The 68,512-nt window shown below is 33.4% G+C and overlaps 10 protein-coding genes across 25 annotated transcripts; 7 read left to right on the forward strand and 3 right to left on the reverse strand.

Moving 5' to 3' along the window:
- The first annotated feature begins 418 nt into the window (after positions 1–418).
- On the forward strand, positions 419–4,905 carry LOC8285616 (metal transporter Nramp3). The gene is made up of 4 exons (XM_002524904.4): positions 419–1,462; positions 2,076–2,212; positions 2,307–2,959; positions 4,410–4,905. The coding sequence occupies exons 1-4, from the start codon at positions 936–938 to the stop codon at positions 4,620–4,622; spliced, it is 1,530 nt and encodes a 509-aa protein (XP_002524950.1). The 5' UTR covers positions 419–935; the 3' UTR covers positions 4,623–4,905.
- A 658-nt stretch (positions 4,906–5,563) lies between these two features.
- Positions 5,564–9,464, forward strand: LOC8285617 (FRIGIDA-like protein 3). Of its 2 annotated transcripts, none has more exons than XM_048377449.1 (4): positions 5,564–5,897; positions 7,301–8,367; positions 8,563–8,735; positions 8,821–9,464. In XM_048377449.1, exons 2-4 carry the CDS (start codon positions 7,326–7,328, stop codon positions 9,316–9,318), a joined length of 1,713 nt encoding a protein of 570 aa, XP_048233406.1. In that variant the 5' UTR covers positions 5,564–5,897; positions 7,301–7,325; the 3' UTR covers positions 9,319–9,464. The 2 variants fall into 2 exon arrangements, with proteins under 2 accessions (XP_048233406.1, XP_002524951.1); XM_002524905.4 differs by having other exon boundaries at positions 5,568–5,897; positions 7,298–8,367.
- Positions 9,465–9,592: 128 nt separating this feature from the next.
- LOC8285618 (aspartic proteinase 36) lies at positions 9,593–17,154 on the forward strand. The gene is made up of 12 exons (XM_015722818.3): positions 9,593–10,493; positions 10,584–10,704; positions 11,270–11,697; positions 11,807–11,963; positions 12,525–12,607; positions 12,702–12,798; positions 13,475–13,547; positions 13,690–13,935; positions 14,875–14,999; positions 15,215–15,316; positions 15,398–15,495; positions 16,428–17,154. The coding sequence occupies exons 1-12, from the start codon at positions 10,231–10,233 to the stop codon at positions 16,597–16,599; spliced, it is 1,965 nt and encodes a 654-aa protein (XP_015578304.1). The 5' UTR covers positions 9,593–10,230; the 3' UTR covers positions 16,600–17,154.
- Positions 17,155–20,894: 3,740 nt separating this feature from the next.
- LOC8285621 (U-box domain-containing protein 4) lies at positions 20,895–29,368 on the forward strand. 2 transcript variants are annotated; one of them, XM_015722817.3, is made up of 6 exons: positions 20,895–21,142; positions 23,078–23,221; positions 24,420–24,700; positions 26,570–26,686; positions 26,910–28,973; positions 29,072–29,368. In XM_015722817.3, the coding sequence occupies exons 3-6, from the start codon at positions 24,425–24,427 to the stop codon at positions 29,126–29,128; spliced, it is 2,514 nt and encodes an 837-aa protein (XP_015578303.2). In that variant the 5' UTR covers positions 20,895–21,142; positions 23,078–23,221; positions 24,420–24,424; the 3' UTR covers positions 29,129–29,368. The 2 variants fall into 2 exon arrangements, with proteins under 2 accessions (XP_015578303.2, XP_048232541.1); XM_048376584.1 differs by lacking the exons at positions 20,895–21,142; positions 23,078–23,221 and adding an exon at positions 25,114–25,506 and having other exon boundaries at positions 24,566–24,700.
- Positions 29,369–32,194: 2,826 nt separating this feature from the next.
- Positions 32,195–37,435, forward strand: LOC8285623. 3 transcript variants are annotated; one of them, XM_048376809.1, is made up of 6 exons: positions 32,195–32,399; positions 32,647–33,168; positions 33,775–34,085; positions 34,214–34,270; positions 35,184–35,614; positions 36,871–37,435. In XM_048376809.1, the coding sequence occupies exons 2-6, from the start codon at positions 32,780–32,782 to the stop codon at positions 37,132–37,134; spliced, it is 1,452 nt and encodes a 483-aa protein (XP_048232766.1). In that variant the 5' UTR covers positions 32,195–32,399; positions 32,647–32,779; the 3' UTR covers positions 37,135–37,435. The 3 variants fall into 3 exon arrangements, with proteins under 3 accessions (XP_048232766.1, XP_048232767.1, XP_048232765.1); XM_048376810.1 differs by having other exon boundaries at positions 32,725–33,168; XM_048376808.1 differs by having other exon boundaries at positions 32,203–32,399; positions 32,745–33,168.
- A 113-nt stretch (positions 37,436–37,548) lies between these two features.
- On the forward strand, positions 37,549–40,585 carry LOC8285624. Of its 5 annotated transcripts, XM_048376813.1 has the most exons (7): positions 37,549–38,087; positions 38,451–38,511; positions 38,660–38,936; positions 39,181–39,320; positions 39,418–39,582; positions 39,666–39,806; positions 39,879–40,585. In XM_048376813.1, the coding sequence occupies exons 3-7, from the start codon at positions 38,723–38,725 to the stop codon at positions 40,281–40,283; spliced, it is 1,065 nt and encodes a 354-aa protein (XP_048232770.1). In that variant the 5' UTR covers positions 37,549–38,087; positions 38,451–38,511; positions 38,660–38,722; the 3' UTR covers positions 40,284–40,585. The 5 variants fall into 5 exon arrangements, with proteins under 5 accessions (XP_048232770.1, XP_048232768.1, XP_015578300.1 ...); XM_048376811.1 differs by having other exon boundaries at positions 39,666–40,585; XM_015722814.3 differs by having other exon boundaries at positions 39,708–40,585.
- A 5,328-nt stretch (positions 40,586–45,913) lies between these two features.
- On the forward strand, positions 45,914–47,175 carry LOC8285625. The gene is made up of 4 exons (XM_015722816.2): positions 45,914–46,050; positions 46,185–46,299; positions 46,541–46,601; positions 46,704–47,175. Exons 1-4 carry the CDS (start codon positions 46,020–46,022, stop codon positions 47,025–47,027), a joined length of 531 nt encoding a protein of 176 aa, XP_015578302.1. The 5' UTR covers positions 45,914–46,019; the 3' UTR covers positions 47,028–47,175.
- Positions 47,176–49,184: 2,009 nt separating this feature from the next.
- LOC8285626 (peamaclein) lies at positions 49,185–50,321 on the reverse strand. Its single transcript, XM_025158397.2, has 2 exons — positions 49,825–50,321; positions 49,185–49,558 (listed from the first exon to the last, which is right to left on the reverse strand). The coding sequence occupies exons 1-2, from the start codon at positions 49,943–49,945 to the stop codon at positions 49,374–49,376; spliced, it is 306 nt and encodes a 101-aa protein (XP_025014165.1). The 5' UTR covers positions 49,946–50,321; the 3' UTR covers positions 49,185–49,373.
- An 800-nt stretch (positions 50,322–51,121) lies between these two features.
- Positions 51,122–57,613, reverse strand: LOC8285627. Of its 8 annotated transcripts, XM_048376999.1 has the most exons (12): positions 57,523–57,606; positions 57,281–57,376; positions 56,641–56,682; positions 56,159–56,225; positions 55,033–55,286; positions 53,832–54,456; positions 53,100–53,735; positions 52,280–52,720; positions 52,017–52,211; positions 51,866–51,922; positions 51,581–51,643; positions 51,122–51,497 (listed from the first exon to the last, which is right to left on the reverse strand). In XM_048376999.1, the coding sequence occupies exons 2-12, from the start codon at positions 57,304–57,306 to the stop codon at positions 51,414–51,416; spliced, it is 2,490 nt and encodes an 829-aa protein (XP_048232956.1). In that variant the 5' UTR covers positions 57,307–57,376; positions 57,523–57,606; the 3' UTR covers positions 51,122–51,413. The 8 variants fall into 8 exon arrangements, 7 of the variants coding, with proteins under 7 accessions (XP_048232956.1, XP_048232958.1, XP_048232957.1 ...); XM_048377001.1 differs by having other exon boundaries at positions 56,641–56,794; positions 57,281–57,613; XM_048377000.1 differs by having other exon boundaries at positions 56,641–56,801; positions 57,281–57,613.
- Positions 57,614–59,829: 2,216 nt separating this feature from the next.
- Positions 59,830–61,818, reverse strand: LOC8285628 (lysine-rich arabinogalactan protein 18). The gene is made up of 2 exons (XM_002524916.4): positions 61,097–61,818; positions 59,830–60,243 (listed from the first exon to the last, which is right to left on the reverse strand). Exons 1-2 carry the CDS (start codon positions 61,727–61,729, stop codon positions 60,160–60,162), a joined length of 717 nt encoding a protein of 238 aa, XP_002524962.1. The 5' UTR covers positions 61,730–61,818; the 3' UTR covers positions 59,830–60,159.
- Positions 61,819–68,512: the final 6,694 nt, after the last annotated feature.

Here is a 68,512-nt window from a genome sequence, read left to right on the forward strand (position 1 = left end):
TTAAGTTGAGAATCAACTATTCGAATAATGTGATAAACTCTGTTAACACTCGAAAAGCTCGCTGTTTTTTTTCTTGTCTTTATATATTATAAAAATCTTGAAGACTATTGAAAGCTTATGTTATGTACAATTTCATACGCCCCAAAGCCAAAAATTAAACTATAACATTGAAAACTTGTGTTGGTGAAAATGAGGATTAAAGATGTTGACAATTATGTTTCCGCTTAGAAAATTGGCATTTCAAATAAATAAATAAATAAACGAAAAAAATCCTCAAAAGCAAGGGGTATAAAATGGTCAATATCCTAAATCATGCGATTAATAAAACGAATTACAAAGACGACTTTACCCAACAATTTTCCTTCTCACAATATGGCCTGCCTGCACAACAAAAAGTGTGGTCCAAATCTCGTGATACGATTTCAATGGCATATATGGCAAACCAAAAAAGAAGCGTAAAACAAAAAAGAACGAATATGAAAAGAAGAAAAAACAGAAAAAGGAAATTTCAGGCAAAGCAAAAGCTAATTCCCTTCTACCACAAATGACGTAAATACCACCAAATTAATTCTCAAATGACCAAGCCAAATCTTCCACGTGTCGGTTTATTACTCGATAATTCAGCTTAACAGTTTTAGAATATAAAAGAGCAGGAGCAGGCTAGCTAACGGAAAAGGAAAAAAAGAAAAGAAACGAAAAAGAGAAGGGGGACGAAACGACGACAGGTAGCTCTGTGTCGTTGTCTAAACAACGCTCGTCATCTCTTTCTCTTATAGAAAAGAAAAAAGAGCAGAGTAAATAAATACTCAAGAATTGAAACAAGAAAAACCAGATAGAAAGCAAGAGCCAGAGCCGAAACCAAAAAGTCTTAAATTCCGTAGTCTTATAAGATTTCTTTTCTTTCTTTCTCCGAGTGAGCTAATTAAACAAAAATCATGCCACTACAAGATCACAACCGGCAACCGCTATTGCTAAACCAAGAACAACAAGAAGAGCAAGACACAGCCTATGATTCCGATGAGAAAGTCCATATTGTTGGGATTGATGGAGATAGCGAAAATGAGGATACGCCGCCGTTTTCATGGAGAAAGCTATGGCTTTTTACAGGACCTGGATTCTTGATGTCCATTGCTTTTCTTGATCCAGGGAATTTGGAAGGTGATCTTCAAGCTGGTGCAATTGCTGGGTATTCATTGCTTTGGCTTCTTATGTGGGCTACAGCAATGGGTCTCCTTGTTCAGCTTTTATCTGCTAGACTTGGTGTAGCAACTGGTAGACATTTGGCCGAGTTATGTAGAGAAGAGTATCCTACTTGGGCTAGAATGGTTTTGTGGATTATGGCCGAATTGGCTTTGATTGGTGCTGATATTCAAGAAGTTATTGGGAGTGCTATTGCTATTAAGATTTTGAGTAATGGTGTTTTGCCTTTATGGGCTGGTGTTATTATTACTGCTTGTGATTGGTAAAATTCTTGACTTTCACTTTACTGTTGTTTGTGCTGCATATTTTCTGTTCTTTTTTGTGTTTATTGTTAATTTCTCTTGTTGGGTCTTTGTCTTTTGAATTTCATGGCCTTTGGTATGCCGACTTCTAATCCGTTTTTGGGAATTTTGAAGTTTGAGAATTAATATATTGCGTTTAAGTAAGTAATTTGAGGTTTTAGATTTTAGGATTTCTTCTTTTTAAAAATTAGTTTTGACTTCTGAAGTTGAGAGCTTGAACCACTTCAGCTATGTGCATGATTTTTCATATTGCAGCTTAAGTGAGTGATCCACAAATTCAAAAGAAAATTTACATATCAACTCTTGCTGTAACTTGAAGTCGGCTGTCAAAATATACATCACAAAGTCTTAAACATTTATTGTTTTCCTGGAATCTGGAGGATAATGTGGGAAAGAAGAATCTCTTTTTCTTTCCTTAATATTAATAGTTGGTATTCGCAATCATATATCTGTCTTCTATTCCTCATTGTTTTAACTATAAGGGAATTTTTATGTTTTCTTTTGGTTTTATGATGCTTTATATAGAAAAGTTCAGTTCACTATGTTGATGCAGTTTTCATGGTCTTAATGCAGTTTCATCTTCCTGTTTCTTGAGAACTATGGTGTGAGGAAACTGGAAGCAGTTTTTGCTGTTCTCATTGCAACAATGGCTTTATCTTTTGCATGGATGTTTGGAGAAACAAAACCTGATGGCATGGAGCTTCTTCTGGGTGAGTGGTATTTCACCTAAATAGAAATTTCAACTTAAACACCTCTTTATATGAATTTCAACTAACATGCAGTGAAATGAATTCTATACTGCAGGAGTCCTAATCCCAAAACTTAGCTCCAAAACAATACAACAAGCTGTTGGAGTGGTGGGTTGCATTATCATGCCTCACAATGTGTTTTTGCATTCTGCTCTTGTGCAGTCAAGAGATGTTGATCACTCAAAGAAAGGCCGGGTTCAAGAAGCTCTCAGATACTACTCCATAGAATCTACTGTTGCGCTTGTAATTTCATTCGTAATTAATTTATTTGTGACAACTGTGTTTGCAAAAGCTTTCTATGGTACAGAACTTGCAAATAGTATTGGCCTTGTGAATGCTGGGCAATACCTTCAAAACAAATATGGTGGTGGACTCTTCCCAATTTTATACATATGGGCAATCGGGTTATTAGCAGCTGGCCAAAGTAGCACCATTACTGGCACTTATGCAGGGCAGTTTATCATGGGAGGTTTCCTGAACTTAAGATTGAAAAAATGGCTAAGGGCATTGATCACCCGAAGCTGTGCAATTGTTCCTACTATGATTGTTGCTCTTGTTTTTGATACTTCCGAGGATACGCTAGATGTTTTAAATGAATGGCTAAATGTTCTTCAATCAGTCCAGATCCCTTTTGCACTTATCCCTCTTCTTTGTTTGGTCTCCAAGGAGCAAATTATGGGCACTTTCAAAATTGGTCCTCTTCTCAAGGTATGTTGATTATTCTCATAGTTTGCATTTTGGTAATGAATATGTAGTTGACCTATTAAATTACTGTTAGCATAGAATAAATTCCATTTTCTTCTTTTCTGGAGAAGTTAACTTGTCCATAATTTTGGAGAAATCCTGACAATCCAGAAAACTCCATCAGTTAGTGGTTTTATTCTGAAATTGATTAATCATCAACACCTGCAAATATCTTCATGATTTATGGAAATTGTGGATGTGATTTGGGTACTAGAGGAAATAATTCTTTCATTTAAAATTTTTGAATACACTTATTAAGGTTTATAATATTGAAAGCCACACATAATCTCCCGGTTGACATTATTAGATCACAAGCATCCCAAGGAAACCGTCCTTGAGTTACCTTTCATGTATTTGATATCCTATTAGATAGCCTTTGAAGTTAGATAGACCAAGGCATTAATTATATTCCATTGGTGACAGATATTAAATATAGCATTTTGTTGAGTGTATACCACAATTTATCAATAGCTACGGTTAAATCAATTGAAAGCAATACCTATAATGTGAAAATATGAAATGTGGAATTTGGTGCTATTATATTATTATCTTCAGGCATGCTGAACAGTCAAATAGCTTTTGCTTGGTCTAGAATAATGGTTAAACTAAAATGCCATTTTGACATTTTTAGATATTCTTTTTCTCATCCCTCTGGTGCAAATAGATTTCCTCAGACAATGTGTTTCAATGTTCATTGTAAAAATCTGTCTGCTGCATAGGCCTGCTTGGTCATGGTTTCATGGTTCTGGTGGTGGTTTGCCATTCTCTAGCCACACTACTAATATACTTAGGTGATGTAGATAGCATGCACAATGATATGACTCCATTATTATTGAATTGTTTTGATAACCTTCTTCCTCCTAACTTCCTCAAGTACCTTCTTCTATGTTTTGGAGGCACAGTGTTGTGACTTTATTATTATTGAACTGCTTTGACAACTTTTCTTCCTCATAGCTTCACCAAGTACCCTCTTGTATTCATTATAATGGCCCAAGAAAGATAAGAAGTAAATGGGAAACGAATTCCACTTAAGCTGGGTGCTATATCAGCATTTTAGTTAGATATAAAATGTATACACTGGTCAACTTGCATTATCTAGGCTTTCTGATTATTGTATATGTAGGTTCTTTACCTTCACTAATTGTACAACTTTATAATTTATCAGATCTTCATCATTCTCTATTAGAAGACAATGTGTGTTCTACATTTTCTTATGATGTTATGCTATCACAGTTCCGAGTTTATAGTTTTTAAATTCGTTAGATAATCATCCACTTACCTCAGCTTTTTTTTTTTTTGAAATTTTTTTCTTAGGATGGCTTTTTCTTTCTGCAGACTATCTGTTTCTCCGATTTCCTACAAAACAAATAGTAATATACACTGTTTCGACTGTTCTTTTTTTTCTCTTTTGCAGATGGTATCATGGCTTGTGGCTGCCCTAGTGATAGTGATCAATGGATACTTATTGATCGAGTTTTTCTCCACTGAAGTGAATGGCGTACCTTTTGCCACTGCAGTGTGCATTTTCACTGCTGCATATGTTGCATTCATACTTTATCTTGTTTCCAGGGGGATTGCCTTCGCTTCATGGTGCCGCCCACAAAAACAAGTAGTGGTAGTTGAGTAACCAAATTACAGTCGCATGATATTTATATCCTACAGCATCTATAGGCAGCAATCTGTTCGAGCGGATGTCGATTTGTATCTATGCAGGAATCACCTTTCACTTTCAGGCAAAGAATTCTTTTTCCCCTCGTGCTTACTTTTGGAGCTAGCTGTTTAGATAGTATGCTTACTGTAATGCTGCTGTTTATATGAAACAGAGCAGCCCATTGGTTTTGTATCATAGAATTATCTGTTGATTCTGTATCATAGAACTTCTCTTATTTTATTTCTGTTTTTCACTTGGATATGGCTTTTGCAAACTGAGCATGCTTCTGCAACTAAGTGCCATTGTAGTTGTTAAGTGCACTATTTCAGAAAATCATTTCTTGCATTTTCAGTACCCGGTAGACTCAAAAAGACAAAAAAGAAAAAAAAAAAAAAAAACTAAGTCATCTTAAAAAGAATGATTTCTCATTTTAAATTGTGGTCTTTTACAAACTTGCAAAATAAAATTATATCAAAATTAATTAAATATATTATCATTAATATCTATAAACTGTCAACAATCACTTCCAACTATCATTGATGTTCGGCCAGCACTTGTTACCAGACGATTATTAAAAGTTATTGCAGTTTTTATTATATGAATATAATTTTTTTATTTTTAATTTAAATTAAAAATATTAATATTAATAATTTTTAGATATTTTTATAGCCTCTTTCACTGAAAAGAAGATAATATTGTTCAAAGCAATCAAACATAAAAAAGATGTATACTTTTGAACTTCCATAATGCAACTGAATGATGGAAAACAAGTTACTTATTTGGAAAATATCTAAATGCAAGTGTAAAATAAATGAAATCTAAAAGGAGTAATATTATGCAATGAAGAAAGACATGTTAATATTGGCTTGCTATAATCTTAATAATGAAGTTCTAAAGAAAAAAGAAAAAGACTAAAGAAAGAAGGAATGTTGAATGAGGCCAAGCCCAAAGAACCAAATGGTATGAGCTAGAAGGGCATAGAGACAAGTATTTATGAATAAGCCCAATTAAACTCCAGATTACAGGTTTTAGGGTTCATAGCTCATAGCTGAAAAAGGGGGTAAAAAAACCGAAAGTGCAGCTTTCCAAATTAAATAATAATATAACCATAAAAAGAAATTAAAATAAGGAAGAAAATCCAGTGATAGTTAGTTGAATTTCCGGTGCCTTCCTCTCGCTTCACTTCTCCTCTGCAACAACATATCACTTTGTTTCTTTTAGGGTTTTATTTTTTGTGTTCGCTTTGATTAGGTACGCTCTTTCTCAAATTTGTTTTTCTATTTTCTAATTCATTTTTATGTTTGAGGAACGTGGTAATTTGATGTTGTATTGTAGTACAAGCTCTATGATTGCTTATTTGGATGGTTGTGCAATCTTTTTTCTTTTTTCCCCAGTTACATGTGCATTCTGTTCGGCTTAAGTATATGGCATATATAATCAGATTAATAATTTTGTTTCTTCTTTTATATGGGATTAAGCCGTCGTTAAAGATTATGATATTGGAAAACATGTTTGTTTTGGAATTGAAGACACGTTTTAAGTAGCACATTGTAAAGAAGAGAGTGCATGTTATTTCATTGCTCGGAATTTGTGTTTAATTTCTTCGAGTGTCCCTAAGAAATTGAGCAAAAATCATTTTTTTTTTTTTTTTTTTTTTCCGGTGAGGAAAGATGGAATGGGATGACTATGGTTGTGGGAATGCATTTCATTATGTGCCTAGTTTATAGGAACACTCCTCAAAAATATTTAGGCTACTGTAGTGAGAGTCTTTAATATTATGCTCTTGGTGAAATTGTTGGATGAAGAGACTAAATTCTTCATTCTGTGTTGGAGCAACTTAGATGGTAACTAAAGTTGGTGCTTGAATCACATTGTGTCTGAAGTTTGGACATTGACAACAGAAGAGTAGACTGGCTGTGTTAATGTCATTGTGGGAAACCTTCTAAATGCATTGTCTTCGTGATTTCCTTGTTTAAGCCAAAATCTGTCCTTGGGATATCATTTAACTTGTTGAGAAACCTAGTGCATTGTTTTCGTCATTTCCTTTTAAGCCAAAATCTGTGCCTGGGATATCATTTAACTCAATTTCTTCATGTTGAACTCTGTTTCATTGAATTTTTTTTGCGGTAAAGACTAGCTCTATGTGGTTCACTATTTGATCTCTTACCCCAAAGTTTTTCTTCTTAAGACTTGTCTAAGCATGTTGGAATCACCATGAGTTGATGAACAAAATTTGTAAGAGTGAATTTTTTATAAGCAGGATGCCATTTTTATGTGACAAAATTTTAATTGCTCCAATTCTTTCTCTCCAAACCTTTTTTCGTAGTTGAAGAGATGGGGATTGTCCAATTTTGTTGAGAAGTAGCCTCTAGATGGCCTCATGGTTCACCAAATTTATATGAGCCATGAGGGACTTGAAGTAGAATTCCTAGGAGGTTGGGAGCCTAAAAGAAAAACGAGAAACTTGAGTGTATGACACTGATTATAAATAATAAGCATGGTTGGATCTTGACCTCTAATAAAATCTGGACTAATGAGTTGCGTTTCTGTTTGTAGTATATTTAGCCTTTATTTCTTTTTGCTCATCTTGTTTACCTTTTTTGCATAGCTTCATGACAAGTATTTATTCTTTTTGTTTCTTTATTTTCTAGAAGTCTAGTATATGCAACTTTCACAGCCATGACTAATTCTGAGCAAGGTGCGGAAAACAATAATGCATCCTCTTTAATAGAACAACTTGGAAGAGCTTTACATCAGCTGGAAGCCCACAGGGATGCTTCGGAGGACAGGGTTCGGTGGATGGAAATTGAACAGCACTTTTGCAACCTTGATACAACATTGAAGAGAAAATTTGAAGAGTTAGAAGCTAGAGAGAAGGAATACATGGACAAAGAAGCTGAAACTCATGCATTGCTCACTGAGAGAGAGGCTGCTGTCGCAGCTAAAGAGCAAGATTTCCAAGATCGAATGCAGGAACTAAAGGATGCTGCTGTTGCTGTCATTGCAGAAGCACGAGCTAATCACCAGCCAATTATGTTAGCTTCTATTGATGGTGGTGACAACAAAGACAGCAAGGTAAGCAGCTCTCTTGGTGACACAAATTCCCCAGAGGAGGATTCTCCTCATAAAATGGGCGAAAATGCTGAAAGCGTGGCTGTTGATGTTAAGCCACGTCCAGAGCTGACGCAATTTTGCGAGCAGATGGATGCAAGAGGGCTACTGAATTTTACTATCGAGAATCAAAAAAATCTATATACCCTCCGTGAGGAACTCTCTGTTGCACTAGAAAGTGTGAGTGAACCAGCCCGTTTGGTGCTGGATTCACTGGAGGCGTTTTATCCTCCTCTTGAAACTACCCAACCAATGGATAAAAAGGATGCTGCCCTTCAGGGCAAGCGTAAATCCTGTATTATGTTTATGGAAGCCATGGCCTCCTTATTGGCAAGAATTGACCCAGGTGCTGATCACCTTCTAAACCCTGAAATAAAGCAGCAAGCCAAGGCAATTGCTGATGAGTGGAAGCCTAAGTTGGCTAGTGCAGGCACCGATGCTACCAATGGAAATTCATTGGAAGCAGATGCATTCTTGCAGCTTCTCTCAACTTTTAGAATTGCTTCGGAGTTTGATGAAGAAGAACTCTGCAAGCATGTTCTTGTAGTTGCTCGCCGCAGGCAGGCACCTGAGCTGTGCCGTTCTCTTGGATTAACACACAAAATGCCAGGTTGGTGTTCTTCTAATTAACTGACCCGAGTCTGGAGACCAGACCATCGTGTCCATAGGATGTCACCTATGCTTAATTCCTTTAGGGTTGGTGGTATTTTATTACTGATGAAAATGGACTCTTGCACTCCAGTACAACTCTGGTGTACTAAACGGATTCCTTTAGAGTATTGAGCTTTCGCCACTGTTTCTGCAGGTATTATTGAGTTATTGATTAAGAATGGGAAACAAGTGGAAGCTGTACGCTTTATTCATGCCTTCCAGCTTGCTGAAAGCTTCCCTCCTGTTCCCCTACTGAAGACATACTTGAAGGATTTTAGGAGGAACTCTCAAGGAAAGGGTGGAAACATTGGTGGTGCTACTGGACAGGTACAATTTGCTTCTACTGCTGAATAAATGTGTCATGCCAGGACATTCCAATATTAATTAATTACTTGCTTCATTTTCTGTGCAGATTGACATAAATGCACAAGAACTTGCAACCCTGAAGGCTGTTATAAGGTGTGTTGAAGAGTACAAGCTTGAAGCTGACTACCCACTTGATCCACTTCAGAGAAGAGTTGCTCAGTTAGCAAAGTCAAAATCTGATAAGAAGAGGACTGGGGATTTCAATAGACATCACCAGTCGAAGAAGCCACGAGCTAATGGGGGATATCGCAGATTCCGTGGGGGTGCTGCCCCTGGCACTACTGGTGTGCGGCAAGCTCCGCCTGTTTATGCTGAAAGGACACCATACACAGGAATGCCAGAGAGATATCCTCATGTTGGTCCAAATCCTTATGATTATCAAATTCCTAGCCAGTCAGCATACGGCCAACCAGCTACTGATCAAAGAATGTACTACTATCCTGCGGATGACCGAGTACCTACTGGGTCATATGATGCAGCTCCTTCTAGTTATAGCAGTTATATGGGTACTGGAATGCGGCCCTCACATCAACCATACATGTAATCTCTTGACTGATAGTTTTGTTAGAAAAGCTAATAGAGAGATGCTGTTGATTGTAGTAATGGAGAATCACCTTCAGGCTTATGTGACCAATGCCTTTCATTAACAATGTAGCACTAGTTTGAAATTTAATTTTTTTAACCATGTAAGAATTGCATCAGATCTTGTCCACCCGGTACCTAAATTGCCTAGTGGCAGGCACGACCAAAACTAAACTGGATTCATCTGGCTAAATCTGAAAATGGCCAACTGTTTTATGGTTTTGAACCGTAACTGAACCCGACCTTTAAGATCCGGTTCTATTTTCCTCAAAACATCTGGGACCAAAGCTAGATTGAAACTGTGGGTCCGATTTGGTTATTTGAAAGACCGAAAGGGCAAAAGAAAAAAAAAGATATGGCGCTCCCTGACAAAGTGCCGTGTGTCAACAAAAGCAGCGTGGAGCTGACAATGGCTCCGGCTGGGACAAGTAATCGGAGTGAAACTGAAACTGGCTCATCAGCCTGCGAAATCAAAATCGGCTCACCGGCAAACCTGGAATCGGCACTTCGGCTGAAGTTTGCGACTGGTGAAGAAGACCTTCTGCAGCTTGGAACTAAAACTGTGTCGAGACGGAGGTCGGTGTCAAGTCCTGGTTCTCCTAACCATAAGACCGAACCGCGGCTTTTAAACCATAGTCGGACCGGAAACGGCCTTTAAACTAAAGACCTTTAAAGTTAAACTCGATGTAGTTTAATTAATTAATTAAAAGATAAAGGGGGAACAAGTAGACTAATAATATAAGCGTAAATCACACATCATCTATGGTAGTTCCACTATACCAGTTTGGTTACGGAATGCAATTACTTTATCGTTTCCTTTCTCTTCATCTCATTTCTCTTTCTTTCTCTCTCTCAACATTTCCTACATTCACTCATGGCATCGGCAGCATTAGCGATTCTCCTCACCATCTTCTTCTTCATTTTTCAATTCCATGTTACCACCGCACACGGCATCTCTATTAATTCCTCCGCCGCCACCCTGCTCGTATCCGGCGCCAAGCCCGCAATGTTATTGCCTCTTTTTCTCTCTCATCGAAATTCTTCTAAAACGACGTCAACTCAGCAGCATCGTCGTCTTCAAGGATCCGCACGTCCTAACGCTCGCATGAGACTTTACGACGATCTCCTTCTCAACGGGTAATGTAATCACATTTGCACAACTTTATTCGTTCTAGTTTGTGATTTGTTCTGTTGAGAATATTTAGGCATTGATATTTGATAAAATAGATATTACACGACGCGGATATGGATCGGGACGCCACCTCAGACATTTGCTCTAATTGTAGATACAGGAAGTACTGTCACTTATGTTCCTTGCTCCACTTGCGAGCAGTGTGGTCGGCATCAGGTAATTAATTACTTAATATTTAGATTCTTTTGCATCTTTAACGATTTATAAGCTGCATGAATTTGAGTTATGAATTTGTGTTGATTGCTATACAACGAAGAATAACGAAACAGTAAAAGATCTGGGTGTTTGCTTGTTTGAAATATCCGAGTCTAGTTGAGGAGAAGCTTCCAATTTGCGTATATATAGTAAATAATAGTGTTTGGGAATTCTAAGAATAATAAGAATTCAATTCAACTGAACTCCGTTTAGCCAATCCTCATGTGTAGAAAAGTTATAGTCGCTAGAATCCAAATCTTTCAGCTCGAGAAATAGAACGAGGGAGGGGTGGGGCAAAAAGTAATATGGTCTTGCAAATTTATTCCAAACAATGCGACTGAGAATACGAAAAGAAAGAAGATCAAAATGAATAACAGTGCTATCAGTGATCCTCTTTCAAGAATGATGATACAGACCAAGGAATGAATAGTTGTCAATTTTGGTGTTGTATTTGTCCAACTATTTGGACGGCAGAATTGACTGAATCTTATGATAAATCTCTTGTTAAACTTTTGTCTTGCATCAGGATCCAAAGTTTGAGCCAGAATTATCAAGCACCTATCAACCTGTAAGCTGTAATATTGATTGCACCTGTGACAATGAAAGGAAACAGTGTGTTTATGAGAGACAGTATGCTGAAATGAGCAGTAGTAGTGGTGTCCTTGGTGAGGACATTATATCCTTTGGCAATCAGAGTGAACTTGTGCCCCAGCGTGCCATTTTTGGTTGTGAAAATCAGGAAACTGGTGACCTTTACAGTCAACGTGCTGATGGGATAATGGGATTGGGACGTGGTGATCTCAGTATTGTTGATCAACTTGTTGAAAAAGGCGTAATTAGTGACTCATTCTCATTATGTTATGGTGGAATGGATATTGGTGGAGGTGCAATGATTCTTGGGGGTATATCTCCCCCTTCAGGCATGGTCTTTGCTGAATCAGACCCTGTGCGCAGGTATGTTGTTAAAGATTTTCTATCTCATAGATGTTAGATGTCTTAAACTTCCTAACAAATGTATTTTGGTAACTTTCACACATTTACTCTAGTTTCGGGATGGCAACAGTCAGTACTATAACATTGATTTGAAGGCGATACATGTTGCGGGGAAGCAGTTGCATCTAGACCCTAGTATATTTGACGGAAAACATGGTACTGTCCTGGATAGTGGTACAACATATGCTTACCTACCAGAAGCAGCATTTACAGCTTTTAAGGATGCTGTAAGCCCCAGTTTCTTTAATTTTACTCCTTACTATTTTTACTTTTTGCGGTCAGTATATGAAGGAACTTATTTTATATATCATAGCAGTTTATTTCTGGCCAACAACATTCCCCTTCCCAAAGTAAGATTACAATCTTAAATGGGTCCGAATTATTATGGTAATTTTAGGACTACTTGTCTGAGTGCTGTGGCTATACATCACATTGATGATGTATGCTGAGACAAAAAAAGAATTCTACTATAATAGTTCTTCTGTTGTCTGTTGCATTAATTCAGGAGGACTGAATGTACAGTATGATCTTACAAACAGTCATTTCCTTCTCTTTTGGAAATGATTCTTAAGAAATTGATTTACTTCTTTATTGTTTTATCTTTTCTTTTAATGCTTTCTTCATGAAAAGGGATCATTTATATCACAGTTCTAGTGTGAAACTCCTACTGGTGCTAAAAATGCAGAGATTTATACCTTAAACTCATCTTAATGCAGTATATCAACTTAGTATTCTTTGTTTTTTTAGCTCTATCTAATATGTCCTCTGTTGTCATCTTTTTTGTACAGATGATGAAGGAACTTACTTCCTTAAAGCAGATCCATGGTCCCGATCCAAATTACAATGATATTTGCTTTTCTGGTGCGGAAAGGTACGTGTACAATGGAAAATTAATATGTGAATTATGAACTAAGTTCACTTATTATTTTCGTGTGGCTAACAGTTGAAATTGATTTTTTCCTTAGTGATGTCTCTCAACTTTCAAATACATTTCCAGCAGTTGAAATGGTGTTCAGCAATGGGCAAAAGTTGTCACTATCACCTGAAAACTATTTATTCCAAGTAAGTCGACCTTTCTATCATTAACAAAAGGACTAAATAAGAACATAAGTAATAAGGCTAATGGTCCTTTTGTTCTGCCTTTGAATGATTTTGATATTATCAAGGCATGCATTATACTTTACAAGCTGTAGCAGATTGTATTCAGGGGCAGGAATGATGCCATGAGGTGCTTGTCTCTGTTAAGTTGCATGGTGACATAGTTGGGCAGTAGGATTTCTATTATCTACTAGCCTCCAGGCTGTATTTAACCTGACAATTTCATTTTCTCTCTCCTCCCCAACAACAGATCTCTATCTTTCTGTGTAAAATGCAGTATTATCTAGGATTAGAGAGTTTTGGGTGGGCCTAGTTAATAGTTGAATTCCTACTCGGCCTGCTTAGCAATGTCAATATGCCAACTAAGTGCTATCTCAACGTAGACGCATCCCTTCTTTGGCATGATGTTCCCACAACTTGTATAAGGTATAATTTTAAATTGATGGAATTGAAAGAACAGGATGATATTGACAATTAAGGCAATCATTTGGCCGACATAAGATTTCTGAATATATTTGAGCTTTATTGTTGAGGAAGTTCGCTTTTATTACATTGAGGATTTTACAATTACAGCCATGGTATATGATGAGACTTACTGATAAAACCTCTTCTGCTTCTTTTATATTTTATTTTCATGAAGCATTCAAAAGTGCGTGGTGCATACTGTCTGGGGGTATTTCAAAATGGGCATGATCCGACTACTCTTCTAGGAGGTAAATGGAAACATATCCAATAATTTTATGCTCTCTTTCCGATGAATACTTGTTTTCATTGTATATCATACAGCCAAATCTCTTTCTCATGTATTCTTCTAATAACTAATTTATTTGGATTGTGGATATTTTCCGATTATAGGAATTGTTGTTCGAAATACCCTTGTTACGTATGATCGTGAGAATTCAAAGATGGGTTTCTGGAAGACCAATTGTTCCGAGTTATGGGAAAGACTTCACATACCGGATGCTCCACCACTATTGCCTTCAGCTTCGGAGGGGACAAACTTGACTTCTCCACCACCATTGCCTTCAGCTTCAAGTGGAGAAAACTTGACTGCTCCACCTACATCGGCTTCTAGTGGTTCTGTGCATTATGTTCTTCCAGGCATGTTTAGTGTTCGAGGAATTCTCATACTGTACATCTTATTTGAATTCAGTACATAAGGGTCCCCTTTTCTGTCGATACCATGTTGGATATGCAAGGCCTAATTCCAGTGGTTTAAGTAACATAACTTTCATGATGTAGTTAGAAGATCAAATGTCCTAGCATACCACATATTTTGGTGGCTGGATTACTGAAGAAAAATGGAAGCTTTACCTGCAATAATTTGTGTGGTTATCGAGCTTGTCAATCACAGTGGCGTCCCCATTATCTTATATTTTCTGTATTATTGGACAATTAATTATCAACTACTTGACTTTGGCAAATTGAGTCGGTCATTCTGTTATTTTACTTTATTTTTCTCTTAACTTTGTGTTAGTCTTTATCTTATCTCAATAGTTAAATTCGAATTTATGGCTCTATCTTTTTGTCTTAAATGCATCCACCTACTTGAAATATTAATTCTTTTTAAATAAATTGTAACTGCTCATGTTGAATTTAATAATAGTTCAGAATGTGGAAAGATGGTTGGCCATGTTCATACTAACATAGAGAGAATCTGAATCCTTTAACAAGATCCAAATTAAGATAGTTCAACCTGTGGGACTTCATTGATACTATATCTCTGGTTAAGAGATTAGAATAACTAAGAAGTTATAATAAACAGGATAATGAGGGAATAATGGAAAGGAATACCAGTGGAAGTAGGCTGATTGTGAAAGATTAAAAGAACATTTGCACGAAATAGTTCTATCCCTTTGATATTCTACTGCTTGACTTTTAGTTATAATATCTCTGCTTGAGAGAGTATCTGGCTACTTGATACTGAAGTTATTAGTAATACGCTAGCATTAACGATAAATCATGTTGCAGCTTTAGTCTGTTATCACAGTTTGATTTAGATGCTTTCTTATATAGATTCTGACTGGCTTTGATGCACAGGTGAATATCAAATTGGACAAATAATATTTGAAATATCAGTAAATGCCAGCTACTCAGCTTTGAAGCTTCACATTTCAGAATTTGTCAAATTTATTGGTCAGGGGTTGACTGTTAATATTTCACAGGTTAGACAAGTATTGTATTGTAAGGTTTCTTTGCAGCATCTGAAAAAATGGTAAAAATTATTCAGTCGCTCTTTAAAACATAAGATATCATAGTCACCAGAATGAGAGGAGGTTATGTCTTTGAAATTAATTCTGTTGACAAAGGTTTATGTTATGGTGATGTTTTCTTTGAGTTCCTTCTTTTAGGAGTGCCAATAGTACATGCATATTTTCAGGTCCGTTCTCTGACAATTACTTCCAGAGGAAATGATTCACTCATTGGATGGGCCATAATCCCTTCAGGATCTGCCAAGTACATTTCTAATGCTACTGCCCTGGTAATTTCACTTTTGTCAGAGCACTACTGAGTCTGTAAAAAACAAAAGACCTGTTTTCTTATTTTTCGGTTCTGCTCACAGAGTATGATATCCCGGGTGGCTGAACATCAACTATTGCTCCCTGGTTCCTTTGGAAGTTATCAGTTGGTTCAATGGAAAGTTAAGCCTCTAATAAATCAGTAAGCTCCTATATAGTGCATCTTCTCAAGTTCAGCACACTCCACATATTTATTTTTAGTCATTTTTTTATCAGCTGCACTTGTTTCAAACCAAGTGGCTTGTCTTTAACCTAAGCTCATGCCTTTTGTATGTGAATATTTTATTGTTCCTTTCCTTTTGTTAAGTTTTTGCTTTCTGCTTTCTTGCATTAATTGCTTTTTAGCACGGAAGTTGTTAACCCAAACTTATGGGATGGTCCGCTGTCTCTTCTCACATGAATATAAAATAAGATGTCAAATGTGCTTTTCCTTGTCTAAGTCTGCGCATAGCCTATATAATTCACTCCGTCTCTCCCTGTTTGTCTCTGCCTGTGCGTCTGTAAAAATAGCACATAGAAGATTCAGGATGTAAAATGGTAGCTGATATATTTACAGAGTTGGATCTGTGTTGAAAAGAACTTTCCTGTATTATCCATTACTTCACAAGGATAGAGTCCCTCCTCAGGAAACATAACTAGTCGATGGTGTCAGGCTGAAGGTAGTTGTATGTAGTATGTTTTGGTTCATTGGGATTTAGGTAACAGACTGAATGAAACGTTATAATTTTTATTGTGGAATACAACTTGTTCGTTGATTTAGAGGTAGTGTTGCTTAGATTTTGACTTGCATCATTTACCAAATCATGAGTTCTGCTGTGTTTACAACTTCCATCACGAAGTTATTTGCTTTACACACTTTCATATTTTATTTTTATGTAATAAGATATAAAACTGGTCTCTCTCTCTCTCTCTCTCTCGTTTTACTTTTATTTCCTCTTTTGCAGTTCTCAGTTCTCATTCTTATTGGATTATGTCCCGTGTTTTAGTCCTTGCATCTTTTCTTTTTCTATTATGTGTCAATGATATTATGTGGCTCCATGCAAATAAAAATTGTCTTATGAAAAAACCATGCAGGACATGGTGGCAGCAACATTATTTATCAGTGGTTTTAGCCATTGCTATAATGTCCACTATTGGATTATCAGCTTCTGCACTATGGTTTGTTTGGAGATGGCGGAAACCAACAACAAATGCATATAAACCTGTCAATGTAGCAGTTCCCGAGCAAGAACTACAACCATTATGAACACTCAACATTTGTCTGGTTTGTGAGGCTTGCAATTTTTATTCTTACTCCGAATGGTATAGAGATATTTTCTTTTTCGTTTTTTTTTTAATGGGAGCGCACATGGAAGGTTCTTTTCTCTGTCAGTATATTCATTTGATAGGGATGTATAGAAAGAAGAAGAAGAAGGATTTGCTATATTAGTTGTACTTATAAAATACAGGTGTCTCAATAAGGAGAGACTACACGAACATTTTTCTTGATTTGCTTTCTACTTTGGCTGTTGCCGTGTACGCCTTGAGAGCGAGAGAGGATGTTAATTGGTTGGCAGTTGACAGTTGACAGATAGAGAGCTTTTATTAACGCATCATTCTGGGCAAAAGTCCTTGGAGGCCTTGGAGAATGGTTCAGAATTCCAAACGTATGTGCCGAGGCATAGGAGAAATTGAATGGGTCAAAGACATCAGTCGTAGTTTCGAACATATTGATTTTCATTATGAAAGTTCAATGTTTCTATGACCCGATATGTGGTTCAAGGTAAATTTTGTACTTGACGACCTGTGGCTCATTTTATCAGGTTTCAAAATCTTCATATTCCAGGACATGATGGTTCAACTTCAAACCAATCCCCCAGAAATGAATTTCATGGTAAACTCCCCGGTTTGCTACAACTACCTGAAATAGCTAAAGCTATCGTTAAAAGTAATATTTTAAAATTTACTTGTAGGGAAATTTATTTTTAAAGTATAAGTATTATGTGAATTTACGATTTTTAAAGTTATTGTATAACTAATATATTTATTAATAAATTATTTTTTCAAATTAAACAATAATTTCATTAAAATATATTTTAATTATACTTTTACTATTATATTAAGTCAGTTTGTAATTATATACTGATCTTTAAAGTATTTATATTTTATAAACAATTGATAAGTCAACCAATAATTATTTTTGAAGTAATTTTTGTATTTATTGAATTAATAAAATCTTAAAATATTAAGATTTTATTGAAATAAAGTATAATAAATAATTATGAATTGCTAGATGTAATTTTAAAGGTTATATTTGTCAATCAAAACTTGTAGAAACAACTTCTGTTTCAAAATCTGAATTATGGCTATGCAACAAAAGCTATTTCACCCACTTTTACATTTGCCAAACATCTGCAGTGCACCAGTGATTTTCAATTCAAAATCAGCTTTTACTCTTAGGTAAAAACTGAATTCAACAGGCACTATTCCGCATCTGACTTTCTAGTTATTATTTCATATTAAAAGAAAACAGGAGAAAAAGAAAATTAAATTCGAAATGGTTAAGAAACTGTGCGAGCACGATAAATCACACACAGAGAATCAGAATATCTATAAAGAAAGCAAAGAGAAATACGTCAGAATTTGATCAGGGTCCTAAATCAAAGACAAATTCTGAGAAGATTCCAGGAAGAAAAGGCAAAGCTGACATTAGTGGGATGGGGTGTGAATGGAGGAGTCATTCACAAATTCCATGGTGAAGAATATCCAAAATTCTGGTCAAATAGGATTTTGAGAGGCGTAAAGTCCAAAACTATCATTTATATGTATTCCGAAATTGCCTTGAAATTCCCTCCTTTCTCTGCCAAAACACACACCACAGAATTTCTCCACTCATAACTTTATTTTGTACCTTCTCTAATTCTACAATTTCTTTTATCCCCTTGTTTGGAAGCGGAAAGAATATACAAGGACTGGAAATTAGGCAGATCTGATTCTTTCTTCTTTCTGTCTTCTTTTTTAAAAATTTGGGAAAGGATAATTATTTTCTTACTTCTACTGTTAACAATATAATAATAATAATAATAATAGCAATAAATTTGTGATTTCCATCATTTTCCACTCAACTTATTTTTCTAAGTTTGGAAAAGAAAATAGTTTTTAAAATATTTTAAAAATTTCTCTATGTTAATATTATATATGAATTGAATAGCACTCCTTTTTACGGTTTAAATTAATAATTTATCTATAATATTTTTAAGAAAATAAAAAAATAAATATGTTTAGTTTTTTTTTAATATTCTTAGTACTCTATAAATTAAAACTGTCATTATAATTAATATTACTACTTTTTAATATTAAAATAAATTATTTAAGATATTATTTCTAAAAATATCTTTATTTTTTAATAATAAAACTAATTTATAATTAATATAATATTTAAATATTATATATATATATATATATATATATATATATATATATATATAGATTAAAATACTAAATATTAAAACTCAAGTTTTTCTTTCTTGTTGAAATTTGAATTTTAACATTCACTCTAAAATAGTAAATTTTAATAAATAAAATTATTTATAAAAAATAAAATTTTTAAATAATTTATTTTGACATGTATATTTATTTTTTATATAAAAAAATTTAATTTATGTATAATTTTGTGATTTTTTATTAATTTATTAATTGATGAGTTATACTCCTAATTAAATAATTTTTAGAATTTTCTTTTATTGAAAACAATGATTCTAATCTTAATAAATTATATATTAATTATATTTTAATATATATATATATATATATATCTTACCTCCATTATTTGCTCTCATATGTATTGTTCTTCCTTTATTGGAGGAAGGAAAAACTTGCCTACATTCTGGATTTGCTCCTTTACAGATCCCACGAAATTGGGAAGCAAATGGGTTGCCAGATAAATTAAAGGATTGTTCCTCTTCCTACTAAGTTCATGAGCTAAGCTTAGAAACATTATCAAATGTAAGTCTTGTGTTTGCCTATCAGATGTTTCTCTTTTATAAGGGGCCACGGGCTGGTTTTAAACCAGAATAGCTCAGGCCCGGAACCCGGCTAATGGGACCGCGACCCCGATAAAATTTAATGATTATATAATTTAAATCTAATAATTATGGAATCAATATTTAGTACTGATTTAATTATTCTTTGAATATATCGGAAATTTGAATAAAAGTAAACCGGTTCTAATTGCTATGGAGTATGAAGTAGCAGTTTCTGAACTGCGGCTATTCCTTTTTTTTTTGAAAAAGAAAAAGGAAAGAAAAGAAAAGAAGAGAAGGAGAGTAAAATAGGAAGCAATTAGAAGTCATAATAGGAAGAAGTCAATAATAAAAATAACAAAAATTCCATAAGCTGTTGGTAACAAAAAAGAAACCCTTTGGCGGCCACCTAATCAAACGTAACACCAAATGACCTTCCTCTCCTCAACTCAATCCATTAAACAAATAACACCTTTTGTTTTTTTCGGAAAAAACAAATATATTACTTCATGAAAATATATGGTAATATATTAATTAAAGTGTATATAATTATTATCAAATTAATGGTAGTTTCCGCATTTAATTGTTTTCGAAATTCATTTTATTATCTTTATTGCTCTGTGTTTTCTTTTTTCTTTTTTTCTTTTAGTTTTATAAGATTTAAATTTTTTTATATTCATTTGTTTGTTTTTTTCTTTTTATTATTGAATTTCTTAAAAGGAAAACTTTTTATAGTTATTTTGGATTTATTTATAGAGTTTACAATGATACTCTTTATAACAATTTGAAATTTTTTTATAAATGTATTTGCAGAATTCTATAAATTTAAATAAATATTAAAAGTTTATTTCATTGATTTTTTAAATAAATATCAAAAATTTTGATTTATGATTTGAAATAATAATTGAACGGCTTAAAATAATGTTGAATTATAAATTAAATTCTTTTGTAATATGAGAATGATGTCTACTGTTTAGAATTTCTTTTGATACTTTTTCATTGCATTTATTTTTATTTTTTATTTTTCAAATTATATTATTATTTTTGATAAAATAAAAAATTCAGTGATTTTATATTATAAAAAAATTATATTTTTCATGTTTTAAAAAAGATAAATATAAATTTAATTTAGTTATAGTCATTATTTATTTATTTATTTAGTTAATACTTATTCAAAGTTATTAAATTTTTTAAATAATGGAACATTATATATTATATATAATTTGAAGATGGAAGTTCTAATGTGAATTTAAACTTAAATATTGTTTCAGGTAACTTAAAAAACAGAGTAGATGGATGATAAATTGTGGATAACATTAGTGGAGGGGTGATATTTAATTAGAATTCTTTTCAATTGAAAATAAATAAATAAATAAATAAATAAATATTAGTATTAGGTAATGTCTGTCTACAATGTCCACTTTGGCACTTTCCAACCAAATGCAACCCATGAACCGATAAACGCAACCATTAAATAACTCTTTGAATTTTCTTTTATTTAAAGAACAAAAAAAAGAGCTTTTAACAAATAACCAAAATACATTTTAAAAGAAAATAATAATATAATAAAAGGTACAGACTATGAGAAACGGGCAAAATCTTTAAAAATAAAAAACAACTTTAACAGAAGAATAGGCTTGAATCTGTAGGTGGCGATCATTTGTAAACAGAAATGAATTGATATTCAAAAACCCCAAAACCCCGAAAGATTCAACAAAGAAATCGTCTTTTTCTCCATCTTCTGCTTTGTTAATTTGATTTATATCTATAATCTTCCGCTCTACCCAGGTACTGTTTATTTTTTATTTTTTTATATTCTTTTTTGTGATTTGATCTAGTTAGGGTTTATTTAGTAATCTGTAGCAACATGCACTTTGAGCTGAATTAAGCATCTTCTCCTTTCTTTGTTTTAAGTGTCATTTATTTCAAGGTTTAAGCTTTGTTGAATTTAGACTATCAAGAAACCACCAATTTTTGGTCTTTGTTTTTTGTAGAATTGAACATTTAAGGTCCTAAACAGCTTCTCTAATGATTTTGATCTATACTTCTATTCCTTTTTGGGTTTATTAACGGTTTTTTGTTATATGATCTTTATTTCCTTTTTCCCTTTGCATTTGTCTTGTCGGAATTTTGTAGTTTAATCAGGATCTTTGGTGCAAAGTTTGGTCTTACTGATAGCTAACTAGGTATTCTATTGATCTAATGACTTCTACCTCTCCATTGTTATGCTTCTTGGTTTAATTCAGCTAACGACTGCTAGTTTACAACGAGGTGAATTTGGGAAAATTAGCTTGTAGGATAACTGATAATATATCTTTTGGATATGACTTTTAAACTCTAATGAACATGCTATGTAATTATGGCAGTTTCCTTAGGGCTTTCAATGGTCGTTAATTTTCAGGCATTGATGTAGTGAAGAATATTGAGAACTTTAATTAGAAAGTGATATAGAAGAGATGGTTTTCTTTGTTATGCAACTTGTGTTTGCTACAATCTTGTGAAATTTTGAAGTACTATTATTGCTGGATCTAGGTTCCCCATTTGGTGTACTAATTGGCATCTGCTAGGTTCCTTTTCCTGATAACCTTAGGTTTATGAAAGTACTATTATTTTGAGTTCATAACTTTTTATTTTCTCTAGCTGTGTACAAAATAGGGTACGTGAAGAAAATGAGAACTAATAAATTTTCAATTTTTCCTGTTAGCTGATAAAAGAATACTAAGAAAGTTGAAAGATAAGTTCTTTCATGAAGGTCAGATAATTCCAGTCAATAGATTGACATAACATTGTGGAAAAGCCATGTAACCAAGGATTAATTCAACCTTGGAAACTGAGAAGGCAAAACTGACTGATAATTTATGAATCAGCTTTTGCTTCTGTTGATAATTTAAATCTTTAACACCAAAAGAAATTCTTTACAATTGGTTGTTGAATTTGTAGCTATTTGAACTGTGTACTTGGTCAAAGTACAAAACTTTGATGAGATAGAGGGATGGCTCTATTTCTTGGAGCGAACTCATAGCAAATGGAAGACATTTACATTGAAGACGAGCAGCACTCTCAGTTTAGAAATGATTCTGCAACCCCTTTTGATCTAACTTCTGTGCATGTGTGTGTGTGTGTGTGTGTGTGTGTGTGTGTGTGTGTGAGAGAGAGAGAGAGAGAGAGAGAGAGAGAGAGAGAGAGCCTTGTCAAAAAGAGAGTTTTGCAACAAAAATCAGAGTTTAAGAGGGGAAAAATGAACAAGCAATAAAATATCCTGTATCTCATCAACCCGAGATCCTAGAAAGGAATGAAGGGAAAATAAATGCCCTATAATAGTCTCATTGAAGTGGGATATTGTGAAGGGAAGTCTAGAGTTACTCCTGCCTTTTAGAGCTCAAACCAGCACCTTCTCAATTATGAGCTCTGAACTTTACCATACTCTTGACAATCATTGTTACCTGATTGCAAGAGAAGAATTTGATTTTATAACATTGATCTTTCTCTGTGGAATGTTAGTTACTATTGCTGGCCTTAGATAAATAAGCAGTGTCTTTTTTTTTTTCTTTGAAGGACATTAGAGATTGCTATTATGAGAAATCTTGAAGGGAAATTGTGTAGTGATGGATTCATTATTGTGGTTTTACAGTGGCGAAAGTGTTTGCTACTGCATTGTTGTTCTATCTAACTTTAAATGTTACAACTTCCTGATATAAAACTTTAAGTTTTGGTTCTATACAGGGGATTTCTGGCTGTGAGCATCATTTTCTGAAGAGTTCCATTGACCATGGTTGTCAAAGAGGCTTTTCTTTAACATTACGGTTCTGGGGATCATTAATGTGAGAGGTCACTTTGCTTTCAAATAATAAAGCTGTGGTGATAAAGGTACAGTTCTTACTCTTCCTTATCTTGGAAGTTCTTCCTTTCCTGTGTGCATCAGTTGTGAAATTGGAAATTATTTTCTGTATGTGATGTCATATTCCTACAAAGCCTGGATTGAAGTGGTGAGAGGAAGCATGATCATGTAACATTAATTGAGATAAAACTTTAGATGGAGTCAATTAGTGAAGAAGGAATTCTCTACTTGTAAATATTTGTTGGGCAGTGCTTTTTAAACATTTATATTAAAATTCTGTAGTTTCGTTAATACTGTGTTCATATATCGCATGGTTATATGGTCATATGAGAAATCTTCTACTATATCTCTTAGCTTTTATTTTTATTAGCATATGGTCTAACCGTTTTAATTGTATCTTTTCTTGACTGGTTTTGATTCCCTGTTTTAGTGTGAATTTACTTTCCTGTCCTGCTCTATTATGATATTTGTATGCTGTGGTAGTCAGAAATGAAAAGTTAAAGACAGACTGTTATTATTGGGCTTTCAGTGTCTTGTCTGTTATTATTTAAAAATTAATGCAAATATATTATGATTATACCGCATGTGACTATTTTATGATGGGATATAACTAGCTGGATATGTTGCTACATCTTATCATTGGCTTCCATCAACTGAACTATTTGAAAAAAAGATCTAGCGGTTGATTATCAATGTCTGTAATGGGATATAACTTAGCTGGAGATGTTACTTCTGCTAATCTGTTTCATAAAGAATCTAGTAATTTTTAAGAACTAACAGTTAAATTACAACATATCATTAAGTCAATTCCAAAAAGAGTTTTGGTGCTCGTATATATTGATAGACTTGTTTCAAGAAAAGAGTTGGTGGTTAATGAGCTAGTCAAATTCTAGTTGTGATCAAGTCAGTTGCTAAGAAGACAAACTATTGTAGACTAATTGATCACAGACAAGTTATCTTGGTTGCAGATTGATTTTAATTTTATCTACTTCATTAATATTATGTTTGGAAGGAGGGAAATGAGTTGCATGGCCCACAAATTTGCTTATAGTAAACCCTGCATTTTCTTCCCATTTTCTGCTCCTTCTCATTTTCCTCCGTCCCAAACAATTCCAAAGGGAAATTGAATGCCAGATTTGAACGAGTAAATCTTGCTGTCTGGTAGATGCTTGGTATATTGCCTCTTCTTTTCCTTTAATGGTATGTTTGTGGTACTCATTTATGCAGGTGTGATGGAGATTTCATTGTTGAAAGCTCTTCTCAGTAATATCTCCTCCTTTTTACATTTATCATCCATTGACAACATATGTTCAGACCTGGTTCAGAAGTGTTACCAGAAGGCAGAAGAGATATTGAAGCTATTGAAACCAATACTTGATGCCATCGTTGATTCTGAAATAGCTTCTGATGAAGTGCTTACCAAGGCTTTTGATGAATTGGGCCAATCTGTTGATGAATTGAGGGAGCTCTTTGAAAACTGGCAACCATTGTCAAGTAAAGTCTTTTTTGTAAGTTCAAAATTGGATATTTTTCCCCTTAAGATGGAATATATTGCTTTTTGATTTTAAGGGAGTACTTAAGATGGCCTTGCTTATCATTATACATGTTTAGTTATGCCCTTAATTTATATGAAAATCTTACTATATTTCGTTCTGTTAAGAGTTATCATCTTTTCGTGCTGGACTTAAGCAATGACTGTTCATTTGTGCTTTATAAAAAGAAAACAGACTGCTACAGATGCCATAGCCTACTTTCCCCTCCCTCCTCCTAGCTCCCTCTTAAAAAAAAAGTGAGAAGTTATTTTTTTATCAGATTTTACACTTTCAAATTTGCATCTATATAAAAAATAAAAAATGCTGGAATTATGAAGTAGGTTTACTTACAGGTTATTAACGGATGTGCCAGCTTTACTGTATGCCAGGGTTGATTTATCAATGGTGGTGAAGATTATGTATGCTAACAGGTCGACTAAAAGTTTAGAGGTGGTTGTGATGGTGATGGCTATTTTTACAGTGATGTAGGCATTGTAAACTAACCACGTGGAGTTGATATGTTGGTCAAGCTGGAGATGTGTATCAGACAAGTATACTGTGGGAGAGAGGAAGGACAAACACTGCCAGCATGATTATATGTTGTTGTACTCTGGAAGGAATAATAATATCGTTTTGGAAACTAGAGTAGGAAATAAGGAATTCTCTTTCTGATAGGTGTTTTGTTTTATTTGACAAAAAGGGTAATACTGCTAAACATTATTTGGAGCTGAAGAAGGCTGAGCTGCAAATTTACCTCACTTATTCCACCATTAGTTTCCCTGGTGGGTATTTGAACTGGGGAATTAGTTAATGAGAAGTTCTGTGGTAAAATTACTTATGAGAACATTTGTATCAATTAGATTTATTTAGTCTGTTTTATAAGGTAGTTCATTTATCTCCTTTAATTCTAAAATCATGAATAAGAAAGATTTTAGAATCAAAGCACAGTCACTGCAAATGCTGGTAGATGCTTTTCTGAATTAACAAGGAGGGGAAAAACTTAACAGCGGATTGGGCTAGTAATACGTAGTATAATCATGAAATGCCTTATCGAAAATCTGCCTCCCTTGTTACATTCTAAAAGTAGAAATTGTTTTGTTTGAAATCTTATCTGACCTTGTTGATAATTAGAAGCTTGGATGTCATCATCATTGTTATAGTAATGGCTGTTATCTTCAAATTCAATGTGAGCATTTATTTTATTATGATCATGGTATTTAGGAGCGGAGGTAATGCAAACTTATTTCAGTTGGCATATTATTAGCGTTAGTACTTGTTGTTCTCATCAAATGTGATTTTGGTGTTTGAGATATCTGAGTGGTCATGAGCTATCTGTAGATTTGCTGCTTTGAAGCTTAAATTACTATTTGCAAGGATAACTTCTATTATTCACTCTTTCATATCAACCCCTGGTTTAAGATCATATGATGTTACCCTGATCCTATGTCCTTACCCTTAAAGCGACTAAAGTTCTGCACTTTTCTTATTTCTTACACCATATGCAGGCATTACTACTTGGTGTAAAACTCTAGGAAAAAGTCACTGCCTATCCTCTTGTGATGCTGTATTATAGTTTTTGTTAAATTATGAAGTTCCTTCTGTTGACTTCCTTCAAAAGAAATTGTTACTTTAGGTTTGATGGTCTGTGTCTCACTTTGCTCGGCATGGATTAATTTTTGATAATGAAAATATAATTCTGTCTGCTTAGCTTGAATGCATATGAGCAAAGCATTTCACTGGAAAAGAAAAAAAAAGGGAGAATATAATTTTGCTGAATGTATGAAACTTTTCTCAAGGATGCATTTTCTGATCATCCTTTTTCCCTCCATATATAATGTTTTATAGGTTCTGCAAATCGAATCATTGATATCAAAGATTCGGACTTTGGGCCTGGATATTTTTCAGCTGTTGAAGTCTTCCCATGAACATCTCCCTGATGAATTAAGTACATCATCCCTTGAGGTAATTGTCCCTGATTGTTTAAACTTGCACCTATTTACTGTTGGAGAATAGAATTTGGTTTATTGGTTAATTAGTCGATGCATGCCTTCTAAATTTCTAAGTCATCAGAAATCACAAATTTGGGAGGTGGATTGATTTACAAGTTCATCAGGTTCCTAAGTTAGGAACATAAAACAAACTAAATCCTTCTATGGTCATTAACATTTCACATTGTTGATTGCAGTACTGTGCACAGAAAATGAAGCAAATGGGATATGAACAAACATCATCTGTTGTTAGAGAAGCGATAAGGGACCAAGTGGAGGATGTTGGACCCAGCTCAGATATCCTGGTCAAAATTGCAGAGATCCTAAGCTTGAGGTCTAATCAGGAGATTCTGATTGAAGCAGTGGCCCTTGAGAAGTTGAAGGAGAATGCTGAACAAGCTGAAAAACCCAGGGAAGCTGAGTTATTTGATCAGATGATTTCTCTTGTGACCCGCATGCATGATCGCCTTATCCTCATAAAGCAGTCCCAGACCTGTAGCCATGTCCCAATACCTGCAGACTTCTGCTGTCCTCTCTCACTTGAGTTGATGACAGATCCAGTAATTGTGGGCTCAGGGCAAACCTACGAGCGCGCCTTTATTAAAAACTGGATTGAACTTGGACTAACTGTGTGTCCCAAGACACGACAGACTCTTGCTCACACCAATCTGATACCTAATTATACAGTAAAGGCACTAATAGCAAACTGGTGCGAGTCAAACAATGTGAAGCTGCCTGATCCGGTGAAGTCTGTAAGCTTCAATCAGCCCTCAGCACTTCTCATACATGCTGAATCCGGTACTCCCAGGGGCTCACATGGTTTTTATTCTAGGGGCAACCAACCGATGTCACCTGAGTCCACTCGGTCTACAGATTCTCCTGATAGGAACTGGATCTCTTCCAGTGTCCATCGAGAGTCAACTTCTCCATGTCATCCCCGTTCTACCTCTGACAGTTCCTTATCAGGTATAGTAGGAAATGAACAGGGTTTGGACATGGCAAGAATATCACTAGCAAGTTCTGAGGAAAGGTCTGTTAACTTGGAAGGAAGGAATAGAGATTCAGGTGTTCGCCACTCTGTATCACCATCTAGAAATGAAGTTTCAAATGCTGTTAGAGTTGGTGAACCAATAGCTCAGAGCCACAGTAGAAATGCTTCAGCCTCCAGCATAAATGCTAGTTTTTCTCAAGGAGCACAAGTTGATACTAATGATTCTTCAGAGGTGTTAAATCATCTTACTTCTTATAGCAGTGATAACTCTGGTGAGGTAAAAGCAGAGACACAGGCGTCTACTGCCTTGAACAGCCCTCGCCCTCACAGAGAACCTGAATTCGCACCCCGTTTTATTGAGACACGGTCTCGGAGTCAAACCATCTGGCGCCGACCTTCGGATAGGCTTATTCCGAGGATAGTGTCTTCTCCAGCTATTGAAACGAGAGCTGATCTTTCTGGTGTTGAAACCCAAGTACGGAATCTAGTTGAGGACCTGAAGAGTGATTCCATTGACGTTCAAAGAGCAGCAACTGCAGAACTCAGGCTGCTGGCCAAACATAACATGGACAATAGGATCGTTATAGCAAACTGTGGGGCCATTAATATATTAGTCAATTTACTTCGATCAGCTGATGCAAAGATTCAGGAAAATGCTGTCACAGCACTTCTTAACTTGTCAATTAACGACAACAACAAAACAGCAATTGCTAATGCAGATGCTATTGGACCTCTTATTCATGTCCTAGAAACAGGAAGTCCTGAGGCTAAGGAGAATTCAGCTGCCACTCTTTTTAGCCTCTCAGTGATTGAGGATAACAAGGTCAGGATAGGACGGTCTGGAGCAGTTGGACCTCTGGTTGATTTACTGGGGAATGGAACTCCAAGGGGAAAGAAGGATGCAGCCACAGCTTTGTTCAATTTGTCAATATTTCATGAAAACAAGGCCCGGATTGTGCAAGCTGGGGCAGTTAAGCACCTAGTGGAATTGATGGACCCAGCAGCTGGAATGGTTGACAAGGCAGTTGCTGTTTTGGCTAATCTTGCAACAATTCCAGAGGGAAGGACTGCAATTGGTCAGGAGGGCGGGATCCCTGTCCTGGTTGAGGTTGTTGAGTTGGGTTCTGCTAGAGGGAAGGAAAATGCAGCTGCTGCCCTTTTGCAGCTTTGCACGAACAGCAATAGATTTTGCAACACAGTGCTACAGGAAGGTGCTGTGCCACCATTAGTGGCATTATCGCAGTCTGGCACCCCAAGGGCTAAAGAAAAGGTAAACTGTTATATTATGCTTTTTCACGGGCAGTGCAATTTTTCTTTTTCTCCCCTCGAGGAGGTAATATAATGAGTTTTTCTTTGGTTGCATTTCAGGCTCAGGCACTACTTAGCTTCTTCAGAAACCAACGGCATGGTAATGCTAGGGGCTGATTTGTGGATAGACCAGCCTGCCAGTGCCATCTGAGGTTCTGATTCAAGTTGTATACATAGTGCGTGTACATTTGTTATTGCAAATAATGCATCATATTTAAGGTTTTGCTGCATGGATTTTACTTTATTTGTAGAGGAAAATTGATTTGTAGAGGACATGATTGATTGAGTTACCTTGTGAAAAAAACTTATACATGTGAACCTTGGAAGAAAATATATCCTTTTAAGTTCAGTCTTGAAGAGAGAGAAGTTAGTGGGTGCTGTTTTGTTACTAAAAAATTATGTCTTTCTATCAGAAATTTTCTGGGGACAGTTCTTGTTATAATGGAGACAGTGAAAGTCTGCAATTTAGTTATCTTGAGCCATTCATGCAGAATTTCTTTGGAGTCAAAATATATTTGAAGGTACAATTATTTAAGCTCAAACTGTAAAACCAGAGCAATTTGCAGATGGGATGGGGAGTGCATTTTGTTCTCTCAGCCTCCCTCACATGAAGTTTCAGTCTTCAATGGGTCATCACCATGGCACTGCATCCAACAGAATGTTTTTTCTTTTTTCCTTATCTTTTAGGCGTCCGTAAAATCTTCATTATGATTTATTAACTATTGTCAGGACAAGAATTTATGGGCCTTCCTTCATGAGAAGAAGAAAAACTTTCGCTGTGCAATCATCATTGAATTAGATATTTTATGAAATAAAATATTTTTATTCCACTTTAAAAATGAGAAAAGTTAGGGGACCAAATGCAAAAACATGATAAATTCAGGGGTTCAGTTGTGTAATTAGCCGTTATTTTATTCATTAGAGGTTAAAGAGTGGCGAAGAATAAAAGATAGTACAGAATATTCTCTTTCTATTCATCTCTTATTGTAGGTGTGATAACTCTTATTATTGTTATTATTATTATTATTATTATTATTATTATTATCTCTAGCTATAAATTCCATAATTCATTAACATTTATAAAATGATGAATGAGAAAATTTCAACTAATAAACTTTGTTCAATCATTAAATTAGAAGACCTACGCATATTATATAACAATATGTTTAATGAGAATATATATTTAGAAATATTTAAATATTATAAGAAATTAAAAATTAAAATATTTATTTAATTAAAATGATAATTAAAATATTAAAATAGTAATAGAATTAAATTTTTCTTTTATCAAATGAGTTAACATATATTATGCAAGTGAATATTTTCTTTTTAGTTAAATGACTAAACACTTCGGTTGCCACTTATGTAATTTTAAATTTTTTTATTGACAATAATTTTTAGAAATGAATTATTATTAATTGTTAATTTTTTAATTGTACGACAGTTATTATTATATAGTATAAAATTAAATTTATAAATTTTTTAATGTTTAACATGTATTCGTTATATTTTGAAATTAACTATAATTAAATACTTTTAATTTTTAATTTTTTAATAATTTAAAATTTTATTAGTATACTAATATTAAAAATATTCTAAAAATATTATTAATTTATTCTATTATTGTATAAATTAATACTCTTAAGAAAATCGATATTGTTGTTTTTTAAAATTAAAAATTTATTATATAATAAAAAATTAATTAATTAGTAATAAGATGTTTTTTTATTAATTAAATTGAAAGCAACAAAGAATCTATTATATATAATGATTTAGAATAATATGCTCATCATCGGCATACCGATTCCGGGATGTGGATCATATTATTTTATTTTTAATTTAATTTATTCTGTAGCAGCAAATGCTCGTCATAATACGGTCTCTTGATTTCGAATCGAGAGATTCCTTAGATATCTATACAATAAAATAGAAAACTAATATAACAATAATTAAATATTAATTTAATTTATTATTTATTAAATAAATAAATAAAAAATATTTATAATATTTTAATATAATAATATTAAAATAAAATAATTATAATATTAATAAAATTTGATAAAAGGTTCTCACATATACCAAGATATTTAGTTACAATTATGTTTTCTACTTCAAGAATAAGTCTAAAAAATTAATCATTATAGGTATAAATATAAAAAATTAATTACTTTAAATCCTTAACTTTTAATTAATAATAATTTTATTTTATAATATATATATTTATATTTTATCATCTATATATATATATATATATATATATATATATATATATATATATTATATTAAAAATTTGTATTCAATAGGATTTCAACCTATCTCAAAGGATTAGAAAACCTCTGTCATATCCAATAGACAATTTTAGGAATTATCTATTTTGTTGATTAAAAATAAAATGTAAAAATATAAATATAAATGATGGATTAATATTTTTTATATTTATTATAGAATTATTTGATTTTAGAATTAAATATTTTAGTTTTTAGAATTTATTATTAGATTATTAGAATTTTCAATTGTTGTTATTACAATTACTTTGTTTAATATTATTCTAGTTTCTTATTAATTTATATTCTATTAATATAAAGTAGTATATTAATATTTGAAATTAAAATTATTATTTAGTTATTAGTTAATATAAAATTAAAATATAATTATTATGGTTTTTAGAATAATAATCATTTAAATAAAAAATTAAATTATTATTTAAATAAAAAATTAAATTATTATTAAATTAAAAAATGAAGTTGTTATTAATATATTATCTTTCAAAAATAAAATAAATATTTAATTAAGAATAAAATTTATTAATCGGTAAATTAATAAAAATTTATAAAATTATTTTTTATATATCAAATATATATAAATATTTTATATATTAAAAAATTTTCAGATCGCACAAATTAAAAAATATATATATTTACCACGAAAATCTGAAAATGTTACAAGGATTATGCAGAAATGAAAAACACAGTTGAAATTTGAACAGGTGATTAAACCTGGCAAAGGAAAAAAAAAGTAATAAAGCCTAATAAAGGAAAAAATCGTTAAAAAGATATTATGGTTGAAAAAAGAAAACAGAAAAAAGAAAAGAACTCGAGGAACACGCCAGTTTGATGAGAAGGCAGCCAAACAGACCCCAAAATAAGAAACAACACGTGACTCTCATTAACATTTTCCTGACACCCTCTCTCTCTCTCTTTTTTATTTATTTATAATTTTTAAAAAACCGCTCTTTACCGACTTTCTCTCTCTCCTCCAGTGTCCTCACTCGCACACGCATTATCAGATCACTCTCTTTTCCTTTCAAACTTTCAGCCACCGCTACTCGCTCGCTCGGTCACCAACTCCGCTATTGACGCCGTCGCCGGCCACTTTTCTCCGACATCAGGTATCCCATCCTTTCACGCGTGTCTCTTGTTCTCCCCTCTCCCTCTCTTTTTCTGTCCCTCTTAATGTTAAAAGTTTTCTGTTTTAGGGTTTTAGGATTTTTTTTCCCCAATTTAGGGTTAGAGCTTTTTTTTTTTTTTTTTAATTCCTTACTTCAATCCTTATAATACAAGCGAGTTTTTTCTTAAATATTTTTAAAGCTTCTTTTGCAAACTAAAGTTATTTGTTTTCTCTTTCTGGAATTTTAGTTATTTCAATTTTTCTCTTATTTAGTGATAAAGTGATCTCTGGATAAAAGAAAAAGTGATTATAACTAAATTTGTCAGTAAATATTTTTTTTATGCAGATGAATGTGAAATTATTTTGGAGAAAATTGTTAATATGGGACCTGACTTGGAGAAATCAAAAGTGACAAATGGATTTTTAGCTAACAAAGATCAAGAAGATAAGCAGCTTTTGCAGTGTATAAATAACTATGAAGACGATAACTTTAATGAGGAGGCTTTAAATAAGGTGCCAGCTCGAAATAAGGATATGGAAATTGATATAATTGGATGTACAAAATCCGGTGATAATGGAGAAGTTGAAGCTAGATATGAGGAGGAGGATGTTACTGAGAGTATGAGTTCTTTTGGTGACTCATTATCTGAGAATGAGAACGGTTCTCCGTTGTTGGGCGAACTTGAAGTCGATTCGCGATTATGCGAAGGGGTTTTTCCTGCATCATCGACGGTGTTTGATGGATGTGGTGGTGGAGCATTTCAAATGAGGTAACTTCTTATTTTATTGAACTAATGTCGATACATTATGCTTAAGCTGGTAATGAGAAATTAATAGATTTGAAATTAAACCTCTTTACATAGTGTGTTTCTCTCTGAATTGCTACTTTATCTTGCTGAAATTTCTTGTTTGTGGTCAAAATTCTCCAATCTGAAGTTTACGGGCTTCTTTTTTTCCTTTTGCCCATGACTATAGTGAACTACCTGTCCTTGTCTAGTAAAGATATCAAATGATAATTTGGGACATTTGATCACTGTCCTAATACTTTTGCAGTATTATATAGGAAAAAAAGTAAGTAGTTCAGATCCATCTCACCATCTTTTAGTAGTTATTAATTTTGGTAGAGATCCATTAATCAAACTTTATCTCCGTTTAAGATGTCTTGCTTGAAATCATTACTGAATGGGCATGATTAACTAAATATTAAACAATTGTACCTCCAATAACCATTGCATTATCAATCTGATCATCTAAGACGGATGAATTTGTTTCTATCCTTTTGTTTTAAGCAGAATATCTTGTATTACCTGTTTGTTTAGCTCTGATTATTTGAAGGTAAAGTCCCTTTTGGAAATTCAATTTCTTTTACATTTCAGGAGGAAAAAATTGACAGACCATTGGAGGAGATTTATTCGTCCGCTTATGTGGCGATGCAAGTGGATAGAATTACAAATTAAAGAATTTCAGTCCCAAGCACTAAAGTATGACAGAGAACTTGCAGAACATGCACAGAGAAAACAATTTGATTTTGATTCATTTGTAGTAGAAGGATTTGATACGAAGTCACTGCCATTTTCAAGTTGTATTCAAAGGAAGAAAGTTATGAAGAGAAAGAAAAGAAAAAGAGTCGAAGAGATGACCGATGTAACATCATATATGCTACAACATAACTTGTTCTCCTATTATGGTACCAAATTCTGTTGCCTTGTTTCTTGTAGCATTTACATGCTGACCATTAAAAAGTATTTATTTTCATAAAAAAACTATGTATATAGGTCCTTTTTTCTCACTTTTCTCTTGCTTTTGGTTTGCCAGAGAATAGGAAGTCTGCTGCCAATGTTGCTCCGATGAATGATGATTATGATAATTTAGGTGTGTAAATAAAATCTTGTTGGATCTCACTCTTCACTGATTCTATACTTATATGATCAAACTAATATCGCAGGATTGAACCTCTGCTTATGGATTCCCTTATTTCAGCTAGTCATTTATCAACTTCTTGCTTCGAAATTCAAATTGATTGAACTAGTGAATTTAGTGATTGAGGAGGGACAATTGCATGCTAGCAAATGTGCAGTTGTATTCCTACCTGGTTTTATCTAACAGCACCAGTTTTGATGTCATATCATATTGTGTGATAGAAAACATGCTTTCATTGGCTCCAGAGTGGCATATCACTGGATTGCTCACATGAACTACATAAAACACTTTTCAAGGATGCTGCTTCCTCGAGTATTCCAGTATTTCACGATGTCTACATGCACAAGTTCACACATTAAAAGTTACCTTGTTTTTGCTGGTTTTGGTCCTTGAATTTAATGTTTTGCCTTAGTTTAAATTATTCCTTCTTGTTTGCCTCCAACTTCTACATCTTACTTCTGATAATCTTTTTCCTGATTTTAACTCAAAAGAATTTGCAGTTTAATCATTTATAATTATTATGGAAACTGAAAGTAAAGGAGAAGACTGTACTGCAGTTTTGTATTGTTACTTACAGTATGTTTATGATGTGAAAAATAAATCTCAAATATTGAATAATATTAGAGAAATATGGTGATACTGGAAGTTTTTGAAGTTGATATAACAGAAGTGCTATCTGGAGCAAAAATCATACACATCAAGGAATGATGTTGGCTTTTTGATTTCTAATTAAATGTTCACTAGCTACTGCTATAGATGAATTCTAGAAGGTTTATCCGTGCCTTGTTTTATGTTCTTCAGCTACTGCACTGGCTGAATTTTAGAAGATTATCATGTTGCTAAAGTTCTTATTGCTATTTCGCAGGTAAGGCAATCAGTGCTAATGATGAGTTTGGGTTTCATGATGGATGGACATCTTTTGAAACCAAAGATGAAGATAATATCCAAGAAAACATTCTTTGGAAGATTGAGGTGTTACAATTGCAAGTCCGTAAGTTAAAGGCCCGGATTGAAAAGGTGGTGAGTGAGAATCCTGGGAAATTCTCTTCTGTTAATAGGTTGAGCATGCCTGCATCTGGTGATGCAATGACCGGCTCTGATCATAATCCTGTTTCTGCTCCTGAAGATGGTGATAGAATGTGTCCTAGATCTCTATACACCTTGTCACAGCATGCGTGTGACTTTAATATGGGAGATCTTATGCCTGACAGTGTGGTTTCAAGTCACGGAGAGGTCACCCCTCTTCCTGATATGATTGAAGGCACAGGTCAGCCTCTGGGAGTGTCAGATGTAAATGTAAGTGCACCTCTCTCTATCCTTCCTCATTCCTCCCTTTGCGCTCATTTTTCCCTTCCATGGCATATAGATATTTATTTTTAAAAGTGAATTCTTTCTAGTTAAAGAATCTCTTTCTAGTTTCTTGGCAACAATTAGGAGATTTTCTAGAAGAAATGCGGGATCCTTCTTCTAGCGAGAACATGCTATGGCGTGGTAATCCCACATATGGGGATAAATCAATGCGTTCTAAGATGAAATATTATTAAATATCAATTTGATCAATTCATAACTATCATACAGAATCCCATCAACCCAATCAATGTTCATGTTTTTTCCTTTTCTATTTTAAAGAATAAATATTTTTTACTTGGAAGACTTAGATGTCTTGTATTTCTTGAGAAAGTGATTCGATTATGCTGAAGTTTTTCTTTCTTTTTCTAGTTTTACTAGAGGAATGATTGTGGTTGTAAATGCCAGTTTTTACCAATAGAGTTGATGCTGACAGATACTAAATCCTTGTCTGTACAATCTATGTCTCTATTGCATCAGGAAAGTGCTGCTATTTACTTGCAAATTTGACTGTTTCAGCCAAAAGATTTTGAAGTCTATCTATTAGGGACCTTGCTATATTTGATGCATATATATTTGGGAAGATAAAAGGGTGATAGAAAGTGCTCATGCTAGGGTGAGGGAATTTTGAGAGAAAAGTTAACAGAGTAGAGTACTAGTTTGTTTGTTACTGGCAGCAAACTGTTTCTAGCTGGTCAATATCCAGGTGAGAGATTTAGGTGTGATATCCTTGGCGGCTATGAAATTTGAGACAGAAGTTTGTCTCCTGTTCAGAATTGTGAACACCTAATGAAAATACTTTCACCATACATCTACATGTTGGCCAATTCAGAATACTGTATTCGTTATATATATGTTGAATTTGTTAAAAATCATATTACGTGGGAAGGTCAGTGCTAACTTGAGAAGGTTGTCATATACGATGTTTTATTGCTTTATAAGATTCAGTTGCTATGGGCATTTTTTGTATTGGCAATTGTAATTCTGGTCATGAGAGGTCTAAGGAGACTTATACTCTCTTTTGACACTGTTCATGGGTCATTTTACTCGTCTGAATGTGGATATTGGGGTTCATTACTTTTGCCTTCAAATATCGGTATTTTGATGTTTGGCTGTTAAGGTGTTTTTCCTCTTTTTCTTTTTAAAGTTTTATTGCCGCCCACCTATTAAAATGGTTACTCGCAACTGATTTGTCTTCCATGCAGACTGAAGAGGAAAATCTCATGCATAATCAGGCAGCAAAGGAAGAGATGCAGGACTTCAAAAATATTGCAAGTCAGCAAGCAGAAGTAGCGATGGAAAAGCAGACAGTGCGGGTCTCTCAAATAGAAAACCCCACAGACACATTCGTGCCTCGGGTGAATTTTGGCGGGAAAACACTTCCAAAATCCCGGTCTAATATATCCAATAACAAGAGAAAGAGGGGGAGGAGAAAATCTCGTAGAGGTGGCTGGAATCATAAATCCTGAGCTTAGGTGGATAAGAAATTACTTGGATGTCAAGTATGTGTGCAAAGGCCAACATTCTTAGAACCAGATGTTTTCAGCCACCTCTGCTGCAAGATGATAATTGTACATGCTGCATATTCTGATGTACATCTTCCTTCCCGCTTCTTTCTGCTGCGACATAACTCTGTATATGCTGCGTATTTTTTGATCCATATTTATGGTATAGCACATTGGATGCTTGTTAACGATGGGCTATGTTAATATTTTTTAAGATGGGCTATGTTAATATTTTTGATATAGTAATTAAAATTTTTAGTGTAAATTCCCAGTTTTCCAATACATTCCCAACCCGGGTATTAATTTCTTGCTTATGAAATGGTGGGAGAAGAAAATTAAAGGGGAAACACTGAAAATGAGGAACAAAATAGCAATTCTAAACCAGAGAGGCATAGTGGTCTTGAAGACCCAAATTCTCCTAATTAATGCCTCTTTGAAGCTAGCAGCTTCAGTGAAGCCAAGAATCAGATTTTGATACTGCAAACTACTATGCATCACCGATACGTTTCTTGTAAAGATGACAATTCGTTGCTTCCCCTTGGCATCTTTTGTTACCTTATTTTACATCTTTTTGAAGTCTTAGCATTTTACTGTTCAGTTCTGCAAAATGGGGATGTTTGCGAGTCGTATGAGCAAGCGTATACCACTGGTCTACTTTTTTATTTCTACTACCCTTTTTCTTTTCTTAGCTAGCTTCACTTTCTAAGAACCATAGAAATGTTTGTTCATTATTTAAATTTTCGTTTTAGTTTTTTCTTCTTCATTAATGGTTGAATGAAGTTGAACTTGCCATTTGCTGGTAGGGTTGCCCTCAACAGATGCTACAAACTTTGTCGTGGGAACACTCTACAAGCAATTTATAGAGGAAGACATTGGTAGCTTTGAGGAATTCTGTGGCGCTTTTCTTATATCTTCAAGTAAGAGATTTCATTATTGATATTCCAAAAACAGAAGATTAAAATAAAAAAGAAATGTAGCTTAGATAACTTGAGAAGTTGGCAGCTCAAGCTTTACCAAAAAATCAACCTGAATCTATGAACATTGATATGGAAATGCTGTTTTTCCAAAAGAAAAAAATTTAAATTTCTGGCTTAGAATGAATTTCGTCGGAAGAAATGTCCTGCAACGTATTCTAGTTTTTGTTCAACTTTATTTATATTCATCCACTGATTAGTCTATCTTAGCTGAATATTCATGCACAATAGACTTAATTGATTTCAGTGTACTAAATCCTTGTCGAATTTATTTGAAGATTGACCTACAAAAAAACTTTGAAACAGCACATTTGTCTCAGAATTGCCTGTTGAGAAGTATCATATACCATCCAAGAGGGAAGTGGAGGTAAGTCACCATTGTCGTTGCTATTTTGCAATTTTCTTAATATAGTACAGTTTATGTTCAAAAGAAAAGAAAAAACTGGAAGGAAGAAGAAAGTACAGTCTCATATATATAAGACGAAATGGTAATAAAAAGAATAAAATCGTTGCAGGTATATTTTAATGATTGGAAAAGAGCTCCACAGTCCGTGAGAAAGGAATTGTTTTTTGGGTTTATGAAGAAGAGCATAATTGTTAGCAAATTTTCTGACACTGCCCTCGTCACTGGAATGGCAATAGCAGCCATTGCAGCTAAAAGAGCAGGAAACAATGTTCCCAAGTTAAAGATGATCAACGGCATTCCAAGTCCCATCTTTGTTCTCTCTTTTACACTACTTTCATTTGTCTCTGTTAAGCTCACAAGATCCTTGTTGACATTGTGGCATGGAGGTTTGTATCCTCGATTCTATGATTGAGTTAATAATTCCACCCGTAATTTTACCTAATCTGCTTTCTATTTTATCAATAAGCTTTGGTTCAGTGGTATTGGAACTGTCTCTAGGACTGTGAGGCTGTGAGCTAGAACCTTATCCAAGACTAATCAACCAAAAGAGAAATCTCAATTCTTTTTTTTTGAATAATAATTTACAAAATCTCGTGATTATCATTTATCGACCTGTTTTTGTAATGGCAGATGCAGTCTCAGCTGACATTTCTAAGGATGCTGAGGAAGAAGCCTTTTTAAAAGATCAAACACCTGATGGAGAAGGGGAAATTATAAAGTACGCTACTAGGAAAGATCGACCTCATCAGTTTTCCTGTCACTTGCAGCAAGTAAATTGAGTCTCCAAGTTAATCTCAATTTCTTTTCATTTTAAGCAACTAATCTATTTCCAACAGTTCAATTTACGTGGTAGAAGATATATACCAGGATGTAAGAGATCAAGCACAAGAAGATCAATCAGAGAAACAGATTGAATTAGACTTCAGTCACCAAGGCAGGTTAAGAAGGCCAAGTAGAAAGACCATCTCCAGGCCCAGCGCAGCTCGCTCATCTATCAATCCCGGACGTAGATTACCCTCTTCAAAACAAGTGGTGAGCTATTTCTTCCTCCAGGAAAATATTTACCCTTTTCCGTCTCCTTTCTGTTCTGTTGTTAACAATATCATTTCCGATAGGCCCTTGTTGATGAGATGCTGTCTCTTTTCTCCAAGTTTCAGTCTGAGCTTACTCCCCCAGTGATAGACATTCAAGTTGCACTGCAAAATGTGAATGATGCCCTTAAAACTGGATCTTGCATTCTTCAAGACCCTGAACAGGTCAAGAAACTCAAGAAAGCCTTACACCTTATTTCTACATATAGGTCTGAGGATAGTTTTTCTTCTGCTAAGGTCTCTGTCACTGCTAACTTGGAGCAGGAGATTGATAAGCTTGAAGCAAAGTTCAGAAATGCCGAAGATGTAGTGACCAGGACTTTACAACTCCAAGCTAATAAAGCACGGGCTGAGAAAGACTTTCAGGAAGCATATCTTCTGCTTAAAGAACTCAAAGCTAAAGATGATCAGATTAAGGATCAAATAGGAAATTTGAAGTCTGAAATCGAGAGCATTAAAGCAGCTGAGAAGGAAAACTTAAGAAAGATCATCGATTGCTTTGAATCTGGAAAGTGTCACAAGGATTTGGCAACAAAATGCGAAATGGAGCTGGCGCGCTTGGGACATGCTACGAACAAGGCAAAGAAAGATAAGGCTGACGTAGAAGCTGCTTTCAAGAACTACCGGCAACTGTTTACTTGAGTCCCCATTCTTTCGGATTCATAATTGTTGGAGATGCTGGGAATTTTAGTAATGCTTATGGTATCTTGATCATCTGATCAATGTCTGAAATTATAATTTATTCGGTGAAAAAGTAGTATGGCTTGAGTGTAAAAAAAATTAAGGCATGGCAAAAGATATGGGGCTATTTAGGAGATTATGGTAAAAAAACATGGTGCCAGTTAAGAGATTAATGTGTTTTCTCCCTATAAAAGGGAGTAACTGTAGTGAGAAAGAAAGCGGAAGAAAATGAAGAAAAAAAAAAACGATGTTATTTTCCGAGATAAATTTCTTGAATTTCTGCTGAATTTGATTCTCGCTTGTTGCTGGAAATATTTCTCTGTTTTTTATCTTCTTTTCTTCCTTCCAGATTTCAACAACAGTTTGTCATTTCTCCCAATATGTATTTCATTCCATTTTCACATATCTTGTAAAAGCACTTCTTGCTCTATATTATCCAAAATTTAAGGGAAGTGTTCGAGTCTTCTGCCAATTAGGCTATGGATAAAGTGATTACATGGATCATCAGTGCTACAAGATCGTATAGTGCATAAAATAAGATGAGAATCTCATTTCATCGCTCTTGCTGATTTGATTTCAAAAGAAACTGTAGAAATTGAGCTTTATTGATGTGTGATGATTTTTACAAGTAAAATTCTGATATTACAAGTATGAGTATAAATTGTTATATACATGCTGAGGGGTAACGGTCCTTAAGCTACTTAGTGGCCCCTTATACTCTATGTCAACGTTCTTTTTCTAGTCTAGTAAAGGTAGAAGTGCAAAGGTCTGTGATGAGATGTCTGTACAGCTTTCTACTGTACAGACCTGAGACCTTGACCTTTGGTCCTTGTCTTGTGGTCTCTGTGATCTTGCCTCAGGGCTTGGTTCTTCAACACTCTTCCTCAAGGTGGGTTCGAATAAGTTGATGGAACCCATCTTGCTAAGAAGATTTTTGTGGTTTGCTTTATCCAGAGCCTTTGTGAATATATCCACCAACTGTTCGTGACTTCTGACGAATGGGGTCTCAATCTCTCCAGATTGGACCTTTTCTCTTATGATATGACAGTCGACTTCAATGTGTTTAGTTCGTTCGTGAAAATAGAGTTTGAAGCATGTGCTTGGCTGCTTGGTTATCGCAATACATTTTCATCAGGACTTTGCATTCTATTCCCATGTCAACAAGCACTTGTTTAATCCAAATGAGCTCGCTAGCTGTTGACGCCATGGCTTGATATTCGGCTTCTGTGTTTGATCTTGCAATTACAATCTGTTTTTCGCTTTTCCATGTTAATAAATTTCCTCCTACAAAGGTGCAGAATCCTGGAGTTGACTTTCTGTCACAGCTTCCTGCCCAATCTGCATCAAAGAAACCAACTATAGCTAGTGTTGTTATTTTTCATCCAAATACCCTGACCTGGGGTGCTTTTGAGATATCTAAAAATTCTATCAATAGCATCCAAGTGGCTGGTACAAGGAGCATGCATAAACTGGCTTACCATGCTTACTGCATAAGTAATGTCAAGTCTAGTGATGGTTAGGTATATTAACTTTTCTACTAGACGTTTATACTAACCTATGTTATCTAGTGGATCTCCATCTTCCAAATTAAGTTTGATATTAGTTCCCATTGGGGTATTTATAGGTTTGACTTCCATTTTTCCTGTTTCTTTCAAAAGGTCAACAACATACTTTCTTTGAGACAAGAATAAGCCTTTATGAGATTTGGCTATTTCTATCCCGAGAAAGTATGATAGTTGACCTAACTTTAGTTTAATAATAGTGCATGTGTGGGTATGTTTTACAAACATAGAGGAATCAAAGGCACATTTATTAAAATTGATATTTAATAAAAAATGGCTTAGCTTGGCATACCATGCTCTTGGAGATTGCTTTAATCTGTAGATAGGCTTTTTGAGTTTACATACCAAGGAGTAGTCTGATGAGGACTTGTGGCCTGGAGGAAGGGTCATATAGACTTCCTCGTCTAGAGATCCTTGGAGGAAGGCGTTTTTCACCTCCATTTGAAACAGACTCCATCATGAATTAGTGGCAACAGATAATAGAATGCGAACAGTACTCATTTTTACTACAGGTACAAAGGTTTCCTGGTAGTCTATACCATAGGTTTGGGTGAACCCTTTTGCTACAACCTGGCCTTATATCTTTCAATTATACCATCACATTTGTACTTTATTTTATACACTCACTTACACCCTACAGGTTTTTTTATTGGGTGGCAGAGTAATAATATCCCAGGTATCATTTTTTTCTAGGGCCTGAAGCTCTTCCTTCATGGCCTTACACCAATTGGGATTAGAGTTAGCTTCATAAAAAGATGTGGGTTCGATGTGTATTGTGAGATTGCCTAGGTATGCCTTATATTGATTTGATACTGAATTGTAATTAATGAAGCGTTGAATTGGATACGACACCTTGTGGGACACATAGTCCCTTAACCTGGCAGGAGGTCTGGTTGGTCGAGATGATCTTCGCAAGGCAATTTCTTCTTGTGGCTCATTTTGTTCTTATGGCTCATGCTTTCCCCTTGAAGAAGTTGCCCCGGGAGTTGCCTTTGAAATTGGCTCCCTCTATGGTGGAGTGTCCTGTATTTGACTGTCAAAAAAAGAAGAGTTATGTGGAAATAATAAGGTAAGGGGCCCATGGTTTTTAGTTGGGTCATTTGTGAAGTAAGGTGCATTTTCAACAAATGACACATCTCGAGAGATGTAGGTCTTGTGAGTGGAGGGGTCATAGCATTTATACCCCTTCTTTTAGAGGAGTATCCTAGGAATACAGTTTTGACTGAACTCTTGTCGAGTTTATGGTGGCGATTGATGTAGACAAAGGTGATGCAGCCAAAAATTCGAATGTGCCCTAATTCTATTTTTCTTCCTTTGAGGATTCTAGAGGACTTAGATTTTTTAGTTTGGTGCTGGGTGGTCTGTTGATGAGATACGTAGCAGTTAGGAGGGCATTCGACCAAAAAATATTTAGGACATTATTTTGAAAGAGAAGGGTTCTTGTGACTTCAAGGAGATGTCTGTTTTTTCTTTCAGAAACCCGATTTTGTTCGGGGGTATAAATGCAGGTGGTTTGATGCAAAATTCCTTCTTTGGAAAAGAAGTCGGAAAAACTTTTATTTATGTATTCAGTGTCATTGTCTGAGTAAAAAAATTTAATTTTAGCATTGTACTGATTTTGAATAAAATTAAAAAAGTTCTGGAAACAAGTAAAGACCTCGTTTTTTCCTTTTAACAAATAAACCCAAGTAGTGCGGGATTAGTCATCAATGAATATGACAAAGTATCTGAAATGATTGTATGAAGTGACAGAGCAGGTCTCCAAACATCAGAGTGAATTAAGTCAAATATATTTTCAGATACAGTAGAAGATAAAGGGAAAGGTAACCTAGTATGCTTAGAAAATTTGTAAATGTCACAACAACTAGAATTTAATTTTAAACAAAAAAGCTAGTTTAAGATTTTATCGGACGGATGCCCAAACCGCTGATGCATCAACATTCCTTGATCGACTGGACTAGTCGAGACAAGACATTGGTTAGTGGAGTTTGTGAGATAGTACAGACCATTTTCAAAACATCCATCACCAATCGTCTTTCCTATGATTCAATCCTGAAACAACACTGTAGTAGGTGAGAATATAATATTACAATTCAAGGTTATTTTCCCAACAGATAATAAATTAGATTTAAAATCAGGTAAGAAAAGAATATCTTGTATATTATTGTGAAATAAATTTGAGGAGCCAAAGCTAGAGATTTTAGCTCGATCTCTGTTGGCAACGATCACATGTTGGAAATTTATAGGTACAAAATTTTATAATTTTATTGGATCCCACATCATGTGATCGGTTGTGCCGGAGTCAATGATCCAATCTTGAGAATTTTTTTAAAGAATTTATGTAATTTTTAAATACTAAACCTGACCCATGGGGTTGCTGGAGCTGAATAATGGACTGGAGCTGAGAAATTAATTGTGAGAATTGGAAACTTTCTGCCGGGTCGGGTCTGCTGTGCAAATCGGGTCGGATCCGGGTTAGCCTAATTGTTGGAGTCGAGTCGGGTCGGATCAAATAAAAAGATTCGACCCGCTACTTAAGTCCCGATCCGACCCAGACATCTTGTCATAACCCTTAGGGTTAGACGCATTAAAGATGCCTAAGCCGCTAAACCTTCTCCTTTCCTCTTTCTCTCTTCTCCCCCCACTTCTTCCTTGCTCGATTCTGCTGAGACTTAGTCGTAAATGAGGATGGAGGTGCCAACAGCGGTCTTGAGAGTGTCCCTGCTTCTTGTAGTGGTCGCACCTCTCAACGCTGGCAAGCGCTCCTTTCGCTCGAGCCGTTTCTCGAGGGTTTGAGAGATGAATGAGGTAAGCTTTATTTTTTGTGTTGTCGAGGCTAGTGGCTGTGCTCATAGTCGTGCGTCTAGTCTCTTCCTACTGGATGATGGCTATGACAACGTCGATTTTGGGGAGGTTGCTTGACAATAGAATTTGCGACCTCAGAGCTTCGTAGCTCGAATCCAACCCCCCTAGATAAGTATACACCAAGTCCTGTTCTACTCTCCTTCTTACTTCTTCTGGGTCTGTTATCGGTGGGAGGTAATTCTGTAGTTCCTCCCATCTGGTTAGTACCTCAGTTGCATAACTCGTGCTTGTCCGAGTCCCTTGTTTGGTTTGTGCCAGTTCTTTTCTTTTAATAAAGATTGGCTTTGGCTTGCTTCTAGTTCCTGTGATGAACCCTAATTTTTCTTTTTTTTTTTGCCGCTTAAGCTGATGTAAACTGACATTGACCATTCGAAATAGTTTTGATTGCTTTTGACACAGTATTGGTTAATTTTGTGATATCACTGTGAAACATGATGAAAAAGGTTTTGAGGTTGGGTTGGTAAGTGATGACAGGATTAATCCTGCTCTGATACCATGTAGAAATTGAGCTTTATTGATCTGTGATGATTTTTACAAGCAAAATTCCGAGATTATAAGTATGAGTATAAACTGTTATATACATGCTGAGGGGTAACGATTCTTAAGCTACTTAGTGGCCCCCTATACTCTATGTCAACGTTCTTCTTCTAGTCTGGGAAAGGTAGAAGCGACCTTTCTTCCTTAGAAAAGAAAGGTTGCTCCATTTTTCCAGCTGCAAAGGTCTGTGATGAGATGTCTGTACAGCTTGAAAGCTGTACAGAACTGAGACCTTGACCTTTGGTCCTTGTCTTGTGGTCTCTGTGATCTTGCCTTAGGGTTTGGTTCTTCAACAGAAACCCAAACAGCAAAATTATTGTTGTTCTACACTGAAAACTAGCACTTCAAACACTAGAATTTAATAAAACTTCTCATTGCCGTTCCCCATTTTATAATGGAAATAAAAAAAGCCTGAACGGCAGTACATTGTCAAACATAAGCTTGTAACCCAAAATTCTGGAAACAGAATTGCATAATCTAAAGGACTTGCTCAGACCCACCACCTCTTCTGGCTCCTGTATGAAGCTAACAATTTCTTTCAAGATAGGAATCACAATTTGATATAGGAAACTGTTGGATTACATTGATCTATTAAAGGATACTTTTCTTACTTGTACCAAACAAGTCAACAGGCAAATCCCTCCTTTCTTTGCCTCCATCTCTGTCCTTCACTTTACTTATATGTACATAACCATTCTGTGACTAAACTACTTGGGTTCAAGTACTTTACAGAATGGGACTGGCCATGAGTTTCATGGGAAAAGGTTTGTGATCATCTTTTCCCATACTCTTTTTTCTTTTCCTTTTTTTACCCCTTTCCATCCATCATCATGCTTGTTTTCTTTATTTCGTTCTAAAATTTATTAGTTAATTCCTAATTTTAAATTCTTTTTCAAAGGGCTGCCTTCAACCCAGATGGTAGGGTTTGTTATGGGGACACTCTACAAACAATTTGTGGAAAGAGATATTAAGACCTTTGAGGAATTCCACATTGCCATCCTTGATATATTCAGGTAAGACAAACGGACATGTTCTCATTTCAAGCTGTGAAACATTTACCTTTCTTTTTTTCTTTCTTGGTACAGTTAGAAAATTTTAATACAGAACAGGGTTAACCCTTTGAGCTTCTGCGTTACATGACAAGCACCAGTGCAACTTACCCTTCCGAGTATCTCTTTCTTATAAAAGAGTAGCTATTTTTTCTTAATATTCTTAACAAGAATGATAGTTCTGTGAAACCAACTCTTTATACAGCTCGTTCAACTCATCGTTGCCCGGCAAGCATTATGATGTACCCTCAAGGAAGAATGTACAGGTAAGTCAGCAGCTTTAAAGAAGAAATATTAATCAAATATTTGATGATTAGTTATTTTTCATTATCATAATCAATACATGTGATTCAAAATATTCATTACAGGAATGTTTTAGTGGTTGGAAAGATGCTAAATCAGAGCCTGAAAGAAAAGAACTTTTCATTGCCTTCATGAAGAAGTACGTCCATCTTAGCAAGTTAGACGATTCTGTAATGGTAACAGGAGTAGTAACACCTCCGGCAGCCATGGTAGCGAAGAAAGCGATAGAGAATGTGCCCCAGTTGAAGTTACTCAAATATGTACCTGATGTGGTGTTTGTGCCTGCTGCAACAGTAGCAGCACTTATTTCTGTCAAGCTTACAAGAAAAATGTTTGTAGGTGGTTTGGCTACAGCTGTAAATGAATCAAGCCAAACCCTAACGTCTTAATACTTTTTTAGGCTTGATTCATTTCTCTTTATTTTGAGCTTAAAATCAAATCTAAATTTGTATTCAAGCTTGGTTTGGTCTGTAACATTTCGAACTGAGCTCGAGGAGCATACTCATTTGTTAATAAAAATTAAATATCTTAATATCATTTCAGTCATCAATTGTATTTTGTCTAATTATTCAGTAACTTTATCATTTTAATATCGTGAAAAACAATTTAAAAAATAAATGAATTGTTATGGTAATGGGAACACGAAATATTATTATTTTAGATTTCTCATATATTTTTATTATATAAATCAGGAATAAATTAATTATAAGAAATTAAATTCTATTTTAATAAGTATAAAAATTTACTAGTGTAGATTGAAATTAATTAAAGAAAATAATCATAAAAAGTACACAAATCTAAAAATTCTCATGAATAAATCGAACCGAACATTTACCGTTAATAATTAGCTTGAGTTTTTATGAATTTAAAAATAAAATAAAATATAAAAAATTTTAAATTCTGGAATAATTTAAACAATTGAAGTGATACTGAAACTATTGGGGTCATTCTACAGCCATAGATTCAGAATCTCTCTAAATGTCAATGAATTGCACAGAGAACATTTACTGATAATTGATGCAATAGACATAAACGAAATGAAATTTAATCTTCTTTTACTAATTCATTGTTTCTCGATTTTATTTTTTTATTTTTTCTTTTTTTCTGTGGATCACCATTTATATATGCTGGGTCTAGAATACGGACACTGTAATATATATATAAATCATTGATTTTTTATTTATTTAAAAACAAAATGTATAATTTAATCAAAAACAAAAATAAAGAATAATATAATAAAATTTAAATTAAAATATTTTTATTTTTATTTTCAATTACGTTATTTTAATTTATCAGCTTGCTCCATTCAATATTTTAAACTGTAAATTCATTTTAATCTTTAAATGAAAATCATTAGAAGCACATTAACAAAAAAAAAAAAAAAGGTACACAATATTATCGATGAATGACGCAAGTGATGATGAAAAGAAGAGAGTTAGTATATTGTGCGACATTAAAAAAATAGTTAATTTTTGAGATTTATATTTTTTTAACACATGTTTAATTTTTTATATATAAATTTTTTATTAATTTATTAATTAATAAATTATATTTCTAATTAAATATTTATTTTAATTTTAAAAATAATATATTATTAATAAATTATTTTTAAATTAAATAATAATTATTCTAAAAGATAGTATATTAACTATATTTTAATATTATATTAACTAAAAATTAATTTTTAATTAGATAATAAATCTAATTATAAAAATAATATTTTTAAATATTATATTCACTAATAAATTAATTTTTAATTATGTAATAATTTTTAATTCTAAAATATAGTAATATTAATTGTATTGATTTATATAATATTAGAATTAATAAATAAATATTTTAAGAATAATTTATTAATAATATTAATAAAAATATTTTATTAATACAATAATATAAATAAATTTTAAAAAATAATTAATTTACTATTATTTTAAAATTATTATAAATTAATATTAAAATTAAATTTTATTTTATAATTAAAATAATAAGGGTCGGATAATACTTTTTAATTAAACCCACACCCACTCTACTCGCACGTTATAATGCGTTCCAACTATTGTCACATAATTCGTCCCCATATAATGACATTGTATATGTAATTGCTTCCGTTGGCATTTCACGTGAAACCCAACACTCTTCAAAATTACAATTAATTTATAAGATTGACAAAGACCAGCTCAAAGTAGAAGTGGGTCGTGTATGGTAACATGTTACGACACATTATATATACTTCCACTTTATAATTATTTGATTTAATCGGTATTTATTTACTTCTAAAAATTTTAATTTAAGAATTGAACTACTAATTTAATGCCCTATTTATATTCTTAAGCAATAATAATTTTCTCCTTATAAATTAAAAAAATAAAAAAATGAATCAGTTTAATAAATTAGGGGACAATTACTCAATTGCTTTGCTATTAATTCAATGCTATAGGTACCATAAGATTATCTTAAATGCTTAAGAGTTCTTCCATTCCAGTCTCTTTGTTAATGTTTATGATATACAATGTAAAATTTAGATATGATTTAACACAAGGAAGAAGTCAAACAAGTTAAAAATCTTATTTTATAAACTACAAGGAATTGATTAAAAATTAAAAATTAAAAATCTAAAAAGGAATCCTCTCAGGAATCCACACATTACTAAGGAAGAAAATTATTTTATTGGACCGAGTGAGCAAGAATATGAAAGTAGGTTCGAGATGCATTTTATGATAGCTAGAGATAATTAATCAAGGGCACTTGGGATTGCCCTTAGAATTTTTCTTGTCTCTGTAGCAAGGACATTCTGACTTGTTTCCATAAGTCCCTGAAGGCACGCACTTGCATTCTGCACAGCATATCCCACAATACTTCATGCACCTGTCCTTGTATCCTGCATTTGCACACCTCGCCCCACACTTCAACTCGCAATAGCCTTTCAAAAACACCACGAAGAAAACCACTTGTCAGTCCATATATAACTAGAATAAATATTTATATATCCAATAATAACATATATACTGATCAGGCCAATTTTATCGATCCCTGGTAGTGGAGTGTCTGCCCTGCAATACAGGAGTTGAATCAGGTTGCTGAATCCTGACAACTCTTTCCCCTTAAAATTTTCTGAGGTATCAGAAATAGTGTGTGTGTGTGTATAAGAACGAATCCTAGCTACAGTAACTAAATAGATGATCTTACTAGCTGTTGGACTTGGAGCTGTGAGCGGTCCAGTAGGTGGAGGTGCAGCCATGGTGGACTGAAGGAAAGAGGAGCTAACAATCAGAACAATTAGAAGGAAAGTAGAAAGCAGGAGCTTCATTATTTTAAGCTTATGTTGATAATATGCAGTACAGTAGTAGTAAACAAAAAAGAGAACGCTGCAAAGCTGGTCGAGGGGGCTAGCTAGAGTGGCAGTAGTAGTAGTAGTGATGTGAAGTGCTTAGTAGGTGTTGGCCTATTGAGATAGTTTAAAGGAGTATTTAAAGTGGTCTTGAAGTCATATGGAAATTTGAACTAAGGGCTATTTTTTTTTATTTTTTTATTTTTTTATTTCAGAATCAAAAAAGGAAAAGTGTACAGCTTCATTACAGACTGTAAGTAGGTACTTATTTGGGTGGGCATCATCATATCATAGATTTTTGTCTTAGTTTAGCTTATTATTTAAGCATGTTTATGGTAAAGAGAAGTCTACAGGCACCTTCCGAGTAGCAGGTAAGGATATAATGTCAATTACTATACTAACTCCCCATATTATAAAAAAAGATAACAGGGTATTGCATGTATTGTTTAAGCAATAGTCGCATGCATTTGTTATGTTAGAATTGGAGATTTCATATCAAATTGGTGAGATATGTAATGAAGTAAGTCAGAATTTTAAATTTTAAAGGTCTGTTTTCTTTTAAAAAATTTCAGAGTACCAAAAAGGTTAAAAGAAAGAAAAAGTTTCAAGCCTCAGTTTGTGCATATATGAACCCAGAAGCATAAAAAATAAAATCCTGGAAAGCTGACTCAGCATTCATTTTTTTAAAATTAAGATAGATATTAGTCCATTGATCTTGTCATTTGGTCAAGTAGCGTTCATACGTCCTTTACTGCCAATTAAAACATTATATTATCAACTTGCCATGTTGGCTGTTGAATGAGTGTGAAAGCTGCAGTGGGTTCTCCAATGCAGCTATTTTTGCATTTCTTTACTGTATTCTTTTCTTTTCCTTCCTGGATTGCCAAGATCTAGGCAACTTAAACAATTTTTTTAACTTTTTAACTTCTAAAGTGAGCAAAATATGAAGGCTTGCGAGGAGAAAATTGCAGACAGGGACAGAGAATCTTTAACTAATGCACAATTACAGGCTGTGACGTTCCCCAACTTGCATAGTTTAATTCTTTTCCTTCATTTGCCAGAGCTAGAGGAAGAGACTAGAAAGTTTGAATCGATATGTTTCCTGCCTGTTAAAGAAAATTGAAGAGAATTTAAATAAGATTCGCAAATTTCGAATAGATTGGCAAGCTATTCAAATTCACTAGCAAGTGGTGAAAACAGTGTGAAGCCTTACAGTAAAATGATGCTTCAGATTTTTGGCTGAAATGAATTTTTATATACAAACATGAAACTTCATTACAGTATTATACAAGATTAAACCTATGTGCATTCGAGCTGTTGACATTAAATACCATGGTGAAACAAGAATTTACAGAAGGAAGCCAAACTCTGACAACAGTTAGAGGGGCTTGCTGTAAATTCCTCGGCATACCAATATCACGCATGTACCATGAAAGAAGTTCTAATCTCAACCTCCTAGACTACTGGATGAGCGGACGTGTTGATCATCAGAACATTCTTTGGGAGAGTAACTGGATGCTAGTAAATTGACCTGCACAAAGCTCTCGCAGATTACAGCTGCTACAGATGACTTATTAGTACATAATGACGCAAAAAGAGTGGTCTGAGAGTTACCTTAATGATCTCACATTTATAGGTTGGACGCTTGGAGGCAGCAAGGACACTCATGTGAAAAGGCTGTTTCCAAGAACAGAATTAACTTGTGCTAAAACAAAGCAGCACTAAAAGCAGAATAACAATTTGGCCTGGCAAATTAGTTTTTCTGTTCTTGTAATTATGATGACAACCAGTACAAAACTGAAAAAGAGAAAAATTATTCATGAAACACTGACAGTGTTTTGGTAAAGAAAGTAGAAAGTTACTATGCATATGCAAGTTCATCAGTTGCACAAAACTCACCCTATAAGGATCACCCCTTAGGGACTGAACAAACAGAGAATTTTTGGAGTCACTATCCTGCAAAGAAAAAGAAAAAAGCACCAGATATCTTCAACACTTCTAACACAGACAAAAATATGCATAAAACTACGAATCTCGTTAAGGGGCATACCTCCAAGTAAACATCCTTAAGTCTTCTTCCAGTTTTAGCACAGCAGATGTGGACAACATGTTCGTCACAGCTTCCACTTATAATGTAGTCTCTTCCATTGATGTAGTAGGAACGAGTATAGTTATGAGCACTTCCTGTTGAGGCAATCTCAAAATTCATGTGAAGCCTCCCATCTACTGCCAAAAGTTGCTTGACCTGACACCAGTTAATACTTAGTTTTATTCTGAAAACTTTTGAGTATTTCCTTGTAAATTAGTATATACCTCATTGTCAACAGCTGAAACAAGCAGATATTGGTCATCAGGAGAAAAGCAAACCATCACATTTCCTCTTGAACTTGAAGCTGTGTAGCAGGGCTGTTCTGGTTTCTGTCTCAAATCCCAGAGCTTAACATCACGGTCAAAAGATGAAGTAGCAAATATGAAGGGAGAATGGTGAGCAAATTTGGCAACATTAATGGGCTCTCGATGCATGTTAGGAAACAATTGTATGCGTCTTCTATTGTTAATGTCATATAGAGCAACATCTTTTGAGTACCCACTGGCAACAAACTTATCATCTGTGGAATTGACATGAACAGAAGTCAATGGCTCAAAATCATCAAAAGTGACCACTCCAGTAGTGCAATTTACAGCTGCAACTTTCGGTGGCATATGACTGATGTCAAACAACTTCAGGCAACCATTATCAGAGCCAGCCAGCAGCTGTTCAAGACATGAAAAGCTGTCAGCAATAGTTAAATTCATAAGATCAAAATGAAGCAAAATAAAGCAGAATCACTCCAGGATTTCTTAGGTGTAAGCATGCAACTGGAATTTCACAATCCTCAGAACACAGATAAACTCAAGGTGTGATTACTATGAAAAGAGAGAAAATAAGACACTGTAACTGAACATAAAACCTTTGCATTTTAATTTGGCTCCACTAGAAACCATAATTCTTGCTTTATTGCAATTGACAGTTGGCCGTATTTAAGTTACTACACAAAAAGACTGAGTGGCTTCAGAAACAGATTTAAAAAGAGTCTAAAGTGAATGATGCAGGAGGCATTACAGCACAAGTTGCTTTGTGCCCATGGCATACCTTGGATGGATACATCTTGAGCCAACAGAGACCCAAAATACTATTCATTGCTCCTGTGGAAGGAACATAACCAACAATCTTCCCGTTTTCATGATTGATGACCACTACATCACCATCCAGAGTTCCAAACACCATAAGACTGGAATCACATGGATGATATTCAAACTGCCTAGGACGGAGCCTCTTATTTCCTTCTTTGTTTATGTGACTCAAGTTAGACAAAGGATCCAAGAGAGGCCATGTAGCAGACCCAAGTTTGGCAGAACTAAGTGACCGTGAAAAGAAAATTTGACTCTTTCCGTCAGGATATTGCTGCCTTGGCTTTGAGAAATTTGGGCAGCAGGCACTGCCTGCTCCTATCTCACGTTTCCGCAGAATGTTAGAAACGCTTTCTTTGTAACATCTGTTATAAGGTAAGTACTCATAGTGTGTTGAAATGATGATTCTTGCCATTTCCTTGTCCATCTTCTCAACAGGCAGATTATCTAAAACTTCCAAATGAGGCAATGAAGCAATTATGTATTCCCTATAATGTTTCTCAAAGCAGATGGGTGAAGGGTGGTGTGAGCTATAGTTCTTGCAATTCTTTAAATCCTGTGTGCAGCCACTTGGAAGAAAATTATTGCTGTCTTCAATCTATCAGTCGCCAAAAGAAAACCTGTTAGACAAACTAAACAAATGTAGACATCAACATTTTAAACTTTTCACCTTCTAAGCATTTAGTACACTTGCCTCATTTTGTAATTTCACTTGTACATCCAAAGTAGAAAGGACATTAGATGATAGTTCCAGCAAATCCATTTTCTGAAGGAATCTTGATATTTTGGCTTCACTAGCAACTGAAAGCTTATCAGTAGCGACTGAAAGCTTATCACTTCCTTCACAAGCCTCATTTATCACAAATATATTAGCGCCTAAAAGCAACCCATCAGCATGGGAAGCTAGAGTAGGAGCATCTCCAGTATTGGCAGGCAATAGTTCAGTGGATGAACCCATATTGAATTGAGCTGAACCAAGTCTCTCACAAGCAGCACTTTCTTTCTTACCAAATGACGCAGGACATGGCCTAGTATCCGTGCAGCACAAGCAGTTCTGGAAACGTAGTTCCAGCAAAGAAGGAAGTTTCGATAAGGCAGCAGTGGTGGTCCAAAGATCAACCACCCTCGTTGCACACATTGAGAGACGCATCAGATTCGGCATGCAAGAAAAACAGTCCCTATGCAAACTAGTGATTGAAGTACAGAATTCCAAATTTAAGGTGTGTAGTCGCATGAACCTTCCAGCCATATTTAGTTTTTGGATTTTAGTGGACCTCAAATATAAAACCTCGCAAGCTAAGCCATGGTGGCATAGATCCCTGGAAAGATACCACAAAGAAGGATGTTAAAACATTTTAGATAGGGAATGCCTAATTGCAATAGGGCTTCATGATTTTCAAGCATGTTCAGTTCATCACAAATATGTATCATTTACATTGCAAAACAATGGCTAACTGCCCTTCATCAAAGAGCAATTTAACTAACATGAAACCCAGACCTCTAGCCAACTGAGAAAGCAGGGTCCTAGGATCTCATATAAATCTTCACATGCACTACTAAAGTTTCAGTATATGAAACAAGGGCAATTACGGATGCAGGAAGCATCTATTAACTTTTTCAACACTATACAGTGGCAGTTACATTTGCAAGTTACTTCAAGTGATCTCTTCAACTTCTTAAGACTTCTAAGAAGTTATGAAAACCTCAAGCCTCACATATTTTACTTTCTTTTCTCAATTTTAAGGAATTCAGGATGGCAGACTCGAAACAACAGAACATTTGCAGTTAATTTAGAAAAACTACAAGATAATGCATTAGGATTATGAAAAACAAACGACATACGTGGGTAGAAGCAGATTCACAATGGTAACCTATAGAAAAATGCTAATACGTACTGCAAAAAGTCCTCTTCCAATGACATGCCTTGCAGATTAACAGCTCGGAGTTTTAGATTAATTGCTCGCAACAAGGACATAACATGTTCTTCATCTAAATCGCAAGGTGTTTCATGAAACATGTCAACTGCATCAATTTCAGAAGAGTTTACTGCCAAGAGTACATCAATCAGGGGTGAAATATCATTGTCCTTGAGCTGATTTAGTAAAACTGCAATGCTACAGTTCTCCTGGCGGGACTTTTGTATTTTGGCCTAAACAATAAAGAAGAAACTTATGATACAGCAGAGCAGAGCCTTCAATGTTAAAATGTGCAAATTATACAAGATTGAAAGATCAACCTAAGATTTTCACATAACTGTATGAAGAACTTAACTTCCACTACTGCTCCTAAGTTGGACCATTTTTAATCTTAAGAAACATGAAAGTCTTCCTTACAAGTTCGATTCTCCCCAACCCCTAAAGGAACATTCAAAAGGAAACAGCTGCTAAAGAAGATTCACGATTCCTCTATTCCATTTGGAGAGTGCTTTCCACAGGTTATACCAAGACCCAAAAACTCGTAAGGTTCACTAAGAGGAGGATTTCTTTTTATCATAGCTATCCACAATGTGCTTCATTACTATGCCTTCTGGAGACTAGCAAGTCATAATTTTATTAGGACAGCCTTAGTCAGTTAGCAAACATCAAAATTCCATAACCAAAGCGACATCAAGTGGTAAAGGCATCAAAGGAAAAGAAAATTCTAAATGAAGGAAACTTCTTCCAACTTGAGCCTCTATATAACTGTTAGTTTCTTTAGGAAGAGCAAAAGCAAAATGAAAATGGACAAGAAGATGAATTGGCTGGTAAACATAACTTGTGTATTAACAAAACCGGCAAATAAATACATCTTAAGCTAATACATACAAGCAATCTAATAAAGATATTACATGCATTGGCTAAGCATCTATGAAACTTAGCTTATGCTAGTAACTAAAATACTTAAAATAAAAGCCAATTAACTAGAACAAGCTAAAGACATGCAGCCATGGAACAAAATAAATAAGACAGAAAATAAAATCTTTGACAGTCTTAACAATAAGTCATAACAGCAAGAAAATGTGGCAAGTTCAATTAATAAGACCTTAGGAAAACATGATAGTACTGCAGAATTGGGTAGCACCTCATGCCTTTTGCAAGAATCAAGATACCTAGCACAAAAAGAACACGAGATGGGAGTCAATAAGGAAGCAACAAGTATAAAAATTTCTACCATTTTGGGAAACTCATAACTAACAGTTATAATCTTAATGTCAGCGTTGCTTATATGGAAACTTGATGCGTGAAGAAAAGATCTTTGCTCTCTCACCATACTAGCTAGCTTTAAGTGGTGAATTCTGCTAATTCATTTATAATATGATCATTTGACATGATAATTGAACTATATATCCCAGTTTTCCACATTCTAAAATGAATAACATAGAGCAGAAATCCAGCCTCTGAAGGTACTTTCAATTATCAGCCAAAGAAACATGGCCATACCATACGTGAAATGCCATACAATCGGACAACCAAACAAATAATGCAACTATCTGAAGCTTCATAATATTTTGTCCACGAATTCACCTTTTCGTCAGATATCGGGAAAACTTCGAGGATGAGGACAAACTGCAGGATGGCATGAAGAAGATTCATGTTCTTTGTTCTTTTCCTAGAAACTGCTCTGTAGACTCAATTGGCCATTACAGAGAGAGAGAGAGACAGAGAGAGAGAAGAAAACCTACAAGCTAGTCTTTAAATTATTAATGAACAACATGTAGCAGTTTCACTTGCTCAATCAAAGCAATAAATGATTATTAATAATTGGCCAGAGAAAAAAGAAGAGAATAAAGGGAAAATAAGCTTTGAATTAACCAATTAAACTTAATACAAATAAGTCATTAAAAGCTTTAAATAAGAGAAAAGGTGCTTTTTCTTGTGGATATTCACAAAGGAACTATCTTTTGCTAATTTATGTAAAGTACTCTTTAACTGGTGTTTTCTGTGCTAGTATATGATTAGTTGAATTCCCCAGATAAGCAAAAGAAAACAAAACAGAACAAAAATCTCCAAATTTCTGTGAACAACTACACCAACCCACTACTCCTTTTGTGTAGCTTCATAATTCTATAGAACAAAAAGAGAAATTCAGAGACAAGAAGCAAGCAGAACCCATAAGAGAAACGTTAAGGAAAAGCAGGAAAACAGATTGGTTAAAGAAAGATACCGAGCTTCCAAACTGCAGATGTCCATTGAAAAATGGCGATCCTGCTAACTGAGCTTCTCTTTTGTCACATTAATGGCTGAAATGAAGTCAACGGATCTGTAAGTTGGGACAGTTACAAAAAGAAATACATCAATACATGGAGGAGGAAAGGCAGTTTATAAGCAGAGTGTCTTCTCAAAGACAAAAAATAGAAACACATGTTAAACGGATAAACATAATAATGCATCTGATAAATATCTGACTGGTCGTGTTCCATTAAATGTCGAAATGTAAAACTTGTTTTTCCTTTTCTTTTCTTTTCCTTTCAGAATTCACCACGGCAAATTGAATAGGACTGAAACAAAGAAAATGTATGGACCTTAGTTATATAATGCTTGTTCTACTGGTGGCCTCTCGATGCTGAAGTTTACATGAAAAATATTGTCTATTTCATATTTTTAATATTTTTCTGTCTTAAAATGATTTGTTTTGAAAAAATTAATTAATATATATAATTTCAAATTTTACCATCAACATATTAATGGTAATGAGAGTTTATATCATTCATAGTAGGTATCATATGATTGGTTGTTTTTTAATGAATAAAAAGAATTTAGAAAGTATAAATTAAAGTTAATTAACAATGATTGTGTTTTATAAAGAGGAAGTAGTAGATGGCTTTCATTTCATGGGTGTGTAAATGAGCAGTGGAGTTAAGGAAAAAGAAAATGTTTGTTGGCGATAATGATGAAGTCACTTGCAAGTTTGGTATTGAATAGTTTATTTTTGTACCAATTAAATGAAACTTATATAACGTGTCTATTTCAACATTTGACTGAAAATGAAAAAATACAAAAGAAAATTCAGAAAAAGAGAGAAATGGATATATAGATGAGAGGAATAATGCAAGATGATTGATTATTTACCCAGTGAGACATTTACACGTCACCGTTTGGTAATCCTTTTCCAATGGCAAAACCCATAATCAAGCCCTGGACTATTTCACTTTCTGCTATTTAGCCCCTAAACTACACGGGTTACTCATTTTAAGCCATTTTCTGATAGAATAATTAATTACGAGTCTGAGGTTCTAAATGAAAATCCAACTCAGATTTTTAACATGCCACCTCTATATTTGAACACTTTGTTATTACCACGTGTATTATACATGTGGAGGAAATCATAAAATAAAAGAAAAAAATGATAAAAGATATGTTTTATTTTGAAAACAACAACGTTTTGATAAAAAAAATGTTAGGGTTCTTATATTGTAAATCATTTGAGAAGTTAGGCAAAGAGCTTGAGATCAGTTTCAAACAAATCAAATATCAGTTCTTCTTCATCTATTCATCGTTTCAAGAAAGGTGCTCCTAAATACAAGTGTGACTGCAAACAAAAATTAAGACTTTATATATAATTAATAGCCCAAAAAGAGGTTCTATTGCAGACGATGTGAGTTTGATTTGATTTGTGGTTTTATTACATAAAAAAAACTATGGTTTTTGCTAGGTTTCATTATTGGTTTTAATCTTCCATTAAAGCTTTTATTATTGGTGGTGTAGGGGAAACAAAATAAATAATGGATAGATAGTGAATTCTTTATGAGAGTTGTTATGCTATTGAATGATATTCGTAAAGAGAATACAAAAGCAAAGGGCAACGCTAAACATAATTATGAGAAAATAAAGATTTAAAGGATGAGATGGAGATGATGAGCCATCTTGAACAAATTGGGAAAGAATTAGAGATTGTCTAAGACTGAAAACTAATATCTAAAGGTGGACATTGTAATTTTTCTTACCTTGATGGTTGTCAAGATATTACAGTCCCTTTGGATGTTTTTTATTTTAGTTCAACTACTAAGAAAAAAAAAGAAAAGCAAGCTTTGGATTTTAGCTCAGCTGCTAAAAGAAATAGAGAAGTACACATGACAACTTTAGTTTTATTATTATTTAGTTTTATCTTTATTTTATTTAATTTTAGGTTTTAAAATATAAAACGATAGTGTTTTAGGTTTTTTTACTCTCTTTCTCCTTGTCATATAAACAAATTGTATTCTCTTTCCTTGTCATCTGAAGGCCATATATTTTTACCGGCGATTGATATTTACTCTTGTTACTTTTGTGAAGAAAAGAGTTTAAAATGAGTAACCCGAGTCATTTAAGGGTTTAGCAGCACATTTTCAGTTGGAGGGCTCAATAGCAAAAAGTGAGATAGTTCATGGGCTCAACTAGAAGTAGATCAGCCATATACATTATTAACTGCTTTTTGTTTTATTAATATATAGTTATTATCAAGATTATAGTAATAATGCAATTATTGCCCTACCACCAAAGCTTTATAACCCGTAGATAATAGAAGTAATTTTTTAGATAATACAATTGTATGAAAATCTTTATGTTTCTACCGACATAAGCTACTTATTTTGTCTTTACCTTCTGCTCCATCTTTAAACACTTGAACAATCAAGGAATAAAGCCACACTGACTGACTAAGAACCAGCTGGCTAAGGAAAGAAAAGATCATACCAAGAAGGAAAGAAATACCCAACACTGGAATAACTTTCAAAATAGAAAAAACAAATAAATCGCCACTGAATTGTAATAAATAAATAAATAAAAACTACAAAATACAAAGTGTTCTTTTTACCCCCTCCTTTCTCTCAAAGAATACTGAATACTGAATACAGAGCAAATGTGGTTAATCCCCAGACAGCAACCTCAAACCCACTGCTGACCGGTAAATTAACCAAACAATGATAAATTTTAAAAATGTGAGCAGTCCAATAGAAAAATTGGGGGCACTGGCAAATAAAAAAAAAAAAAGAAAAGATAAAAGATTAAAATAATATAACAGCAGGGAAAATGGACATGATGATGAGATCTGTCTTGTTGCTCTCTCTAGAAGATGAAAGCCAACACTGCCCATCCCAATGCCAATCCTCCAACCATCTTTTGCAAACTCCTTATCGTTTCTGCTCCACTCTGCAATTTTCCAGAAAAACCATATTAATATCTAAATTTCCAACTCATTATAATAATTATACATTTGCCCATTTGACACTTGAAAACAAAGTTTATCTACGTGCATTTCTGCAGATGCACAGCGAATCAACTGATTAATCATTTAATTACTGGTGCGTGTATCTCAGTCGTAAATAAAAACAAACGTTTAGTTAATCAAACATAATTTCTGATCAAAATTAGGTCCTACAATATTCACCAATTATTTAATATGAAAGTATAAAATATTCAAATAGATTTATTTTATAACGTAAGTATCTAAATTACATAAATTTTTTTAAAAATTTATATCTAATTTAAATATTTAGCTCTACCTATACACTAGATCAATAAATAATTATTACATATTTATTATATAATTTTAGCTTATTAATAAAATAATATACTTTTAAAAATGAAAATTTTTATTTTATTTTATCTAATTTCAAAAAATATTTCTAACTATAAACTAAATTAATAAATAATTAACACATAATTTAAGTAATTAGATTTGAGTTGATCATTTACAATATGAAATATATTTATACAAATGCTATAATTAATCTTAAAAGTCAGTGTTAGAGGTAAGGTATATATTATAAAAAAGGTAATATATAATGTATATATACATAAACAGTCTTTATAGTTAGTAGCACCGACATTTAGCATTACTAAGGCGTAACTCGAAACACAGTAATGGGCTCATTTTAGGAAATGTAGTCAGGTTTTTATCAATAATGCGCCTAGTAGAGGGCACCATTTACCATAAATATATTTTATATACAGATCTACCCATTATAGTCAAAGATCTAGAAACAAGAAATGTTAAACTTACATCATCAGCAACAGATGGACCAGGGGAGCTAGCATCAAGGCTAGGTCCAGGAGCTTCCATAGGAGGAGCAGGTGGACTAGACACATCAGGACCGGGAGCAGGAGAGGTGGCGTGGGAGTGCTTCTTTGGCTTCTTCTTGCTAGGAGTAGGTGCAGGAACGTCAGCAGCGGTTGGAGCAGCAACTGGAACAGGTGCAGGAGGAGCGGTTTCAGGAGCCGATGTAGCTGGTGGTGGAGTAGCAGCAACTGGTGCAGGTGATGGTGGAGATTTTGCAGGTGATTTAGCGGGTGTGGCTGCTGGTGGTGTGCTAACTGGAGTAACAGCCGCTGCTGGTGGTGAGCTAACTGGAGTAACAGCCGCTGCTGGTGGGGTAGCCACTGGAGCTGGAACAGCCTGTTTTGATGGTGCAGTTGCTGGTGGTGAAGATACAGGAGCTGCTACTGGAGTTGTAGGTTTTGCCGGTGGTGAAGATACAGGAGCAGCTACTGGAGCTTCAGGTTTTGCTGGTGCTTTGGCGGGAGCCGTTACAGGTTTTGCCGGAGTTGTTGTTGGTGCTGCGGACGGAGATTGGCCACCGACACCAGCCACAATGAGGCATATTAAAGCTATCTTAAGCACACATTTGCGATCCATTTTCAGATGCAGAGACCCCAGAGAGAGAGAGAGAAAAAGAAAGTCCGAGAGTGTGTATTTGTGTTGAGTTATAGCAGAAATAGTTACAAGAGTGTGCATATATATATAGCCCCGTTTTACTATAAAAGTTTAGGAAGTAACGGGCAGGTTTCGATAGATCTGGATCGTTTAACAAAATAGGGGACCCACTTAAAAGCCGTTTGATTAACGTATAAACTCCTGCACCCCACATAAATTGGGGTCATTTATATATATATATATTAAGCAAGAAGGAGACACAGTAATGTGGCGCTTGACACAGTCTGGATTGGGGTCCACTCTTGGTACATCAACGCATGTGATCATGGAGTAATTGATTTATATGCTAATAATACGCGTTACACGTCACTAATCTACTTTGGCTTAATTCTTTTTTTTTTCCTTTTCTAAAAGACTTTTTTTTCTTACGGATTATTCCTGTTTCCTTTTCTTTTTCAAGACTAACCATTGAACTCCATAAAAAATTTGCTATGTATTATACGTATATTTAACCGATAAACAATCTATGGTAGTATTATTTAGTGATGGTTCTTTTCATATATAAAATAGTGTTAAAATCAGCTTTAAATATCTATAATAACTGAATTTTTTGTTTATAGAAATTTCAACATTTAGCATAATAAATTAATTTATTTTATGGTAAAAACGACTTATTTTCAATAATTTTGAAAAAAATTTAAATATGATACTATTAAGTTCTCATGATTGAAAATATTTATGATTTAACAAATTGTAATAAGTATTTTTTTTTTCATTTTAGTACTGTATGAATAGAATTGTTAGCAAATATTAAATTGTATTATTAAATGATTATGATGTAGTATGTAATACTATTTCTTTAACTGAAACATCTATATTTTATAATGGTATTATATAATTTAGTTGTTACTTGTTAACATTTATATTTATGGAATAATAAAGTGATAAAAAATAAACTATAATTTTTAAAATAAAAAAATATTAAATTATATAATAATTCATTAAATTTTTCTAAATTTTAATTACATCACATATTTATTGATTATATTTTAGTCAATTTTTTTGTTTATAATATTATAGTAAATTAACTTCATATAAAAAATATTTTAGAAGAAGCTGCTATGAAATGAAACAGTAAAATGGTAGCAAACCCATATGCCACACAAAATAAACTTTGTCGTTGGCTGACATGTCATTATCAGTATCAAAAAACATTACTATTAGCATAAAAAAAAAAAAAAAAAAGGAAAAAGGATTCATTATGCTTAGGTTGGGTCTAGTGTGTTTATAGCCTTGGTACAGCTGTATGTGATGATTTAGGTAGGGACCGCTGCTAGTTTGATAACCCAATCACCGGCGGCCATGTGGGTTCAATTGGCCAATAATTGCAAGGGAAGAATGGGTAGCTTTAGTTGGATTCTCGGCCCACCGCGAGAACGTGGGCCCTGCTTTAAAGCTGTCTGTGCTTTGCGTTCCAACTTTCTTTCCTTGGCAGTTTTTACATTTTTCTTTTTATGCTCTTAATTGAGAATCTGGCAAGCCAAAGCAAAGCAAATTGGTCTTTAAAATAACTGTGTAAAAAAGGAGTTTTAGAAAATATAAAAAAGAGAAATTCTTTCACACTGTTTACAAGTATCTAAATGTGCAATAGAAATGTAAAATCCTCTTGTTTTTTCTTTTCTTTTTTAATTAATAAAAAATGAATTTGACTGTGGTGGCACGAGTGCTGTATTAATCAAATTACATTTGAACCCATGATTAGAGTAATTATATAATCTCATTTTTTAAAGGAGAAAAATAAAAAGAGGAAAAAACGAAGGAAGGAAGGTTGGTGTCCATATAGAAATACAAGAGCATGTGAAATGATTGGTCAAAGATAACAGTGGTCTGTTGGTTGGTTTGGTCTGCCCATCTTCCGGTGCTAAATACTAAATAGTAGAAACCCTGTGGGGGTGGGCCAATTGTTCTTTGGATTACATTACATGTGAGTAGTTTCTGTTAAATATCTATATAATTATTACATACTTCATTCATGATACAGTTCTTCCGGCATTCAATTTGATAATAATAATAATTAATATATATATTCACTTTAAGCTGAAGTTATTTTAATTAAATATTATATAGTACATAATAATAAAATATAATTTTCAAGACAAAAAAGAAAATAAAATCTAAATCTGCGGAACCTTTTTCCCATTTTTGGCACATACATATAAATGATTCAGTGCAAAAGTTTTGTGGGCTTTGGGCCCCTTTCGAAACTATAAAGTGATGATGCTCAATAATTTACTTCAGGATCTCATAATTTATTGTCATTGGTGTCTATGAATTTGCAGAAGAGGAAGACTCTTTTCTTTTCCTAGTTGACTGCATATTTTCTCGCTAAAGTCACGCTCATTCTCTATTATATAAAGACTAGGCTGTGGTGCTGATGAGATTGGGCCGGTTTTTATATATTGTGAGGCCTAGATAGAAGGTGGGAGATGTAAATGTGATCAACATATGAAAAAGACCCCATGAATTCCAGACATGGAAAAGTTGAGAGCTGTCTCCCCCTAAACCTGACGATTATAGTATTATTTGGGTAAAATACATTTGCCCAACCTTTCAACCAAGCCCATGGGATGGAGACTTGTTGAGGTCTCTTTTCAACCTTTCTCCACGCTCACAAATGCAGTAATGGTATTTCATGAGTTAGCAATAGTAGGTTATTATACTATAAACCAATTTTGCCATTAAACTTTTTGTTTGGATTCAATTTAGTCCATTTTTTTTTAAATTTATAGACATTTTAGCCAAATTTTTTATATTTTTAGCTTAGATCAGTCTTATTTTTTATAAAAATGAGAAAGTAAGTTACACACTCTTTGAAAAGAAAGTGGATACAATAAAAATAAAAAAAAAATTAATTTTTTTTATTAAATTAAATTATTTAAATTAAAAAATATATATTGATATTTAAACAAAATATAATAACAAAATAAATATTATTATTTTTAATATTCTTACTGATTTTTCTCTTAATAATAATAGTGGATGAAATAATTACCGTAGTGGTAATGCTGATGACAGTGGAAATAACAATGGTTTCCATGATAATAATAATGTTAGTAACTACTATTACTTAATTATATTAATTGTACTAAAATTATAAAATAATTTTTAAATATTATTATAAATTTATTAATTATTTGTTATTTTCAAGAGAGAGTGACTCTCAATCTCAAAATACAAAGTTAATGGCCAAATTGACCATTATTCCTAGCTCAAAATACAAAGTTAATAGCCAAATTGAGGTTCATTCCTAATGTAAATCCAACTCAAGCTCTGTGTACTATTCCTACTCCAGAGAATGAGGAATGTGAGAGGATTTGGCATACCCTTGATAAGCTGAAGTGTGCTGCAACATTCCAAAATGGTATGATTTTCAGCAGGTTTGGCAGTGGTGTACGAGGAAGATTTTGTATCTCTCTGTGCATGGGTGTCTCTATTTCTTGCTGCTGAAGTTCACCATTGGCAGCTGAATCTTTAGCAGTGAAGGAGGCATTCATTTTAGTGTTAAAATTGCAGAGGAGACGGACCATTCGTTATTGTAACGACTATCAATTGGCAGTTGAAACTATCAAGAACGGTATTCAGGTACTTGGAAAATCTCTGCTAATCCAAGAAATTAGGAACTTCTCCCAAAGTGTAGAGCAAATTGTTTTTTTACTATGTATATATATTAATACCGGTGAAGTGGCAGATTGAATTGCCTAACTGGATGTATTCTGTGTTTAGTTTCTTGGCAATCTTTATTGTTTCTAAAGTATATGGCTTGCCACTCTTTTGAAGTTTAATTAAATATGATTATATAATATAAAAATATATGCTCAAAATTAGGTAAGAGCAATAAGATTTTATTATAAATAAAATAAATGTGCGTTTAAATTATACAAATTTTATTTAAGGTCTTCTAAATGCTGGCATACAACCTCAAAATATTATAATATAGTATGAGTATTGTTATTTTTTAACTATAAATAATAATATAAAATAGATTTATAAAAAAATTAACAGAATTTTTAGTATTTTATTATTCTTTTATTATATTTTAAATAATTATAAAAATTTAAATTTTTAAATGTCATTTTTAATAAAAATATTAATATTTTAAAATTTTATTACTATGATAAATATAAAATTAATTTAACATATTTATTAATTATGTATATAATTAAACTGTAAATAATTGTTATCCTATGTTTTTAGAATTAGACATTATTATTTGATTATAGATTAATTTATTAATTAATATATATTAAATTTATTATTTAATTAAAAAAGTAATTATTAGTTAATATATCTATTATACAATAACTATTAAAACTGTACGTCAGCATAAAACTTATACATTAAGAATATATAAGCATGTCAAAAAATTATATCTTATAATTCATAAATATATTTATATATTAATTATTATCTCTTAACCAGGTTTAACTCAATGTCTAGTAATGAGGTTTAGATACTCAAAAATTTTATCCACTCTCATTTTTCTTATTTTTATTAAAATTTCATTTTTGACTCTGGTCCTTTTCTTATTTTATATTAATTATTTTTAATAAATAAATATTAGTATTAAGGAGTTTTATAGTTCTTTATAATGAAGGTGTTTAGTTTTATTCCATAAGAGTTTTACAGTCACCTATTATAAATGTATTGAATTCTTTCTTTATCAAAATAAAAAAAATAATATTCAATTCGATATTAGAATAATAAGAAATCATCAAAAGATAACTATAAAGTCGATATATAATTTAGTACTATTGGATGAAATGTTCTTCTTGAAGAATTATAATCTACTGCACGGGATAATTACAGCAACAGTTATTTAATTTATACTAAGTTTTATTTTAGTCACACAATTCTTTTTGCTTCATTAACAATTATTTAATTTTAAGTTGGATAACAAATTAGTCACTTGTCTAAACTATAGTAATTTATTTATCGAAAAAAGAAAAAAATATCTAAATTTTCTAAATCTAAAACATAGAACTTATAGGCTATAAAATGAAAATCCTAACTCTGAAGCTTTGAAGTGAAACATTGAATCCTAATTTTCAAAAGTCAATTTCAACGAACTGGCGTCAAAAATAACTAAGAGAAAAATGCACTCATATGCTGCAAGTTCTGCATACTCATTATTTTATAATTAGTATTCAAATTAAATTAATTGGTAGTTAGACACTCATTTGATATTGAAGTTCTTGCACTAAATAGGAACTTAATTGTATATTCTCAAATAGACATATGTATATATAAGAAACATAAAGAAAATGATAGCCTAAATATAAATAAGTGCAAAAACATTACTAATTTGATGGTTGGACACTCTTCCCTTTTTTATTTTTCACTTGCTTTCTTTCTTATTTATTGTATCATTATTATATTTTTTTTACTTTAAAAATAATATCCTGATAAAAATAAATAAAATAAAATAATTAATCTAGATTAACTAAGCTGAAAAGAAATTATTATGGTAACAATAAAAAAAGAAATAAAAGATGAAAAAAAAAAATAACAATCAAAATTTATTATCAAAGTTAGAAAATTTTTGAAATCTAAAATTGGATTTGATTTTCGAATAAGTTAATTGTTTGGTTAAATGATTTGATAATTAGGATAATGACTTATCAATTTTTTTAAAATATTTATTAGTCTACCATTGGATGCTTTAGTCATGTTATTATTTTAGTAAATTAAACCACTAATTTTAAATAAACCACTAATACTAATTCAAAGTTAAATGACTGTAATAAAATAAAGAAAAAATATATGAAAAAAATAAAATTTAATATAAATTAAGTGATACATTAGTACAATTATTCCACTATTACACTTTTAACTATTAAAAAGATTTTTTGACATGTATGATAATGTTTTGAAGCAACTTCCTCAACTAACACTTGGATATCATCGGAATGTAAGGCCCATTTAGCCACTTTATCACATAAAGGAAAAATGTAAAAGAGTAGGAAAACTTATGACTCAACTATATATATATATAATCCCAATTACAACTGCTTGAGTATCATATTTATCATATAGTGAGTTAAAATTTAAGGTAAAAATGGATTTAGGTCCAGCTAAAAAATTAAGTTTAAATAGATTATTTTAACTTTTTTACATAATTTAAATGTTTATCTTTGTTTATATATCAAATCAATAGATGAATAAAATTTTTTTTAGTATTATATATATTGAGTCAATTAAATTTTAATTATTTAATCACTTTAACAACTCAACTTTCAATTTAACCTAACAACTCCTTAAAACTCTATTTTTTTAATGTATTAAACAATTTTAATGTCATTTTAATCTAATAAAAATCTGAATTTTGTTTAATGATAACATCAAGACAATCTATGCATGATATACGTGAATATATTAAATGAAGCCACGTGTCAAAACAGTTTAAATCATAAAATATATAAGTTGATGTGTCTATTAAATTAAATTGAAAGTTAATGTGTCAAAGTGACTAAATAGTCAAAATTCAGATATCCAAAATGAATTTGGCTAATATTTTATTAATTTAAAAATAACTGAATATGTATTAATAATTCAAATACCAAAATATAAAATATTAATATATATATATATATATATATATATATATTATTGAATTATTTATTATAGTGTATGCATTTAGCATTGATAAAGATTACCCTTAAGTATTATGACATGAAATGCTAAAATTAACTAAATTAATAATGTATT

This window comes from Ricinus communis, chromosome 7 (assembly GCF_019578655.1).
Source record: "Ricinus communis isolate WT05 ecotype wild-type chromosome 7, ASM1957865v1, whole genome shotgun sequence".
Taxonomy (NCBI): Eukaryota; Viridiplantae; Streptophyta; class Magnoliopsida; order Malpighiales; family Euphorbiaceae; genus Ricinus; species Ricinus communis.

Coding starts and splice junctions, on each gene's coding strand:
- LOC8285626 (XM_025158397.2), bottom strand. CDS start 49,945: ATGAAGCTCCTGCTTTCTACTTTCCTTCTAATTGTTCTGATTGTTAGC. Junction 49,559..49,824: donor AGCTCCAAGTCCAACAGCTA/GTAAGATCATCT, acceptor TGTTTTTGAAAG/GCTATTGCGAGTTGAAGTGT.
- LOC8285621 (XM_015722817.3), top strand. CDS start 24,425: ATGGAGATTTCATTGTTGAAAGCTCTTCTCAGTAATATCTCCTCCTTT. Junction 24,701..26,569: donor TGTCAAGTAAAGTCTTTTTT/GTAAGTTCAAAA, acceptor AATGTTTTATAG/GTTCTGCAAATCGAATCATT. Junction 26,687..26,909: donor TAAGTACATCATCCCTTGAG/GTAATTGTCCCT, acceptor TGTTGATTGCAG/TACTGTGCACAGAAAATGAA.
- LOC8285627 (XM_048376999.1), bottom strand. CDS start 57,306: ATGGACATCTGCAGTTTGGAAGCTCG. Junction 52,212..52,279: donor TTTCAGCTGTTGACAATGAG/GTATATACTAAT, acceptor AACTGGTGTCAG/GTCAAGCAACTTTTGGCAGT. Junction 51,923..52,016: donor TTAAGGATGTTTACTTGGAG/GTATGCCCCTTA, acceptor TTTTCTTTGCAG/GATAGTGACTCCAAAAATTC.
- LOC8285628 (XM_002524916.4), bottom strand. CDS start 61,729: ATGGATCGCAAATGTGTGCTTAAGATAGCTTTAATATGCCTCATTGTG. Junction 60,244..61,096: donor GTCCATCTGTTGCTGATGAT/GTAAGTTTAACA, acceptor GGAAAATTGCAG/AGTGGAGCAGAAACGATAAG.
- LOC8285625 (XM_015722816.2), top strand. CDS start 46,020: ATGGGACTGGCCATGAGTTTCATGGGAAAAG. Junction 46,300..46,540: donor GCCATCCTTGATATATTCAG/GTAAGACAAACG, acceptor CTCTTTATACAG/CTCGTTCAACTCATCGTTGC. Junction 46,602..46,703: donor CCTCAAGGAAGAATGTACAG/GTAAGTCAGCAG, acceptor TATTCATTACAG/GAATGTTTTAGTGGTTGGAA.
- LOC8285623 (XM_048376809.1), top strand. CDS start 32,780: ATGGGACCTGACTTGGAGAAATCAAAAGTGACAAATGGATTTTTAGCT. Junction 33,169..33,774: donor GGTGGAGCATTTCAAATGAG/GTAACTTCTTAT, acceptor TTTACATTTCAG/GAGGAAAAAATTGACAGACC. Junction 35,615..36,870: donor TGGGAGTGTCAGATGTAAAT/GTAAGTGCACCT, acceptor TCTTCCATGCAG/ACTGAAGAGGAAAATCTCAT.
- LOC8285616 (XM_002524904.4), top strand. CDS start 936: ATGCCACTACAAGATCACAACCGGCAACCGCTATTGCTAAACCAAGAA. Junction 1,463..2,075: donor ATTATTACTGCTTGTGATTG/GTAAAATTCTTG, acceptor GTCTTAATGCAG/TTTCATCTTCCTGTTTCTTG. Junction 2,213..2,306: donor TGGCATGGAGCTTCTTCTGG/GTGAGTGGTATT, acceptor TCTATACTGCAG/GAGTCCTAATCCCAAAACTT.
- LOC8285617 (XM_048377449.1), top strand. CDS start 7,326: ATGACTAATTCTGAGCAAGGTGCGGAAAACAATAATGCATCCTCTTTA. Junction 8,368..8,562: donor ATTAACACACAAAATGCCAG/GTTGGTGTTCTT, acceptor CTGTTTCTGCAG/GTATTATTGAGTTATTGATT. Junction 8,736..8,820: donor TTGGTGGTGCTACTGGACAG/GTACAATTTGCT, acceptor TTTTCTGTGCAG/ATTGACATAAATGCACAAGA.
- LOC8285618 (XM_015722818.3), top strand. CDS start 10,231: ATGGCATCGGCAGCATTAGCGATTCTCCTCACCATCTTCTTCTTCATT. Junction 13,548..13,689: donor TCCGACTACTCTTCTAGGAG/GTAAATGGAAAC, acceptor TTCCGATTATAG/GAATTGTTGTTCGAAATACC. Junction 15,496..16,427: donor GTTAAGCCTCTAATAAATCA/GTAAGCTCCTAT, acceptor AAAACCATGCAG/GACATGGTGGCAGCAACATT.
- LOC8285624 (XM_048376811.1), top strand. CDS start 38,723: ATGAAGAAGAGCATAATTGTTAGCAAATTTTCTGACACTGCCCTCGTC. Junction 39,321..39,417: donor TTTCCTGTCACTTGCAGCAA/GTAAATTGAGTC, acceptor GATATATACCAG/GATGTAAGAGATCAAGCACA. Junction 39,583..39,665: donor TACCCTCTTCAAAACAAGTG/GTGAGCTATTTC, acceptor CATTTCCGATAG/GCCCTTGTTGATGAGATGCT.